This window comes from Zea mays, chromosome 6 (genome assembly GCF_902167145.1).
Source record: "Zea mays cultivar B73 chromosome 6, Zm-B73-REFERENCE-NAM-5.0, whole genome shotgun sequence".
Lineage (NCBI taxonomy): Eukaryota > Viridiplantae > Streptophyta > Magnoliopsida > Poales > Poaceae > Zea > Zea mays.
In genome coordinates, this window is record NC_050101.1 from 18,292,210 (window position 1) to 18,364,298 (window position 72,089).

The window sequence follows — 72,089 nt, forward strand, 5'->3', positions numbered from 1 at the left end:
CTTCTTCTTCTTCTTCTTGCTCTATTATAATCATATACATGTATAAGAATGGATGTCATGGAATGCTCATGAGGATGCAAAGGTAACATAAACTTATTATTTATGTCTTGAATACAACTTTCCTTCACGGAGTTCCGGGAACTTAGGGTTTCCGGAGTCGGTAAAGGAGTTCATGGAGCAGGGGGGGTGGTTTTGGTTTTAGTGATCAAACAAGGTCCAAATCAAACCAAACTCTACCCATGGCTTCTAAATAATGTGAAAAGCTCACATAAAAAGTTTGGGGAATTTTGGACTTATTATTTATTTTCTAAAAATCCAGAATCAATAGTTTAGGCTATTTTAAATACCCTAAAATTCTCTGTTCAAACTAAAAATCATAAAACTATTTTTATTAAATACTATGGAAAATAACAAACCTAGGAAAATTAGTTTCACAATTTTAGGATTTTTCTATCATTTTCTACAATTTTCCAAAGTTCAGCTGAAAAAGAAAAAGGGAAAGCTTTTAAACAGTACTGGGCCGTTTTCAAACCCAGCGGCCCAAGCCCAAGCGGTTTCGCGCGCGCGCCGCGCCCGCGAGGCGACTTTGCACAGAGGTCCTCGGCGTTTGGCTTAACTGGAGATTAGTTCGTTTACTGTTTCACAGAGTCGCTGACGGTTTACAAAAAGACCCCTGGGTTCTGGTCAATTCACAATTACAAGTCCTCGACGGCGCTCAGCGCGGCCGCGCTCCGGTGAGCAGCTACGCCGGCCGAACGGGGCAACGGCTGAGCTCTCCGAGCGGGGAACACGAAATTGAGTTCGGCCAGACTACTTCCCCTAAGTTAATTGCACTGCTGGTGGATCGTGGAGCTCCGGCCACGGTGACCGAGAGCACGGCGGCTTGGGGATCGTGTTCTCGGCGATCCAAGGCGGTTGGGTTCAATTAAATTGGTTGGGGAGCATCACCAACATGTAAGGATGCTAGAACAGGGATGAGAAGAGGATGAGCGGACCTGGAGAAGGCTGGCCGCGGTGAGCTCGATTCACAGCGGCGGAGAACCGAATTGGGGGCAATTAGAAATTCGAGCGCTCGGGTGGATGATCGTGGCCGATTAGCGGTGGTTGGATGCGTAAGGATATGGTGAAGCCAGCGGCGGGGTCAATTTATAGAACTCCGAAGCGGTGACGCTTAATTTGATCGCGATGTGGCGATGGCCGGAGAGGAGGAAGAAAGACTAGCTTCGCGAGTACGTGGCCACGACGTGGCGGTAACTCCGGTGAGCCACGGAGGGGTCAAGGAAGGTTACGGCGACACGGTAGAAGCGTCAAGCCACGCGGCGCAAGGTTAGGAGGCGGCGGTCGACGGCGAGCGCTTGACTGCGGGCGGTGAGCTAGAGGGGATGTACCGTGGCCGAGCGGGGTGATTTCCAGCTCACCGGTGACGAGGCCTTACCGCGGCAGCCTTATCCGGTGACCGCAGAGCACGAATCACAGCGCCGACGATCGACGGCGACGGCTACCGGCGATAAGGACGAAACCCGATCTTCTTCAGTTATAACGGCTACTGTACCATGGCCAAAATTCATCAGGGTGTCTGACCGAGCAAGTTCAGAGCTATTTCTCTCCAAATTTCATGTGATGACAGGTTCCAGTCCCTGCACCAAAGTTGTAGTGCTATATACCAGCTACAACTCCACTATAGGACTTGATCACATTTGAGCACTGGATCCAAATCAAAATCAAGCTCAAAGTTCACCCCATAGCACTGCAACTCTGAAATTCAGCTCCAACAGTCTGACAGCCAGTTTTGGACTGGGTTTTTCTCCAAATTCTTCATAACAACCATGCTTGCACCCTTTAGCAAAGTTGTTCTCCTATTATTGGTCTTCAACTTTGATATGGTGACCTAGGGCAAAAACCCTATAGTTTGCAAGTTATAAAGCTCCAAAGTTGAGCCCATGCACTGATTTTTCAGGCTTAGAAATAAACTCATGTGAGGTCCATTTTGCACTTTAGTCCAAAACTTAGGGTTTTGCTTTCAAGTCCACATTTTTGTGAACCAAAGGACTTAAGAAACCTATTTGGCTTGGTTTTTTGCACTTTAGCCCAAAAGTGGGCTAATTTTGCACATAAGCCCCTAGGGTTTGATTTAGGGTTTTCCAGGGTTCCAATTAGGGTTTCTGGCATCCCAGGGGTATAAATGTGATTCAACTTAGTGTTTGGGGATATTTCATGACTTTTCTCACAAGCCCTAAGGTTTTTCTCAACTTGGGTTAAGTTTTACCCCTTTAACCACTATTTAGGGTTAAGTCCTTAACCAGGGTCCTATTTGTAAAACAGTAAAACAATACAACTTGTTTGAAATTTTTGCCTAGTGAATGCACTCTAGGTGTATCAAACATATGCAATGCCCATGCTCATGATGCCATGCTCAAGTTTTAGTTAGAGTAACACCAGGGGTGTTACAGTGGTCCGAAGCTCTGTAGCCGCTTAGCCTAGTCTCGCACCCTAAGCTTACACCCTCCACCATTCTGTAACAGATATACTAGTACTCTGGCTATGTTCCTAGGGGCCCGGACCCCAATTTAGCTTAAAGGCTGGCTTACCAAGCCTACTATACCGGGTCCGGAATCGTACCTCAATGGACTAGTAGTAGTAGATTAGACTTATGCTCCTTTATCATAAATAGGGGTACGGCTCCCTTGGCACTAGGCCCAGATGAACGTTACTTGCTCCCGGAGGTAGCCCGGGGCTCTGTAGCGGCTTAGCTTGGTCCTGTACCCTAAGTCTACACCCTCCACCATCATGTGGCAAGTATACTAGTACTTTGGCTTAGCCTCTAGGGGCCCAGTCTTTGTTTTCTTCTTAAAGATGGGCTAGAACAGAATGCAACAGTGGGCGGGACCTCAAGGGTGCGTAGCTAACATCATTCGTAAAGCTGTGTGCGGGGCAAAAGCTGCTTACTTTGGCTTCCTACCCCCTGGTGGGGCCAGGCGATACTTCTTTCTCGCTTAGGTTCTGATGGTACCTAGCCTCAACGCACTTGAAGCTAGCTACCAGGGGGCCGGAGAACCAAGGCAATCATGCACACACAGAAGGAGCAGATCCATATAAGGAACCACAATGGAAGTTATAAGCAAGCAGATAAGCTTTTCATTCTGTCCTATAATTATTTGTTCTGTTACAACTATTACAAAAGTCAAAAAGCAAGATATCCCCGTAGAGGCTGTGCTTCCCTTTGCTCCTTGCAGGTGGTCTAGGGCCTAAACGTCCTCGGGGTCGCGCTTGAAGCGGGCGGCAACAACCTCGACAACATCTTGGACGGTTGCTTCGGACGCGCTCTCCGCTCCGGATGCTGTGCCCTCCATGACTGGCGCCAGGGAAATGCTGGGGTTGTGGCTCCGGAAGCACACCAGGATGTGCTCCATCACCGCCCTGATTAACTCTCAGCCTTCGGCTTCCAGGCGAGCACTGAGGACCTGGTCCAGATGCCTAAGCCATTCGAAGGCAGTGTCCAGTACGGGCAGGGCGTTGGAAAGTGATTCGACAGGCCCTGCCCGGATTGGGCTCACCCCAAGTGGCACCAGTGTGGTGTCCGCCTCTTCTGCCCAGACAGCAATCCGGCGAGCCCCAGCGCGTTGCTGCGCTTCGAGGTCTTCGGTTGCCTTCTGGGCAGCCTCCCGGATCCGCCGGTCGAATTCCCGGACCTGCTGGTCGAGGGCATCTTCCTTCTGCTTCAGTTTGTTCTCTCGATCCAGCATCTTGGCGTCCCGCTTCTTCAAGACGCCCTCCATATTGGCAACGTCAGCTTCCCGGTGGGCGAGGTCCGCCCTCTCCTCCACAAGCTCTCCCTTGGCCTGGGCCACTTGAATTTCCCTCTCCTTTAGCCTTGCGGTTGCCTCGTCCAAGGCCTTGGCCATCTCGAGCTGCTGGGCCAGCTGCCCGTCCAGCATCCGGTCCTTCTTCACGAGGGAGGCCTTGTACTGATCGACAGTTTCTAGCCTTTGGGCCATCAGCTCCTCCCTCTCGATGATCGATTTTTCCCTCTGCGAGTGTGGCCTGCTGTTCGGCCATCCTCGTGGAGACAGCCTTGGTACGCCCCTCTAGCTGGTTGTGCCAGTCGGAGAGGCGGTCCCGTTCGGCCTCCAAGCGTGCCCATTCACGCTGGAGGGCTTTTTCTAGCTCCGCCAGTGCCAGGTGGGCCTGGGCAAAGGCATGGGGAAGAGGGACCTCTGGGACCTCCTCTGATGTGGCTGCCGGTAGCTCCCGGTGGCCAAACACCATCTCTACCGCCTTCGCCTCTTCAGGCTCCGGGGCCTCTATCTCCTCAGGCTCCGGGGCCCGTTTGGCAGCAGCTCCGGCGCCTGCTGCTGGGACCCCAGTCACCGCTGGTCTCGTAGCCGTAGAGCTCATGGCGGCAGTGATGGCCAGACTTCCCGTAGCTACACTAGCCAAGGCAGCCGTCGTGGAGTCCTCCACCATCGGCTCCGTCGTCGCGCTGGCCGGAGCGTCCTCCGTTGGGCCCTCGGCCTCTGGCTCCGCCGCTGCAGGCCCCGGGTGCTCCATGGGGGCTGCGGCAGCTTCTGTCGGGTCCTCTACCGACGGCTCTGACGTGGTGGTACCCCTTGCTACCGCATCTGTCGAGGCCCCTGCCGATGGGCTCGCAGGTAGAGCTCCAGATGCATCGGGCGTCAGGCCGGACCCACTGGCCGAGCTGGGAACGGTGGGCACCGCGGAGGTACTGGCGGGAGAAGCCGCCCTAGGAGAGGAGAGCAAGGTAAATAACCACCCAAGCAGCAATAACGTGATGACAGTAGCAAGCGTTCTTACCTAGGGGCATGGACGCACCACCGCCCCCGAAAGCTGGTCGCTTGGGTCCGGGACCGTGCCTGCTGCTGCGGCTGCCCTTGCGGCGGCGGCGATGACGGAATGGGCTCCTGTGGCTGCGGCGGCGGAGGTGGCGTAGCCTCTCGTGGCTGAGAAGGTGGCGGGGGTGGAACCGGTTGCTGCTGCAATATCCGCAGCGGTGGAGCCTGCTGCTGCTGCGATAGCGATGGTGGTGGAGTCTGCAGCTGCTACGTTGTTGACGATGGCGCGGACCTCGGCGCTGGAACAGGGAGTTGCGCGGTCGTGTCTCTGATCCTTGGCGTTTTGCAGCTGGCAGGTCCCCCACAAGGGACCCGTCACCACGACGCTATCGGCGCCGCTCCGTTTCTTGCCCGGAATTCCCCGCACCACCGGAGCTAGAGGTGCCAGACGCAGGCGCCTTACCCTTGCCTAGGGGATCCAGGGCCGCCCTAGGAGCTGCGCTAGGGGCCGCCATGGGCACCGCGTCCGGAGCCATGCCGGGGATCCGAAGGCCCCTGTTGCCGTCACTGCCTAGCTGACGGACCGCTAGGCAACTGTCGTCCAGGGTTGGCATAGACGCCAAGACTGCCGTCTGCAGCCCCTGGTCTTCGCACAGGGTCGTGATGCCTCGGGGAAGGAAGAGGCCATCCGGGACGAATGCCTCGCCGGTGACCCCACTGACCAGCTCCTCCAGGTGGTCTTGAGAGAAGTCACTGCCAGGTTCCCGCGCGACCCGGCAACAGTCGTCCGGCCCAGTGAACCATCATGCCATCCGGGGCCTCGGCTGCAGTGGCATGATGCGGCGTTTGAAGAAGCCGACGAGCACCTTTGCAGAGGTGAGGCTACCCGCTGCTAGGTCCCGGATCCGGTCCAACACAGGGTTGAACTCCGACGACAGGGGCGCTTTCTTCCTCCAGGATGAGCAGGGTGAGCTTAGGGCCCCGATCGGCAGCGCCAGGCGATCGTGGCGGTCAGTCTTGGCGATCACCCAGTCGCCCCGCCAGTCCTCTCACTTGCCACCAGCGAGCGCCTTGATGTAGCCGGAGGACTAGTCCACTCGCATCTGGAAGTAGTACGTGCCCACCTCGTCCTTGCTCTTCCCTGATGGTGCTAGCACAAAAAAGTGCCGGAACAGGGAAGTGCAGGGACGCACCCCCACGAACATCTCACACAGGTGGACAAAGATGGCCACCTGGAGGATGGAGTGGGGGGAGAGGTGTTGGAGCTGAAGCCCGTACTCCTCCAGAAGAAGCAGGAAGAAGGTTGAGATGGGTGGCGCTAGACCGGCGGAGACGTGCGAAACGAACAAGACAAACTCCCCTGGATCCAGCTTGCCCAATGGGAGCGACCCTGCACGGACGGCGGCGGCAAGTTCCGGCGTGGTCCACCCTAAAAGGCGGCACACCCTATCAAGCTGCACTTGGCGCTGGAAGCGGCAGGGAGCGCTGAGGGGAGCCATGGTAGGGTTGGAAGGCGTGGATGCGTGGAGATGAAGGGTTTAGATTGCTTCAGGGGCAGAGGCAAAGGGTGAAGGCGAAAAGGTAACCGTAATCCACGGTGTAAACCCTTAATAAGGCCTCCCTCTCTTCCTCTCTCTCTCCCACACGCCCACAACCTGCCAGACGAGGCGCCGAAGCTACCCGCATGCCCGCGCACTGATACCCGGTCTATGACTTGGGGGCCTAGGCCCACCGGTCATATGGAACGGGAGACGTACGCTGGTAAGGGCTGGTAAATCGTAGAATGCGCGTCGTACGCGTAATAATAGCCATATCCTCGAAACCCTCGTGACAGTAAAGATGATTTTTACTGCCATGACGGAAACAAGGCACGCACGTGTGTGGCCAGGCAAACCGTAGCATGCGGAGAGCCGTGGAGGCGTGATCGGTAACAGATTGATTCGATATCTGGCGTACTGATAAGTGCAGTACCGCTGAGCCTATGTCACGGTCAGCAGGATTCGAATGACTGATGCGGTTTTGGCCCCACCTGCGGGCTTGTAACCTCTCCCGAGGTGGGCCTGGGGGCCACTGTCGGCACCCAAAATATAGGGTACCCCCTCCTACTGTGTCTAGGCAGAGCCATCCGTGGTTACCTCTAACCACGGGCCGGGGGCCACACAGCGGGACCCGCAAGCCTAGTCTCAATGGGTAAGATTACTGGCGCCAGGGCTCGCTTCTTGCTCAGAGCGTGTCCGGTGCTGGCATGTGTCCCTGTGGAGGCGACGCTCGGACGTTGTCCTCTCAGGTCCGGACCCCTACGGTCAGGCCCCCGGCCTCCACGTGGCGCCCCCAGACCCCCCCCCCCCCCAGGGAGGTCCGGGATCTCAGGACAGAGGGTGTGCTCGGCCCTAGCTCTCCGCCCGGAGAAGGGGTCCGGAGCTGCCACGTGTCCCGAGTGTCATACAGTGAAATCTCTGAGTTTTATTTTAAAAACCTACAAAAACTCCGGAACAAATGTGGAACAAAGAACTAGAGACATAGTGCTTGTTGATCTTGCACTGGGCTGTCACGTCTAGTGCATAATCTTGCTACATACACAGCTGCTTGCTACAATGCTAGTATAAATCTTACACCATAATGGATGTATATGTTCCTGCAATGCAAAGCTCCAACCAGACCTGCACCGACGAAGTGCATCCATCCATGTAAAAAGAACGAACTCTCTCAAGAATAAAATATATTTGATTGGAGAAATTAACACGTGAAGTACGTCTAATATCCATGTAGTTTACATGGAGTAAATGATTCTGAATTTATTTCACGAGTATATAAATTTCAGTTTGTTGGGAAAAACAGCCTTATTGATTACTTTATATATTAGCAAACGTGATCGTGCGTTGCAATAGGAAAAACAAATTAAATGTTCATACCAAATAATATTGGTTTAACTTTATATAAAAGTTTTAAAGTTATAATTTATTTTTTGATAATAATGACATCCCTAGTATAAGTTAATTTTAGCAATAATATGATGATATCATGTTAAAGATTTATTGAATTAAAATAAAACATTGATATAATTTTCTCATCTTGCAAAGGAAAGAGATATTTAGACGTAATCATAACTTTGTTTTTTTTTTACTATCCATGTGTTGCTATGGTTAATTCTTAATTTCCCGTACGTCATAAACATTAGCGGACAAACCAATCCTCGACATGTAGTTAGATATTAGAACTACAAATTTTTATTTCTTTATTATTACTGTAAAAAAAAAAGAACCCGTTGTTATCTCGGTGCTTGTAGCCAGCAACCACCACCACCAGGCCCTTCGCCGATCTGAGATCGTTGCTCACCTCGTGACCAGGACCAGCACCAGCACCAGCAGTTTGTTGCTACTGCTCGCTCATGGAGATAGTACACTACTACTCCCGCGCGGACAGTAGGTGCTTTTTCTCCTTTTCATTCATATCTCTCAACAAGCTGCTTTTTTCATATCCGGCGATCTCAATCGGCATTTTCAGATCCGGCCGGCGAGTGTGGCAGCGAGCACTGGTGGGCCGAGCTCGCTCATGCTGCTGATGATGCGGCGGCACAGCATCTGTCTCGCGGTAGCAGCAGGCCTAGGGACACGGTGGCTCGAGATCTAAGATTTGACACGGCGGCCAGGCAGCTTGAACTGGAAATACATGTGTCCCCAGCCACAGCCATGCAGCTAATTGTGCCTCACACCGTGCAAACAACGCTGATCGGTCACTGCTCCTATGACCGGTACTCACCCGTGCGTTTCCCTTTGGACTCTTGTAGAAACCAAACCGGATAATCAACCAGAGCTGAGTAAAAAACGGCTACCTTTGGAAGATTAATTAGTGGGAGGTGAACCAAAAAAGAGATACAGAGATCACTCGATGAAAGGATTTATGTGCATAGCTGCTTGTGCTAGTAATATTAGGATATATATATATACATCTCGTGTTGGGCTAAGTCACCCTGCAGTCCAGCTAGGTAGCTCATCTCGCGTGCTCGTTTTGATCTATCACTCGTTGTTATACTCGAGTTGGATGCACGCATGCATGGGAGCGAAGGCCGATCGCCCCCTTCGATTAAACTAACCCAACTAAGACCGAAGGTTTTCGTGCAGGCACAGGCAGCGAGGAGTAGGCCCTCGCCGGTACCTAAACCCTCGTTCGAGATACTCAGAGGGATGTGGCGAAGACCCGTGCTACCCGAAGGGGTCCTCGCCGCAGACCTATCGACGTGCCCTTGAAACTCGGGCCCTAACGAAGGGAAATAAGCCCATCAAGATCGAAGGCTACACTTCGCGGAGTGAAAGAGGCGGCGCGCAGGCGAAGGCTCTGTCTCTCTACAGTGGGGCCCAGGCCGCACCCCAGGCGACTTCCGGGCCCGCTTGTAAGCCCCTCTGCGGGGTAGTTTCCGTAGTATGTCTAGCTTGATTGTACCTTACACCACTGTAATGACCCTGTAGGAGGGAATATTCTGGGAATGTGGCAGATAACCGGGGGTATAACGGTACTTGGGGACCCACCTACCCACCCGGTTACCTATAAATACCCCAGCACTGTACGCAGATGGGACACGCATAACGAGACGCTACAGTTCCCTACCTAACTCTCGAGCTGTGCCCCCGTGCTCCCCCATCTCCGAGTGTTTGTCCCACTAGACCACGTGTCGGTGGTCACAACATTTGGCGCCCACCGTCCGTGCGACGACAAACCAAACCCACGATGGCCCCCAAGAAGGCGACCTCCAGGCCCACCACCTCCCTAGACGAAGCCGCAAAGACAGCCCTCGCCGAGAAGAAAGGCAAGGCAGCCCTCGCTGATGCCGCCCCTCAGGGCGCTCCCGGGAACGACGAAGCAATAAACAACAAGCATCCGCCGACCGAACACCCACTGACCCCCGAAGGCACCGTCCGAACGTGCAGCTCCGAGGGTCCCCCGCAAGACGTCCCGCCAGGTTTCACCCCACCAGAGGCCGACGATGTCACAGAGGAAGGCGAGGTCCTGGGCATTTCAGCCGAAGACCAACTCAAGTTGCGCGCACTCCGCATCAAAAACACTCACCTACAGAAACAAAAAAGGAGGTACTTGAAGCCAAGAGACAGCGAACCAACATGAAGGCCAAAGAAAGGCAAATGATTTTAGATGAGGAGCAAAAAGCCAGGGAGCTAGAGCAGGAAATTGCTGAAATGCAGAACGAAAACCCCCACCAGCAGCAGCCGGCCGTCGCAGCCAACCAAAACTTTCGCCTGCCAGCCTTCGCACCAGCTGCCTTCCAAGGACTCAACTATCTTGACGAGCGAAGCCCCCTTGCTCCACAGCTCCAGGCCTCCCCTTGGCCACTAAACTACAGAGCAAGTACCTACCCGAAGTACAACGGCAGTACGGATCCAACACAGTACATCATGAGCTACCAAGTCGCAGTTGCGTCATCAGGAGGGGACGACACCACCATGGCCAAGTCATTCATCATAGCCCTCGAAGGACCAGCTCTCACATGGTACTCAAGGTTACTGCCTCTATCAATTGATTCATGGAAGACCCTCCGCAACAAATTCTTGCTGAATTTGAATTTCCAAGGCTATAGACCCGAAACAGATGTATTAGCAGAACTCTCACTTTGCAGACAGCAAGAAAAGGAGAGCCTTCAAGATTATTACAAAAAGTTCCTCTCGTTGAAATCACAGCTACCCTCGGTAGATGACCAGATAGTCATCCACTACGCAGTCAGTGGCCTTCGTGCAGGCGTCCTATACAGCCATTGCACGAGAGACCCTCCGACCAACCTTCAGGAGTTGCATCAACTCTTCGAGAAATACGCCAGATCAGAAGAGCTCCACCACAGAAAAATCGAATCGCAGCGGAAGCCAAAAGAAACTCCGCAGACCAGCAGGACCTGGATCAGGCCTTCGCAGCAAGACCCGCCGCCTCAAGGGCACGGCCAACTACAAGTTCACAACATTGCAAACCAGCACCAGTTAGGCGAAGTCCAGCCCCAACGACAAAACCACCCTCCGCAGCAAAACCGCAACACCAACGTAACCAAAGGCAGAGGCAGGGGTCGAGGCCCTCAGCAGCCAAGACGATTTTACTGCGTCTTCCATGGCGAAGACTGCGAACACCCTACCAGAGATTGCCCGGAGACCAAAGCGACCAAAGACCGAATGGCAAGGGCTGCCCCGGCAGACAACCAAAGAGCCATCGCTCACACCTACCAACCGCATCTATACCACTGAAAGGGAATTAGGCTTACACCTAGTCCCTAATTAATTTTGGTGGTTGAATTGCCCAACACAAATAATTGGACTAACTAGTTTGCTCTAGTGTATAAGTTATATAGGTGTCAAAGGTTCACAGCAAGCCAATAAAAAGAACAAAGTTGGGTTCAGAATAGAGAGCTAAGGGCACCCCGAGAGGCTCCCTGGTCTGGCGCACCGGACTGTCCGGTGTGCCACCGGACAGTGTCCGGTGCACCAGGAGACTTCCCAATGAACTCCTCAGCCTCGGGAAATCCTTGGAGCCGGCGCGCTAAAATTCACCGGACTGTCCGGTGTACACCGGATAGTGTCCGGTGCTCCAAGTCGACGCGGCTCTGGAACTTGGCTGCCTCGGGAATTCGCAACGGCTGCTCGGCTATAATTCACCGGACATGTCCGGTGTACACCGGACTGTCCGGTGTAACTGCGGGGCAACGGCTACTTCGGCGCCAACGGTCGACTCTGACAGTAAACAGTTCACGCGGCAGAGGCAGAGCAGAGGATCAGAGTGGCACCGGACTGTCCGGTGTGCACCGGACTGTCCGGTGCCGCATGAGGACAAAGCCTCCAACGGTCGACCAGCTCCAACCCAACGGCTATTTGGTGACGTGGCTGTCACACCGGACATGTCCGGTGTGCACCGGACTGTCCGGTGCGCCATCGACAGACAGCCTTCACCTACGGCTAGTTTTTGTTTGGTGGCTATAAATACCACCCCAACCGGCCACTTCAAGGTGTGGGAGCCCAAGCAACATTCCAAGTCATCTAGTTGACATACTCAAGCCCTCCCAACCACATATATTCATTGATCCATCCTATACACAAGATTTAGACCACTACAACCAACACAAGTGCCACAAAAGCAAGAGCAAGCAAAAGAAAGCCTCTTGTGTGATTTAGCTCTAGTGCCTTGTGAGATTCATTGAGAGATAGTGTGTGCTTCATCTTAGTGTTCATTTGTGCGTGGAGTTTTGACTCCCATTGAACTTCCTCCAAAGTTTTGGAGGCTTGTAAAAGCTAGCAAGAGACACCAAAGATTGTGGTGGTCCTTGTGGGATCGAGAGTGATCCTTGAAAAGAAGAAGAGCTCGCCGGTCCTTGTGTGATCGGGAGAGAGGGAAAGGGTTGAAAAAGACCCGTCCTTAAGTGGACTCCTCAATGGGGACTAGGCCTTCGAGGGCCGAACCTCGGTAAAACAAATCACCCGTGTCCATTGTGTTTATTGCTTGTGATTTGTTTGTGTTCCCTTGCTCTAAGTTTTCTTGCATCTTTATTTGCTAATATCATTTGGTGTTGCTTCAAGTTAAATTCCCATTTAGTGAAGCAACACGTTGCAAAAAAGAACTTGTCTTAGTGCTCTTCTCATCTAAGGCTTCTTGCTTTGTTATTCCATAACTTACTAGTTGTACTGATTTATCACTTCCGCATTATTTAGCAATACTCTTTTCAAGCAAGAACTTAGTTTCTATTCTCCGATATTTGTATATCTTGTTCTAACCACTAATCAAGGGATCTAGTTGGGGGATAAAGTTTTAATTTTCAGGTTTCGCCTATTCACCCCCCCTCTAGGCGACTATCAATTGGTATCGGAGCCAGGCACTTCATCTTGAGTCTAACAACTCGAAGTGATGGCTCGTAGAAGATCCCAAAAGAACAAGAAGACCCCGGAGAACAAGGAGGTAACTCTTGAGATATTACTTTCAGATTGTTCTAATTATGATTCATGGTCTACTAGAGTGATAAATGCCTTTAGAGCGGTAGACCCTCAATTAGAACAAATTTTAGACAAGAGTATTATTCCTCCTAACTATGCTAGGGAAAATGCCTCCGAAGAAGATTTAAGATATATACGCTTAAACTATCTAGCTTATGACATCTTAAGTAAATCCCTTAGCAAAGAAGATTATCATGCCTTCATAATAAAATATGACAAACCCATTTGTGATATGCATGATATTTGGACTAGAATTAAAAGCAAATTTAATAAGTCCAAACATGATAGTTCATTTTGTGCTTCTACTTCCTTTTGTATTTGTGATACTAACCCTTGCAAGGAAGAAGAAGAAAATGAACGGTGGAGACCAAACGATGAATCCACCTCTCCAAAAGGTTTGTCTTCCCATTTCAATTCCCACATGTGTTGTGTGGCTAATGCAAATGATAGCGGAAGCACAAATGAGGATGAGGAGGAAGAAAGAAGCTTTGTGCATCTCTACGCTCGCCTAAGCCAGGAAGATAAGGCGGTCATGCTCAAACTTCTAGAAAGAGCGAGAGAGCAAAGCGAAGCTCGTCAAAGGCTAGAAGATATTCTCTCCATGAAAATGCTACACTTTGACGAGTTGACTAAAGAACATGAGGAGCTAAAGTGCTCTCATGTTGATTTGGTCCAAAGGTATGAAACTGTTTCAATTGAGCATGATAATGCTTTACATTGTATCGCTCAATTAGTAAATAGGAATACCTTGCTTAAGGACCAAGTAGAAAAGCTAAAAGTTGAAAATCTAGCTTTTCAAGAAAAATATGATATGCTTCTATGTTCTCATGAAAACCTTATGGATGATCATATCATATTAGACTTTGCTCATGAGGTTGTGATAGAAAACTTAAAATCCCAACAACCTCACTCGTGCACATGTATTCAAATTGATACTATATTACCATGTGCTAATGCTTGTTGTTTGTCGACAAGCAAATCTTCCTTTGAGCTAGAATTTGCAGGAACAAATGATGATTCATATCAAAAGCTCAAGGAAGAAAATGAGAGGCTAAAGAAGAGCTTGACACAACTAAAAGGAAAATGCATTGCCCAACCATCTCAAGATAACCGTGATTACATGGTGAAGAAGCTTGAGACAGGAACAACCGTGGCATGCAATACATCCCTTGAAGAAAATGTCAAGGATTTGAGGATTGCCAAGAGGAAGAAACAAAAGAAGAAATTCAACATCTCCTCCAAAAGCCTCAACCACGCCTCCACAAAAGGTAACATCCAAGGTAATAATCAAGCCACACTTCACATTAAAAGGTGTAGTGAATGCTTTGAAGAGGGGCACTTGATAAAGTCATGTCCCTACATTAAAAATGGCTTGATTATTAACAAGGATGATAGACTTTGTTTTAAATGCTCCAAGAAGGGACACTTGCTTAGATCTTGTCCCCATTTAAAACAAAAAGGCATAGGGTTAGAAAAGAAAGTTTTTACTAACCATGTAGCAAGCAAGAAACAAGGAAGGAAGAAATCTTCAAGAGTTGAAGATCGCCTATGCTACATATGCCGAAAGAAGGGACATCAATGCAAGGATTGTCCCATAGGTAAATCTTCCACTCCTAGTTTGTCAATTACTTCTCATGTAACTAGGCAATCCAAAATTGCAACTTGTGCTAGAAAGGTAATGAGTTTACCTAATGCTAACACAAAGGACTTTTGGGTTCCTGGATCTTTGTTGACTAACCGTGATGGACCCATCAAGCGATGGGTACCAAAATACACTTGACAAGCTTTGTAGGGGAAGGAGATGATTTGAGGCCTTGGGGTGCTTGAGAGAGTTCATTCAATTCTTATCAACTCAAGCTATCAATCTTCAATGATCTATATACATGATTGACCCAAGGTTATTTTTCAAATTGCTATGTCTTAAACTCATATCATCTCGAGGAAGATATTATATGTTGTAGGAAGTGAACAGATATCATATGCGAAAAATCAAGACCTACAGCATGGAGGAAAGCCAAAGGATGGTAACACTTATCTTTTAAGTGCAAGTATTTAAAATATCATTTCTTATGTGTCTTGTGTAGTCACATAGAAAAATTGAAGCACTTCAAAAGCCTTTAATTTTATATTACCATTCTTTGAAGAATTTCCTCTCATATGGTAGATTGCACATTCATCATTTCCATACTATGGCAATCTACATGCTTTAATTTATTGCTAGTTTGTCATGGCATATTCTTCATCTAATTATCTTGTTATTGCCATGATTCTAGATATAGAGAGATATTTCATGTTCTTAAAAGAATAAGGTGTCATGTAAGGAATTCAAATCCTTAGGACACTTGTAAAAGGAAAACTCTCTATAACTAGAATAGTGAGACTAATGATTTTTATCTAAGTAACCCAAGTAGTCTCACTTGTAGAGAATAAGTTTCTCTTTGGAAGCATGTAATCTAACATAAAAAAAATCAATCCAATAATTTATGTTGATTTGCTCCTTGCTTAAATTGGATTTGATTCTTTCACATTTATCGCTTTCCATATCATGAATTAGATTTATTCCTCTAATCTTAAAAGATTATTTATGCTCAACTTATGAGTTAAAATTGAGCATGACATCATCTATGGATAATCTAGTTCATGCTATGAAATTTCCATACTTTTAGTAATATAGCTTTTCATTTCCTATCAAAAATTGATTACAAAAATGGAAACTAGTGCATGTGTTGCTACTAACATTTCTCTTGAGTTCAATTATGAAAATCTACAAGAAAGAAAGTGCACAAGCCTCATGGGTTGATCTTCACCCAAAGGAAGAAAGGTAAAAGCAAAGGTATGGGAACTCATCTTCTTAAGTTTGATTCCCATCTCAATGGATATTTAATCTAAATTATCATATTCTACCCTTGTGAGGAATAGATTCTTTATTGGACCTAAAATAACTAAGTGAGCATTCAATATCATATTCATAAATGCGCTTGCCCATTAGAATCTAATTCATGCCTTTGCTATATCCATTCTCATATTGATGCGCTTCTAAATCATGATAATAAAGTTCAATATGAAGAAGTAAATTCCTATGAGTAATCAAATTGTTAAAAAGTGCATGTTCCTCTTTTCAAGTATAAGTGCACTAATGTTAAGGATTTTACTTCATGTCTGTGTGACTTATGGATGATGAATTATGCTTATTTCCTATCTAAAAGAAATCATCCTTCATTATATACTCTCTTGTGTTACTAACATCCTTCTTGAGTATTTTCAATTAGTTTGAAAGGAAAAAGAAACAATTACAAAGGGAGGATTCTCAAATGAAAGAGGAGGACATCAAGAACAACAACACCTACTTGGATAATAAGATCTACAAAACAATCAATGGTGTGGTTGTGAGTATTCTAAATCCTTTCATTGTGAGAATACCAGGCTCAAGTTGATTATTGCAAATTTTATGAGCCTTTATCAAGATGTATAATACTTCTCCATATTTATCTTTAAAGTAAATGCATCCATTCAACTAAAATTCTTGATGCATATCTTTAAGGGGAGCCTCTTTCTATATCTTGATTATGTTGAGACTATTGCTTTATCTCAGTAATTTCATATAGTCTCTTGCATGAGAATAAGTTTCTCATGAAGTATGCTACTATCTTTAAATTCTTGTCTTTCTCTCTAAAGTAGCATATTTGCTGGATTCTCCTACTCTAAGCTTAATTGATAATTTATTGTGTATGTTGTTCTCTTGATCACATCTATTATTTGTTTGATCATTGAATGACTTCCTTTAACAATCATGCCTCTTAGTGCCGCATATTCTATCTATCAATATCTCTTGATATGCACTAAGTTAAAAGGGGAATTCATGATACATTTATGCAACTTGTGATCCATTCGATATATGCTAACAATAAACTTGAAAAGATCACTAGTTGTAGAACTCTCTCTTGTGCAAAATATTTCCATATATTGTCATTAAGAATTGATCTTAAGCACCTAAGACTAAGGACAAGCACAATGAAGAGAGCGTCCCTATGTAAAGGTACATAAAGGTAAAACTATCTCCTTTCATTTAAACTTGTACCTAAATCTTCCTTTTCTATACATTCTTTGCACATTATGTATGAAAGGAAGAGAAAGCATGTCCATGTATTATCCCTGCTTCATACCTAGTTTAATTTCCCAAAATTCATTCCTGCTTAGTGCATCTCTGGAAAAACTAGATGAAGTACTTTCATTGTCAAAGAGCTTAAAGCTTAACCTTGTAACGAGGATAAGCTGCCTTTGTTTCAAAGGTGGATGGTCCTTAAGTCTCTTTGAAATCCTTAAGGGAAAATGCTTAAATTGTTTACAACATGCTTTCATAAGTGCATAAACTGTCATGAGCATCACTCTTATACTATGACACAATGCACTTCACATTCTGTATGATATAGATATGTTCTCATTAACCTAATTATGTGCAATTGGCATTAAAGGCCAAAATATGTGTTCCTCTCCATGCACATACTTAGGGGGAGCAATCTATGTTATATAGAACTATGATCATGCTTAATTTGATATATCCTCTTGATCATATCTCTTCTATATGCTATGACTAATGTGTTTTCAAGTGAATTTCAAACCAAGTCATAGGTACATTGAAAGGGAATTGGAGTCTTCGGCGAAGACAAGGCTTCCACTCCGCTCTACTAATCATCCTTCGCCGTCGCTCCGCATCACTCTCCAACGTTGGTATAATCTTCACTCATTTATTTTATGACCAAAGGGGGAGAAAGTACTTTCAAGGGCCTATATTTCATTCTAAGTATCCGTTTTTGGCGATTCATGCCAAAGGGGGAGAAAGTATTGGCCCAAAGCAAAAGGACCGCACCACCACCCAATTTTAAAATTGATGGTTTTCAATTGGTAAATTTCAAATTGATATCTCTCTGTGTTCTAAAGGGGGATCAAGTAGTATTTTCAAAATTGATGTCTTAAAACCCTCTTGAACACCAAGAGGAGAATCTATTTGAGGGGGAGTTTTGTTTAGTCAAAGGAAAAGCATTTGGATCAAAGGGAGAAAATTTCAAAACTTGAAAATGCTTCTCAAAATCTTATTCATTTACCTTTGACTATCTTGCAAAAGGACTTTGAAAAGAATTTGCAAAACAAAACTTGTGGTGCAAATGTGGTCTAATATGTTAAAAATAAAGAAACTATCCATGCATATCTAGTAAGTATTTATATTGGCTCAATTCCAAGCAACCTTTGCACTTACATTATGCAAACTAGTTCAATTATGCACTCTTATATTTGCTTTGGTTTGTGTTGGCATCAATCACCAAAAAGGGGGAGATTGAAAGGGAATTAGGCTTACACCTAGTCCCTAATTAATTTTGGTGGTTGAATTGCCCAACACAAATAATTGGACTAACTAGTTTGCTCTAGTGTATAAGTTATACAGGTGTCAAAGGTTCACAGCAAGCCAATAAAAAGAACAAAGTTGGGTTCAGAATAGAGAGCTAAGGGCACCCCGAGAGGCTCCCTGGTCTGGCGCACCGGACTGTCCGGTGTGCCACCGGACAGTGTCCGGTGCACCAGGAGACTTCCCAATGAACTCCTCAGCCTCGGGAAATCCTTGGAGCCGGCGCGCTAAAATTCACCGGACTGTCCGGTGTACACCGGACAGTGTCCGGTGCTCCAAGTCGACGCGGCTCTGGAACTTGGCTGCCTCGGGAATTCGCAACGGCTGCTCGGCTATAATTCACCGGACATGTCCGGTGTACACCGGACTGTCCGGTGTAACTGCGGGGCAACGGCTACTTCGGCGCCAACGGTCGACTCTGACAGTAAACAGTTCACGCGGCAGAGGCAGAGCAGAGGATCAGAGTGGCACCGGACTGTCCGGTGTGCACCGGACTGTCCGGTGCCGCATGAGGACAAAGCCTCCAACGGTCGACCAGCTCCAACCCAACGACTATTTGGTGACGTGGCTGTCACACCGGACATGTCTGGTGTGCACCGGACTGTCTGGTGCGCCATCGACAGACAGCCTTCACCTACGGCTAGTTTTTGTTTGGTGGCTATAAATACCACCCCAACCGGCCACTTCAAGGTGTGGGAGCCCAAGCAACATTCCAAGTCATCTAGTTGACATACTCAAGCCCTCCCAACCACATATATTCATTGATCCATCCTATACACAAGATTTAGACCACTACAACCAACACAAGTGCCACAAAAGCAAGAGCAAGCAAAAGAAAGCCTCTTGTGTGATTTAGCTCTAGTGCCTTGTGAGATTCATTGAGAGATAGTGTGTGCTTCATCTTAGTGTTCATTTGTGCGTGGAGTTTTGACTCCCATTGAACTTCCTCCAAAGTTTTGGAGGCTTGTAAAAGCTAGCAAGAGACACCAAAGATTGTGGTGGTCCTTGTGGGATCGAGAGTGATCCTTGAAAAGAAGAAGAGCTCGCCGGTCCTTGTGTGATCGGGAGAGAGGGAAAGGGTTGAAAAAGACCCGTCCTTAAGTGGACTCCTCAACGGGGACTAGGCCTTCGAGGGCCGAACCTCGGTAAAACAAATCACCCGTGTCCATTGTGTTTATTGCTTGTGATTTGTTTGTGTTCCCTTGCTCTAAGTTTTCTTTCATCTTTATTTGCTAATATCATTTGGTGTTGCTTCAAGTTAAATTCCCATTTAGTGAAGCAACACGTTGCAAGAAAGAACTTGTCTTAGTGCTCTTCTCATCTAAGGCTTCTTGCTTTGTTATTCCATAACTTACTAGTTGTACTGATTTATCACTTCCGCATTATTTAGCAATACTCTTTTCAAGCAAGAACTTAGTTTCTATTCTCCGATATTTGTATATCTTGTTCTAACCACTAATCAAGGGATCTAGTTGGGGGATAAAGTTTTAATTTTCAGGTTTCGCCTATTCACCCCCCCTCTAGGCGACTATCAACCACCACCACCACTATCAAAATGAACACCCATATTACCACCAACAAAATCACAACTTACCTCTCCCCCGCAACCACGCCTTCAACACCAAGAAAGATTAGTCCTGCCACCCCCTCCACCACAGCACGCAAACCAGCATCACCCACCACCGCCTCCACCACCCAAGCAAGAGGACTTCGCCGACCCACCCTCCAGAGGAGTAATCCACATGATCACCGGAGGGTCCAGCTCCGAGTTCGAAACCAAGCGACAGAAGAAAGACCATTATCGAAGGGTAAACCATGTAGCTCTATGAGCATCTTTATTGGTGGAGCAAAAGCTTTTTTTATGAAACGTTTGGTAAAATAAATTTTCATGGTAGATTAAAAAGACGATATGTCCACAATACCATTCTCTTTATTTATTTGTTTTTTTTCTTTTCTTTTCTTTCTTTAACTCCGCCTATGTTGATTGGAAGACTTCCTTGAGTCGTTTCAACATAGCCGGTCCCAAGCCCGGTAAAGGAGGAGGGTTGTGTTAGGTCCGGCAAACCAACGTAAAAACCAGCCAAATCTTATGGAGATGAAACCACAAAGAAAATCGTTGGGGCGTAACCCTCTTAGCGACGCGCCATATCGGAACCCGGGTATGGTGTTAAATGAGCAAGGGCCGGGCCGTCACCCCTTAAGTGACGCGCCGTCTCTTGATCTGGAGCCGGTGATAAGTGAGCAAGGATCGGGTCGTCGCATCCTTAGTGGCGCGCTACATCGGCGCCCGGGTGTAGTGGAAAATGAGCAAGGGTCTTTGCATCTTCCTCGGCGGGTGCGAAGGGTAAGGAAGCTAGTCGAGCCAACTAGGGTCCGTGTAGGTAGTTGGAACGTAGGTTCCTTAACAGGTAAGTTACGAGAAATAGTTGACGTTGCGGTGAGGAGACTAGTAAATATTTTATGCGTTCAAGAGACCAAGTGGAAAGGGCAGAAGGCGAAGGAAGTGGAAGGTACAGGCTTCAAGTTGTGGTACACGGGGACTGCAACAAACAAGAATGGAGTAGGCGTCTTGATCGACAAGAGCCTTAAAGATGGGGTAGTAGATGTTAAGAGGGTAGGAGATAGAATCATCCTAGTCAAGCTGGTCATTGGGGACTTGGTTCTCAATGTTATCAGCGCGTATGCTCCTCAAGTAGGCCTTAATGAGAACTCAAAGAGGGAATTCTGGGAAGGCCTGGAGGACATGGTTAGTAGTGTGCCAGTTGGCGAGAAGCTCTTCATAGGAGGAGATCTCAATGGCCATGTGGGTACATCTAGCACCAGTTTCGAGGGTGTGCATGGAGGCTTCGGCTTTGGGACTAGGAATCAAGAAGGAGAGGAAATCCTGAACTTTGCCCTAGCCTATGACATGTTTTTAGCAAACACCTTCTTTAGGAAGAGAACATCCCACCTGGTGACCTTCAGTAGTGGCCAACACACTAGCCAGATTGATTTCGTCCTCTTGAGAAAAGAGGACAGGCATGCCTGCTTAGATTGCAAGGTTATACCTGGAGAGTGTGTGGTATCCCAACATAAGCTTGTCGTTGCTGACTTCCGTTTTAAGATTCGTTTACAACGGAATAAGCATAACAAGGTCACTAGAACAAAGTGGTGGAAGCTTAAAGGGGATGTGGCCCAAACTTTCAAGGAGAGAATTATCGAGGAGGGCCCTTGGGCAGAAGAGGGAGACACAAATATCATGTGGAGGAAGATGGCGGTGTGCATCCGAAAGATAGCTTCAGAAGAGGTTGGGTTGAGTCAAGGAAACAGAAGGGAAGTTAAAGACACTTGGTGGTGGAACGAAGATGTCCAAAAGGCTATCAAGGAGAAGAAAGATTGCTACAAACGCTTACATCATGACAAGTGTGCGGAAAACATAGAGAAGTATAGGATAGCGAAGAAGTCTGCAAAGCGAGCGGTTAGTAGAGCCCGGGGTCAAGCCTTTGACAACCTTTATCAACGGTTGGACACAAAGCAGGGAGAAAAGGATATCTATAGGATGGCCAAGATTCGTGAAAGGAAAACAAGGGATGTCAACCAAGTCAAATGCATCAAGGATGAAGCAAACCAACTATTAGTGAAGAATGAAGAGATCAAGAACAGATGGAAGGAGTACTTCAACAAATTGTTCAATGGAGGGAATGAGAGTTCTACAATAGAATTGGACGAACCATTCGATGACAACAACAGGGGTTTTGTACGAAGGATACAAGAATATGAAGTTAAGGAGGCGCTAAAAAGGATGAAGGTAGGAAAGGCGATGGGCCCTGATGGTATCCCTATCGAGGTATGGAGATGCCTTGGAGACATAGCGATAGTATGGCTGACTAAGCTTTTCAACACCATCTTTCGGACAAACAGAATGCCCGACGAGTGGCGGCGGAGTACATTAGTACCAATCTTCAAGAACAAAGGAGATGTTCAAAGTTGTACTAATTACCGTGGAATTAAGCTCATGAGCCATACAATGAAGCTATGGGAGAGAGTCATTGAACACCGCCTGCGAAAGATGACGTGCGTGACCCAAAATCAGTTTGGTTTCATGCCCGGGAGATCAACTATGGAGGCCATTTTCCTACTAAGACAACTTATGGAGAGATTCAGGGAACAAAAGAAAGACCTGCATATGGTCTTTATAGACTTGGAGAAGGCTTATGACAAAGTACCTAGGAGTGTAATGTGGTGGGCCTTGGAAAAACACAAAGTTGCAACAAAGTACATTAATCTTATTAAAGATATGTACACTAATGTTGTGACAAGTGTCCGAACAAGTGATGGGGACACCGATGACTTTCCAATTAACATAGGACTACATCAAGGGTCGGCTTTGAGCCCTTATCTTTTCGCTTTGGTGATAGATGAGGTCACAAGGGACATACAAGGAGATATACCGTGGTGTATGCTTTTTGCCGATGATGTGGTACTTATTGATGAGAGTAGGAGTGGTGTTTCGCAAAAGTTGGAATTGTGGAGGCAGACGTTGGAAGCAAAAGGTTTTAGGCTTAGTAGGTCTAAAACGGAGTATATGAAGTGTGATTTCAGTGCCATGGGGTATGAAGATGGCGATGTTAGTCTTGATGGGCAAGTGGTACCCAAAAAAGACACTTTTCGTTACTTAGGATCAATGCTTCAGAAGGATGGAGACATCGATGAGGATGTCAGTCATAGAATTAAAGCTGGATGGTTGAAGTGGCGGCAAGCGGCGGGTGTCTTATGCGACCCCCGGGTGCCACACAAATTAAAAGGCAAATTCTACAGGACAGCAATCCGGCCGGCTATGTTGTATGGAGCAGAATGTTGGCCCACTAAAAGACGACATGTCCAACAACTATGCGTGGCAGAGATGCGTATGTGGCGCTGGATATGTGGCCACACAAGGAGAGACCGAGTCCGGAATGATGATATACGAGAGAGGGTAGGAGTGGCGCCAATTGAGGAGAAGCTTATGCAACATCGTTTGAGATGGTTTGGACATATCCAGCGAAGATCTGAGGAGGCACCAGTGCATATCGGAATAATTAGGCGTCCCGAGAATGTGAAGAGAGGTAGAGGTCGACCAACCTTGACGTGGACAGAGGCTGTGAAGAGGGACCTGAAGGAGTGGGATATTGATAAAGAGCTCGCCGTGGATAGGAAGGGGTGGAAGTGTGCAACTCACGTGCCAGAACCTTGATTTATAGTCTCGCTTTTCCTCTTTAATCGTTTGACCTTTTCTTGTGCCCATTTAGATTTTGCTGGTTCTTGTGGGTTTTATCTCTTTTATGTGTTTCCCCGTTTCGTCGTTTTTCGGTTCTCCTTTGCCTTTGTTTCCCTTTTTTTCTTTGGGGTTGAGCTCTGAGGTTTTCATACGGGGTTTCATCTCTAGCCTACCCCAACGTGCTTGGGACAAAAAGGCGTTGTTGTTGTTTCTTTTCTTTCTTTATTTTTTCTTACCTCTTTTACTTATCGTCTGTAGCCTGTAGTCTGTACACAATGGATCGTCGCACCATTTTTAAAAAAATGTCCGCACAGCCCCACGTCACGCGGACGCCCTCTCAGCCACTCCCTTTCGTCTCCCGCATCGTTTCCACCGAGCTCAGAGCTCCTCCCCCATCCATCCACAGTCCCGATTCCAAACCCAAAACCACGCCCAGATCCAGCCCCCATCCCTGCAGATCTCCTTTCCTTGTTCCTCTCCTCCAGTAGCTCTCATCCTTGACGAGCGCATGGCTAGGTGCCCTAGGCATGTGTCCCGCCCCCCGCGTCCAGGCTTCTAGGTGGCATCGTTCCGAAGCGCCACGGCGGCCCGCGGCTCCATGCTCGGTGGCCTCGCAGATCCATTCCCCGACGGCCCTACGCCTCCGCGGACCGGCGGCCCGGTGCTTTTGAGGTGACGGAGTTAATATGAATAATATTTTGTCCATAATGTTCGAGTTAGTCATGATTCCTTTTTGTTGAGTCCTATACAGACTTGACGGGAGAGAGCGGACGAAAAGAAGGCCAGACAAAAAAATTCTATTAGGAAACCCTCGGTTAGGATTACGTGAGCAAATACCAGGTATGACCCTGAGGGTCTCTACCACCCCTATATATATACTAGGTGAGTGCCCGTGCGTTGCAACGGAACCGTATAATAAGGTGACTCATTGATCAGAAACTGAGGAAGAACGGGTGTTCATAGATCAGAAAGCTTTTCGTTTACACAATCTATTTGTAGATACAACATTTTTTAGAGCTGCGTCCACAATAAGGTGACTCATTGATCAGTCTACGAACTCAGTTGGTTCACATAGTGGTACACATGGTTCAAACGTATTTGAGGAACGTATAGGGGACATGAATATAAATGTGAAGAAGGATGGTGCTCATGCTAGTTTAAAGGTGGAGGACAAGGTTGATGGTGTTGCCTTCTGTCAAACGAGTGCTATGGATATTGCATGCCTCGCTTTATATGCATCCAGGATTACCACCAGGCCTCCACCACTTGTATGAAGTTACCCAAATCTATTCACAACCTCAGATTTTACAGGTTTACAAATAGAGGTTCACAAAACAAGTTCAAAAAATACAAACAGGTTCACAAACGCAGAACATGAGATCTTCTTTTGATTATGTGCCATCTTTTTTATCATACGAACGCTTGAGCATGTTATCACGTGGGTTTCAAAAGTTGCAACTACTCCACCTCGCAAATTTTCCTTGGACTGCTAGGAGGTCCTATGATTGCTCCATCCTGGCTAGCAGGACCTGTGACTGCAGCCCCTTGGCTCCTGTGACTGCTCCAACATGGCAAATTTGCCTTGGACTGCTCTCCCCTGGCAACCATGCTCCGGTATCAGGACTACGAGAGTGACGACAAATGACAGCGAGGAGGCAGTGTGCACATGATAGGAATAACAATCATGTCTCCTGCCATAGGGACAACAAAACAGTTCAAGCAGCGACTGGGATTTGAGATAATATTATACGCACACTTTCATCAAATGAATAACCTGCTTCAACTCCAGTTCGCAAACCAATGTTGGTGAAAATCACCTGCTTCAACTCCAACCCCCATACCAATGTGTGGCACATTCATGCGCACAACCTCCAGTAAATCATGCACCAGTAGGTGCATTGCAGAGACCCTTGACAAAGTGGCCTTGGAGCTTCTCCTAGTCATATGTTTGGGTTCGATCCAATCACGTTGAAGTATCTAATTTATAAAGAGTGGGAAACATGTTAGAACTATTCCATGGGTTACAATTTAATATAGGTTATTGAAAACAAACCTTAGATCATGACAGCCATGTCTGGTTGCTCCTTTGATTTTGTAAAATCTAGAATGATGTCCACTGTCATTTTCTTTGCCTTGCCATATGGGTTGATAGGATTCTACGGTGGTTTAGAAAAATAATTAGAATCATGATAGCATCTATAAAATTATGGAAAGTAAAAGCTCATGCATTTAGAGGATAACCTATGCATTTAGAGGATAACCTGGGCATTCCATGGATACTCACCAAAATTATACGATCACGATACTCATTAATCTTGATATGAGATTACACATAGTAGAGAACCTGAGATAAAATACCTCTATTTTTAGTTGGTACAAGACAACTCAGTAGAAAGAAGCACAAGGCTACAAAATAAGATAAAGTTAGTTGAATAAGATCATTATTTAGGTCACTAACTAATTTAAAATGTAGCATCCACATTACCAGGTTGTAACAAGAAACACTGCAACATGATTTCCTAACCGAACGTGGTATGTAGTGGTCATATTTCGAGTCACATAAAAGAGTTATTGCTACTGCTATGAAAATGTGAAGCATGAAACTCATAGCCTACCACAGTTAAAAGATTTAGTGCTACTGGCAAACTGTCGTAGATGACTTGTAGGGGAAAAAATAAGACAGGCCATGAACTGAAAATGAGCAAACAATCACAATAATAAGTATTGTCGAGCATCTGATCATTCTAGAATTTGACCAAAAATAAGAGAGAGCCAATTCTAAACTAAAAATGAACTGACTTACTATCCTCATAATGTTTGGAGCAGCACACATGTTATTACTGTAAACTATCCTTTTTACTATAGGCCATGAACCGAATCACGTGTCGAGAATAATTTGACTTAAAATTTGACTTATAATAACATGTGTGCTGCTCCAAACAATCACAGTAATAAGTAAATGAACTTATCATTATATTGTTTGAACAAAAATAAGAAAGATGCACAGCATGAGAAAAGGAAATAGAACTGCAATAAAAACTTTATGTGAGATACCCGAATATTGCAGAGTGATGAGAATGAACTAAATCTTTGCAAATGCTATGTCTTGACCCGCTTCAATTACAACAACTGTAGGCTAGCAGGACAAAAATATGAAGTTACCAAGACAGCTATGTTTGACAAAAACAAAAATATAATGGTGCTGCACTCTAAAAAAACAGGAACTTGGTTCTCAGACAGACAAACTATGTTATTGTGCAGGCAACAATTATAAACACCAATCAAGAATGGGGGTTGTTTCACCCAGATCCAAGCTGCTATGTTTGACAAAAATAAAAAGATACTGGTATTGCATTCTAAAAAAATAGGAACTTGGTTCTTAGTTATACAAACTATGGTACTGTGCAGGCAACAGTTCTAAACACCAAGAAAGAATAGTGCAATCAGTCTCAGAAGCAAACCGAAATATTGCCTCGCAGTTCATATTCAAAAGCACACGATATCATTCATAGATTAACCACCAATTCATTATACAAAATGTGACTGCCAAGTAATTCATATTCAGAAGCACATGATATAATAGTGCAATCAGTCTCAGAAGCAAACTAAAATATTGCCAAGTAATTCATAGCTTAACAACCAATTCATTATACGAAATGTGACTACAAAGTAATTCATAGATTAACCACCAAGGAATGGGGCGTACCTGGTTGTAGTCTTCAGCAATGTTTGAAGTAGTTTAACTCAGAAAAAGGTACTAAATGGATCTGTCGTGCAATGATATACAGTGAAATGTATCAACCATCAAAGGCAAGTGACTTGGTGTTACTTGCATCTTTCTGTTAACAAACGAAAAAACAAATATGATGAAAGGAATTTTTATAGTCAACGATAGCTCTAGATTCAATAGCTCTGACATTTGCAAAAAGTTTATTTCTTGGTTGGTTCAAAACAAAGTAGTGGACATCCATGAACCAAAGCAAAAGGACAACAACATGTCCAACACTTTATGGTAGAAGAATCAGATCAAAATCAACCTGTTGAAAGGAGATGACTTCGGAGCTGAATTGCGTGCGCTCGACCTTGTCGCATTTGATGGACCTGGAGACGACAACGACCTTGATCCTGCTGGGAAGCATGACATGGACTCTATACAAATTAATATAATGATGTGGTTCATAAGAAGTGATGAAGTCAAGACTACCAGAAGTTCAAAATGGTAGAAAAATTTTCCTGGATGAGTAAATTTTTGCATGAAGTTACCCAAATCTATCCCAGAAGATAATAGGAGTAAATTTAACTGCTCTAGCGATCTTGATAAACAATTTACCACCAGGCCTCCACCACTTGTATGCATAGCTCTAACCAAATAATAATAGTAGAGAATCAGTAATATGATCTTTTTGGAATCAAATTTACGATTAAACCAATGTTTTGGCATCCAGGGGTGCGATAGTCCTCTTTAGCTAAAATAACATGTTACAATATTTCAAAAAGTCATCACATAAGTTATGTGTAGCCATAACAATTCAGTTTAGAATTCATCTTTTATGCTGAGATTAAAATAAAAAATACAAGTGTCACTGTCACATGATGAATAGTGTCAGATTGCCTGCTTGTCTATTTTGCTTCCTTGACATCTAGGATGAATTTCAAACTGATCTGTTGCAACTATATTTCACTTTATATGTACTACATAGATGTTTTTGTGATGATCTTTTAAACAAAACAACATGATACTTCAGCTAACAAGGATGCCTGCACCCAAGGACACCAAATCTGCATTGTTAACCAAACAATAGAATATGTAGACATGCGCTAATAACCTTTGTATTTGTTTGAAGTTCAACCAATCTGTACTTCTAGTTCTTTTGGAACCTAAATTTAAGGAATGGACAATGCCTTGTTAGAGCATGGTTGATTGATTGTTACCTGCCCAAAGCAGAAAACTGGGACTAAAGGACATCCAGACTGTATAGCTATCTTGACAAAACCTTTTCTTGATTTAAGAAAAGCAACTTGTAATGTAAACTCATCAAAACAATGAAAAAAGTCAGGCCGAACAGTTTTACGTGGTTGTTGGGTGGTATCTGTAGTTGAACATCAGAGGGGGGAAAGTGAGAATCAGTAGTAAGGAACTTATTGCTAATAATAAATAACATGGCCAAACAGTTTTATATAGTTAAAAAGTCTATGATATGAAGCGTTTTTCGTTATACAAAAATGTACTGCCAACGAAAAAAGAAAGTCTGTGATCAAGCATAGAGAAGCAACTACAACACCTGGCACCTAGAAGCATGCATGGGACCATGTATGACGAGATTTGGTAAAGAAAAACAATTGACATGATAGGCAATCAGTGCCTCTAAATAGCACGATCTCAGCATAAAAAAGTGGAGCACCCACTTGATTTTGCAATGTGATGGTTTTGTTTTAGCAAATAGCCAGCTTAATTATAGATCGTGTTCTATATTATCTAGTTAGCGGCAACTGGGAATAGTTTTAAGCAGTCCAGCTTAATAAGTCGCTCTATGTAACCTAGCCTAATCCAACCGTAGTAGTAGTAGTAGTATACACAGAAGTAACTTCTCAAATCCTGTTAACTGCAACTTAAGAACCAGAGGAGATTCGGTCCAGAAGGCTTCTGGATCGATGGTCAAAACCCAAGCAAAGAACTCGTCAAGGATCAAGTACTGACCCGCTAGGCTCCTCATCCCAAAATTCTTCCAAGGTGGGCATCGCTGTGGCATTGTGGAGGTGAGGGGATGCATATTCATAACGAAGGGACAATGGAGGGGTGGGGTGGGATGATGCTGGCATACCTTCCTGTAGGTGACAAGCGAGGCAAGGAAGTCTAGAAGTGGACGCAGCCGATGCAGAGCCGGAGCGCCTCCTCCTCCGGCATCAGCTATGTCCTGACGACGTCCATGGCCGTGGGATCCTCGTCACCGGCACCGGCTCGCCTCCATCATGTCGCCCGGGTTCCGCCTCATCATAGTCGCCTTCATCCTCACCACCCCCGCCGACGCCTCCATCCTTGCCTCCAATCCCTACAGAGCCATCTGATGCTACCTCGTAGATCTGCGATCTATCCAAGCACGGAAATGGCATTGGCGCAGGGTGTGTGTGTGTGCTATGCGATGCGGGAGGGGGAGGTGGACGGCTTTGGAGGGAGGCATCGCGCTTTGTCTCCATCGGTGGGGTGGGGAGCGGCAGGATGGGATTTCCAGTGGGGCTGGGCAGCGGGGGCTGCGGCTACGGGGGAGGGAATGGGGCGCGTGGGCGGGGGCACGGAGGGGCTGAGCAGGGGGAAGGCGGGGATTACGCGGCGGCGGACGCGGGTATCTCGGCGGCGGGCACAGTGATGCCTGGCAGGTTTCCCGGAGGCGACTCGCGCGGCCTTCCTTCCCCGACTTGCGCGACATCATTGTGACGGCTGGCGGGGCGCGCGGAGCGCGGAGCTGGCAGCGGATCTCGCCTTCCGGTTTGGTGGGGGCGCGGAGGTGGCGGGCTACCAGGGAAGGAAGGGCGGCATCACTGTGACGGCTGGCGGGGTGCGCGGAGCTGGCGGGGGCAGGCTGTCGAGGAAGGAAGGGCTGCCGGGGAAGCGAATGGTACAGACGCCCTTCCATTGCGGCGGCGGTGGGGAGGAACGCCCCAGCGGGGATGGCGATCTCCACACGACGCCCTTCCTTCCTTGGAGCAGCCGAGCGGGGATTGCGCGCGGGGATGGCGATGCGGGCAGGGTCGGGGGCGCAGAGAGCGGGGGCGCGAGAGAGAGCGGGCACTGCAGGCAGAACCGTGCACCAAAATGTGTGTGTACGTCTACACTATTGTCTTATAGAGTAGTAGAGATATATGAAACCAATGTATCTACTAGGTGAGTGTCCGTACGTTGCAACGAAAACATATAATACCATAATAACTTATGTACAAATGTGTGTTATACTGTTATGAGAAAAGATTTCGTAATCCATTTGTGATCCTATCCATACATAAATTTTGTTATTTTAATCCAGTTGTTTCACCACTACATTGCAACCATCAGTATCATACATACTTCTATATATGATTTTAATAATGTCATGTCAATTGCATCATTTAAATGCTAAGATTATCACAATAAATTACAAACTTATATAAATCTTCAAGAAATATCACAAGGTCTTACAATTCAAACGGATACTCATTAATATATATATAACCAGTAAATCCCATTAATAGCATGTCCACAAGTCATCAAATGCTAAATATCTTTTATCTCATACTCCTATTAGCTGAAATGCAGTTAGTAATGCAATATAAATGTAAGATTTACAGGGTGGAACTGCAAGGATATTGATGTTCGGTCTAACAGTGGCCCTAGATAGCGCAACATACAACTGACCATGAGAGTACTGGTTTGGGCAAATACATGCCCACGTTGGGGATAGTCTGCCCCTAAGCCTTGTCATGGCAAAACTGAGCCTAACAGAGCAAGACAAAAATAATTCACTTTGTTTTGCTTATAGCTTCAGGCCAAAGTACGAGATTCTCTCTTCTCTTTTGTTTGAAGACTATTTCTTGCAGCATGAATTTAGAGAAAGAGAAAGGAAAAGCCTGTGGACCAAAATTAAATTTAAGAAATATTGTCTATGCAATTTGTTTTCAATAGTTCAGTGATTTGCCAAAAAAATTAACTGCTATCTTTATGTATACAGGTGCACGAAACTAAGCAACAGCAGGACAAGCAATGATCCTCGCAGAACCAGAGAATTTTTACCTTGTTATTCAGCAGAAGAGTAGTGCGGCAGCAGTACCGAACGCCACCTGAGAATGGCAGGAGAATTAACAGTTAAGTATAAAGCATTGTCATGAAGCAACATGAAAGAAGTGGCAGCTACTAGATTGTTAAGAGCCACAGTCGGTTCAGCATGTGAAGGGCTGTTGAGGGCACACCTTCCATCTCCCAGTTATCAAACCTCACCAACCAGTTGCTTGTACCGATCGGCGATGTGACCAGTCTGTCCACCCACACCCGGAAATTCTTGTTGCCCTGTTTGTCCACGTAGCAAGAACTTAGAGCGTCAACAGACGCATGAAGAGAACGCTCCGATCCAGAAGGATGAATAATCGTACCGTTCGAATGCTACAAAACAAAACAAAAAAAGGCTAGTTGTATGAAAGTGATCGAGATCAGGACATACGGTGGACATTTACAAATAGAAAACCAAGTTACTCTGACAACTGAAAAGACGAAGCACTTACAGTGATGCTTTTCAAGTACCGCGCAACTGACGAAGAACCCAGGAGCTCGCCCCTCCGCCACTTCTCGTAGAGGACGTAGAACTTCACCACCACGTCTGTAGGCTTAGCGGTGCCTGCCTTCGGATAAGGGAACCCAAGGTCTCTCGCAGAGACGTTGGGTCCTGAAATTGCCATGTTGACATGGTGAGTCAAAAAGAGGGAAACCAGCATCCGGTTTTGTCTTGTCCTCGGCGAACGTACCTTGAACAATTGGGAAAAATTTAAGGAAGATGACAGGATAAAAAAAGCAATTGCATTGACAAAGCATTACTCTATTCGAGTTATTCTGCATCGCAGAGCACTGAAGTTTTCAGAACCATATACTGATACAGTTTTGAATGAATCATTATTCTTGTTGTAAAATAAATTGCGGATAACTTCATCTAGACTTCCGTTCAAAAAGCATATTCTCTGATTTGTCTCTGGAAATATGAAAAGATAATCTCAGGACAGCCAGAGGAAGCAGAAAGGGATTGCAAGAAGGCAAGAAAACCATACCGCTACTAAAAGCAGCACATACTCCTAACTGTGATAGAGCAAAGACTATATCACGCGCTGCAACTATCTCAATGATTTTTGACCTTTTCCTCAAGTAAGGGAGTAGCAAAGTGTTCTCCTTTGGATCATGAGTGTCAAACTCTTCCTACAAGTGACATCAAAGATGCTTTATTAGAACTTAAGTGCAGTCAACCGATATTACCAAAAAAACATAACTTAAGATAAACTCATTGCTGCACAAACAGTTGATGCGAAGGTTGTAAGCTCTAATATGGTGATTTCCTGCCACAAAATGATTGTGTTTGTATCAGCAGGGATGGTCCAACAAATCATCGAAGAAGTTCTGAAAGAGGAAAAAACAGAGATGGGAAGGTGGACATTAGAAACTAAGCCAATACCTGCTCACGCGGCCACAGATACAGCACGAGCGAACAGCACTGAATATGTAAGCATAGAAGCCTGAAATCCAATATCGTTGCTGTTTTTTTGTGGCTATCAGCAGTATAGTGAAATGTACAACGATGAGAGAAAACACATTATGTACCGAACCATTGCGAACTAATCAATTACTACAGCATTAGAAAGCTTAATCTTGTTTATGTATAAACACACACACATGACGATTGTTGAGTGTGGGACAGAGGTTATCCACCAAATTAATCCTTAGAAAATTGGACATCATAACCAAATGGAAAGGAATGTCCCACGAGCGTAGAGATGCAAACCCTAGTGAACAATAATTGTGAACTGTTTACTGTGCAATAGAAGAGTGGAAGAAACAATAATTGGAAATTGACGAATGGCAAGATTAATTTGGTAACGCAATAATGTAAGGCATATAACGTTTTGGACATGATTAAAGTGCCACAACAATCAAACAAGTGGCCTGCCTAGATACACTTTTCGCAGCACTGAGGTGTTCCCTCGCCTTCTCTCCCTTCACAATATTAACTTTGCATTATTTGTGAAGTCTTGTTCAACAAATGAGAAAAAGAGAGAATGCAACACCGTAGTCTGTAGAGGTGCAAAAGTTCAGCGTTACAGTGACAGACTGAACTCTACTTCCAAGTCTATGTATATAAGCACTTTCGGCGTCTAAAATTTAAGTACACAATTCCACACTATCAGCCAAATAACACTCATGAATTAGACACCCCCCACCACTCTCCTACCAGCCAATCAGGAGAGGGCATCAAAATATTTTCACTTCACAATTAACCAGCCCTAATAACAGATGTATATATGGGTTTTTGGAAGTAATGTGTTATCGCCTAGAAATTTCTAGCGATCGAATCTGGGATCTAGCGATGGAATCGTGGGGGCTTACCTGGTCCTGGTGAACTCACGGATCAAATTGGGAGGCAGGTGAAAGTCGCGCGCGTGGGGCGCATCCCACGCTTGTTCCTCCCCGGCGGCGCGTTCGGCAACGCCGACGCTGGCGGCAGCCCGCAGGGCAGCATCGGTGGGCATCTCATGGCGGCAGATGGGGCAGGAGTTGCGGAGCGCGAGCTTGAGCAATATGAAGGCGGCGTGGTAGATGTGGGCGCATAGCATCTCCCTGGCCTCCGCGCCTAGCTCGAAGGCTTCACTTTACAGTGTCATGGCATCGAAGGAGGAGAAGGCAGACACAGCCCCAGCGCGGGGCAGGTCGTATGCACTGTCGCCGGCTATTGAGAAGCTACAAAAGAACCCAAAAATTGAACTGCACTGCCAGATCGGTCATTGGAACTTAAACATTACCAAATAGGCAACTACAAGTGGCTAAGAACTGAATAGAAAAGGACTGAAAAAACTGAATACATCCTGTTGTTGTGAACATTACCAACTGAAAAACTGAATGTAACCTATTAACTTCTGTCTTGCTGAACATAGATGAAGCAGATTTTTTTGGTTGAACATTACAAAAATAGTTTGCAAGAACATGGATTCAATGTTTATTTAAACTTCATTACTTATACTGCAAAACAGAGAGGCACAAAATCAATCCATGTTGATGAATTATAGGTGGGCTTGGGCGGCAGCAAAAATGGTTAATAAACCGATTACCTAAAAAACCATAACATTTTGGTAGTCTGGCTTCCCTTGGAACAACACCTTCTCCACCTTCAAAGAGTGCTCCTCACCTACCATTTAGTAGACACCAAAATAAACCCATGAGCAAGGGCAAACACACGTGATTCACATGAGCAGCAGTGACGAAAGAAAAATATCTGAAGGAAGAGTGTGTTCATACAAGGTGTCAAAGTATTCAAACTTGCAGAAGTATACATTCCTCACAGGGCAGATAGGCCGGGGTATGGATCTAGCCCCTGCATACGTCAAGGTATGGAGTACATATAGATACAGCTCTTCTGATTTTGTCTCGATCAAGGACAGCGAGGCAGGAAGTGATGTGTATGTCGGCACGTGCAGCTGACTCACGTCCTCCCTCCCTTGTGGCAGTTTCCATCTCAACCCCTAAGGGATCAATGTATTTGCAACTGTAAAAAGTCTCTGATCAGTGGAAGTAATATACTAAGATACATGTCTGTCTGTAATATTAAATTGGAAACTCCATGGTGATATGAAAGTGCAAAATGTGATACTGTTATAGGTGTGACCTGCCATGGCGATGTGGTAACCCCCAAATGAAAATGAAGGAGCTAGATTAACGAGGATATTATTGAAACAGGTACCAGTTGGCTAGAAGCAAGATCTGATTATGTATAACTGGAGAAATGTAGATGTACATAGCAGTATAGCACTATCTGTTCTCATCAAGTGGTAGGGTCCTAATCTTGAAGCTAGCAAGCATCAATCCTTGCCCAGGGCTGTAACAATCAACAGTTTTATCCTAGCTCTAATCATAAAAGAAAGGAGCAGTTAGTGACTGCCTCAAGAAAAGTAAAAACATAAACAAGCAACCAGAGAGAAGTTCAGCAAACACAAAATTCATTTTCTCACTTTAAGAGAAAATATTAGTGGTGCCTCTGAGTGGTATAGATCAAGTGAAATCTTGTTACATGGTCTTAGTCTGTTTGAAACCAGATTTCAGAATTTTCAGAGGAAAAACATTTCACATTCCTTTCATCATTTTAGTAGCAATCTATCTAGCTCAACAAAAGATGCATGCCCGTGCTGAAATATGTGTGCTTTGTACCATAAAACAATAAATGCAGGTGTAATGCATGTGAAACCAATGATAAAGATTAATCACATCTCTCAGTATGCGGGTGTCACACCCGATTCCAGGGGGTAGAATCGAGCGCATACCATATGTGTGCCAGGATCCATTTCCACACATATGTTGACGTCACAAGTGTAATATATCAAAAGACAATGCAATAAAGGCGTAAAAAGAGTATAAAACTTTATTACATCATCTGAGACATAGTGTCTTAAACAAGTATCACATCAAAGTAGAGCGGAAATAAACAACTGGGCAATCTTCCACAGGAAGTTGACCGGCGCATCGTTAGACTTAGAATTCTTCGTCGATAAATTCTCCATCAAAGTCTCCAACATCACCCTCTGATCAAAATATTAGCAAGGGTGAGCTCACTTATGGTCGGGGCTCAGCAAGTGGGGGAAAAATTAATGCAGGTATAACAAGGTGAGGCTAAGGTTGAGCAGTAAGCATTTTAGTTGGTCAACATTTTATTATCAACACCTGCCTTACTAACAAGAGTGAATCCCAAATATCCCAATTAAACAAAGGAATATGAATATAACAAAAACACTTAAGTGAAACCACTTAAGCAAATTATTGGCAGATCATCGGATCTCAATTTATGTCCATCTTTAAGTTCAATTATCATGTGAGGAGTCCAGGTCGCTCATAACCGGGAGCACGGCTGATATATCAGTTTTACACTCTGCAGAGGTGGTACAACTTTACCCACAAGCCATGTATCCCATCTAGCCCGGGTTGATCGGACCCTTAGACACTGCCGAGGTGAATGGCTAGGGATCCATTATGAGGTTTTCACAAAACACACTTAATACAAAGCAACCCGCTAAGGTTTCTAAGACGATGGTGGTGGCCCCCTGGGTGAAGTACCTTAGCCAAGAATACGACCCCATGTCAACGTGGGCTGCCAGCACCTACCGCTCCCCCTCTTGCCCATCTTTCAGGTAAGGTTGCTAGGCACTAAGCATATAGAGCTATTTACCAAAGCCAGAGCCATGATAGCACTCGTGGTTGCACTGTTATCCTGGGTGGTCACTCCATGTTCCAATTAAATTTGCAATAAAGTTATATTAACCATCGGGTTAATGCCATAATTGCCAATTAAATCTTTGGAACATTAAAATCAATTAATGAGTGACATTAAGAAATTATTAGGTTGAGCAGTAGCGTAAATCTCGCACAGCTTAATTATTTTCCCCAGGTTAAACAAGGAATACAGGTAGTAAATCTAGGAAATCCTTAATTAGGTGAAACCCATCAAATTATGCAGTTTATCAAAAGTAAACATTATTAAATGCAATGACTGGGTACAAAAAGAGTATGCAGAGGGAGAATTCACTTGCCTTGCACAAAATCGTCCTGCGTGTCGTCTTCAAACGTATTTGGGTCCTCTACCACACAATCAGTTTCTAATAGCGTCGCACATCGTACATACAAAAGAAAACATTCACCAATAAATAAACATACACCATTACATAGGTGAAGCATACATCATACAACAAATCACATTTATAAGAAGGAATGCAAAACATGATTTGTATCTACCCTATAAATCTTAACCATATCAACGATCAATTTATTTGCTATGACTAACTACTTTGTTTCATTATCTTACTAGAAAACTTGTATGACAATTCGACTATGGATATGCATACTATATAAATTCATTTAAAATCATAGATACAACTTTAACCCAAATTCTAGGGGATCTAGTTTATTCTCTATCGTAAAACACGGGTCACATTCTAGTTTTAGTCTTTCTTTCTAAAAGGAAATTATATCAATTGTTAAAATATTATTTATAAATCACATAACCATATTATTAAAGAACTAACTTAAACTACAATTTTTATCTCTACTATTTAGATTACGTTGGACTATATTGTTTCAACATCAATAAAATATTTACTATTTCTTAGCGAATAACCAATATAAATATATTGCGCATGAGCGTGCGAGTCTTGTCTATAAGTCAGAATCGTAATGTAAGCAACGGTGAACACATACTTATTTATATATTAATACTAAATAAATCAATACATTTTCTAACTCAAATTAGTTAGTGTAGCAAGAATTATTAATATTCTAAAAATCTACATAAACTACTAATTGTACTTTTTATAAAACAAGTGAGGATATCCTGACATAAACTAGTATTTTGTTTAATCCAAAAATCTAAGTGCTCAATTTGCGAACATGATTATTTAACTAGTAAAAATCCATTTACCACACTACCGGTGATATTTTCCCCTTTTCTTTAAAAAAATGCTAATAAAATAATTAGATAAATCATCTAAAAATCCTATAATATTCAAATGACATGAGTTCTATACCATTTTCTAATCCATCAAGAATGCACCTATAATTCTCCAAGTAGTTTCTAAAATTTATCGTGACCAAATTTAACTACAAAAATTCCTATCTAGCATTTTATTGCCAAAGTGACTACTAAATGTTGTCATATTTCTCTAATCCAAAATTCAACGCCACGACTAACATGACATAACACGGTGCTAATAATCGCATGAATCTACCAAACAATTCCATAACGCTCACATACACATAAATCGAAACCACATGTGTTCATATTACAACAAACAAACTATACAACTCATGAATCGAATCAAAAGAAATTTATAAAATATACAAAATAATTCGGGTCGCCAACAACCTCGGGTTCGTGCGTGTGACGGGGACGGATCGACGGAGAGCGGGGCTCGACTACGGACAGCGGATGGCGTAACTCCGGCGAACTCCGGCGACGAACAGCACACTCCGGCGACGAACGGCAACGCACTAGCGATGAGCGAGGAGTGCTAGAGAGAGAGACAAATTCGAGTAGGAAGAAATGGGGAGGCTCTGCTGTCCCCTTTTATAGAGAGAGGGAGGGGAGAAGAGGGGTCGCCGTGGGGGAGAGAGGAACGGCCGGGCTCTTCAATGGGGCGCCGTTGGACCTTCACTGGCCATTGATGGCGTCGGTTTCACAGAGAAAGTAATGGAGGAGAAACGGCTGCTTTGACGTTCCACTACGCAGCGAACAACAGACGGTCGCGGCGGCTTTCGCTCGAGTGCGCACGGAGCGGGAGTCGCGACGGCTCGCGCGGCTGGGCAGGAGCTCGCTCCTAGCGCGCGGTACGCGGCTGCAGGGCGCCGGCGCTCGGCTGCGCGCGTTGCTCGCGCCGTGGTCGGGCGCGGGCGAGGCCGGCCTGGCAGCGGCAGCAGGGGAGGAGTGGCTGGGCGCTCGTGCGTTGAAGAGAGAGAGGGAATAGGAGAGAAGGAGAGAGAGAAGAGAGGAGAGAGAGAGAAGTGAGTAGAGGGAGAGACGTGAGGGAAGGCGGCGGCGCCTGGGAAGGCTCCCAGGGAGCACGCGCGCGGCATAGGAAGGCTAGGGTAGTTGGTAGATGGGCCCTTAGTTGGGCCGGTAGGTGTAGGTTTAGTTTTTTTTTTTTATTCCGAAATTCATTTTTAAAGAACTCTAAAAATTATAAGAAAATTACCAAAAATATTTGTAAATGAAGTACTTATTTTTAGACTAATAATTACTATATTTTCTTAATTATTATTTAATTACTAGTATCTCTTTTTAAAATGAATTGATATTAAACATCTCGTAAGAAATCAAATGCATGCAAAGAAAACGATGAAAATAAATAATTAAACACTAAAATAAATTTATTACCCTAATTAATATAATATCTAAATTTATTATTTTAATTGATGGCTTTTATGGTGTTACAAACCTACCCCTCTTAAAAAGAATCTCGTCCTCGAGATTAAGAAACTTCCGAGAATAGCTGAGGGAATTCTGCTCTGAGTTCATCTTCTCTTTCCCAAGTGGCTTCATCTTCCGAATGATGACTCCACTGAACTTTGCACATGTTAATGACTTTACTCCGTGTAATTCTGCGAGATGTTTCCAGAATTCTGATTGGGTACTCCGAATAAGTCAAATCTTCATTAACATTCAGTTCTTCCATGGGTAACTGTTCTTCGGGTACTCTTAAGCACTTCTTGAGTTGTGACACGTGAAATACGTCATGCACATCTGATAATCTATCGGGTAGCTCTAACTGGTAGGCTACTTCGCCTTTTCTTTCCAAAATCTTGAATGGGCCAATATAGCGAGGTGATAATTTTCCTTTAACCTTAAACCTTTTCATTCCTCTCATCGGTGAAACTTTAAGGTAGACAAAGTCTCCTACTTCAAACAACAATTCTCTTCTTCTATTATCAGCATAGCTTTTCTGTCTTGACTGTGCTGTCTTCAAATTTTCTCTGATAATTTGCACTTGCTTTTCCGCCTCTTGGAGAATTTCTGGACCAAATACTTGACTTTCTCCAGTCTGATTCCAATAAAGTGGTGTTCTACACTTTCGTCCATATAGTGCTTCAAACGGTGCCATTTTGAGACTTGCTTGATAACTGTTGTTATACGAAAATTCTGCATAAGGCAAACTTTTATCCCAGCTTCTACCATGCTTTAGAGCACAAGCTCTTAGCATATCTTCCAACACTTGGTTTGTCCTTTCTGTTTGCCCATCCGTTTGCGGGTGATACGCTGAACTAAAATTTAGCTTGGTATCCATGGACTCATGAAGTCTTTTCCAAAAGCGCGAGGTAAATTGGGTTCCTCGATCTGATACGATCTTCTTTGGTACTCCATGCAGACAAACAATCCTCGACATGTATAACTCTGCTAACTGGGCTCCTGAGTAAGTTGTCTTCACAGGTATAAAATGTGCCACTTTGGTTAACCTGTCTACTATGACCCATATTGAATCATAGCCATCTCGAGTACGGGGTAGTCCAACTATGAAATCCATACTGATTTCTTCCCATTTCCATTCTGGTACCTTGAGAGGTTGCAGCAATCCTGCTGGTCTTTGGTGTTCAGCTTTAACTCGCTGACACACGTCACATAATGCAACATGAGTAGCAACATCTCTTTTCAAACCGTACCACCAATACTTTTCCTTAAGATCCTGGTACATCTTTGTACTTCCAGGGTGAATAGAGTAAGCTGAATCATGAGCTTCTCTCAAAATAAGTTGGCGTAAGTGCTCGATTTCCGGTACACAGATTCTCTTCTTAAACCATATTGTGCCTTGTTCATCTTCCGTGAAATCTGGGGCTTTACCCAAACTAATCAAAGATTTAATTTCCTTAATCTTCTCATCGGACTCTTGTCCTTTACGAATCTCTTCTTCCAAAGTAGATTCGACTTCCATCACCGTTGCTTCTACATTATTGAGAAATCCAAGGTTGAGTCGTTCCATTTCCCAGCACAATTCCTGTGACATCAAATGAGTAGTGATGTTGTTCACTTGACCCTTACGGCTCAAAGCATCAGCTACTACATTTGCCTTTCCGGGGTGATATTGTATCTCCAAATCATAATCTTTAATCAACTCTAGCCATCTTCTCTGTCTGAGGTTGAGTTCCTTCTGAGTGAATATATATTTCAAGCTTTTATGATCCGTGAAGATTTTGCACTTGTTTCCAATCATATAGTGCCTCCAAATCTTCAAAGCATGCACTACGGCTGCTAGTTCCAAATCATGTGTAGGATAATTCTTCTCATGTTTCCTCAACTGTCTTGAAGCATAAGCAATCACCTTTCCTTCTTGCATTAGCACACATCCAAGTCCAAGGTGTGATGCATCGCAATACACATCAAATCCCTTGTGGATGTCTGGCATTACCAGTATTGGTGCAGTGGTTAACCTCTTCTTGAGTTCCTCAAAACAATTCTGACAAGCTTCATCCCATTTGAACTCTTTGCCTTTCTCCAGTAGAGAGGTAAGAGGCTTCACTAACTTGGAAAAACCTTCAATAAATCTTCTATAGTATCCTGCTAATCCAAGAAAACTTCTGATCTTGGACGCATCTGTGGGTTGCTTCCAATTTAGTATCTCACTTATCTTTCCTGGGTCCACTTTAATTCCACCATCGGTAACAATATGCCCTAAGAAAGTAACTTCTTTCAACCAAAAATCACACTTCGAGAATTTTGCGTACAGTTGGTTGTCACGAAGCTTTTGTAGGACTAGCCTTAGATGATCTTCGTGTGTTTCTTCATTCGGAGAATATATCAGTATGTCGTCAATGAATACGACCACAAACTGATCCAAATATTCCATGAATACTTTATTCATCAAGTTCATAAAGTATGCTGGTGCATTAGTCAGTCCAAACGACATGACCAAAAACTCATATAATCCATATCTCGTCGTGAAGGCTGTCTTCGGTACATCTTCTGCTCGGATCTTTAACTGATGATATCCCGATCTCAGATCTATCTTCGAGAATATCTTAGCTCCCTTCATTTGATCGAATAAATCTTCAATTCGAGGTAGTGGGTATTTATTCTTGATGGTTACTTCATTCAAACTTCTATAATCAACGCACATTCTTCTCGAACCATCCTTCTTGTTCACAAACAGTACTGGGGCTCCCCAAGGGGATGAACTTGGGCGAATAAAACCTTTTTCTAGTAATTCTTCTATTTGTTTCTTCAGTTCTACTAAATCTTTGCCATCCATTCTATAAGGTCTTTTCGAGATAGGTGCGGTTCCGGGTACTAATTCAATAGAAAACTCTATATCACGGTCAGGTGGCATACCTGGTAATTCTTCCGGAAATACGTCTGGGTATTCGCACACTACTTTGATATTTTCCAAGGGCTTTTCTTCCAAGTGATTGATCACTGTCTTCCCTTTTTCATCTGTTGACTTGTCTATGTTGACTTGGATTCTTTCACCTTGAGGACTTGTCAACGTAATTGTTCCGTTGGCACACCGTATCACTCCATCACAACTTTTCAACCAGTTGCATCCAAGAATCACATCAATACCGTTGGATCCTAGGACCACTGGGTCGACTGTAAAATCTATTCCTTGAATCTTGATATTAACATGAGGGCATGAGTGTGTGGCTTTCATGTCACCTCCCGGTGAACTAATGTGTAATATCCTCTTCAGAGGGTACTTAGGTATGTTATGTTTTTCCACAAATGACTCAGTTATAAATGAATGTGATGCTCCAGAGTCAAATAAAACTGATGCAGGTATGGAGTTAACAAGGAACATACCATACACAATGTCGGCATCCTCAGGCACTGATTCCGCAGTGACGTGATTGACCCTTCCTCGGCTCTGGTTCTGCGGAGTCTTGTTCTGAGCAGATCCACGAGCGGGGGTGCTCTGGTCATTTCTCTGAGTGTTGCCTTTCTGGGGTGTCTGCTGGTTGCGCCTTGGGCAGTTGTTGGCATAGTGGCCTAATTCACCGCACTTCAAACAGCCGTTGGGTTGGACAGGTGCGTTGTTTCTGGCCTGAGTGTTGTTGGTGCCACCCTGACGGTTCTGTGAATTTCCACCAGACCTCTGGTTGGTCTGGGGGTTGCTCCTTTGTTGATTCTGATTCTGGTTGTTTCTCTGGCCTTGCTGTCCAGAGCGTTGCACTTGATAATTATTTCCACCCTGATTTCCAGAGCGGAACTGCGACCCTTGAGCATTATTCGGACGAGTGTTTCTGCTTGACTGACCCTGGAACTTCCTTTTATGGTCAGATAATTCCTTCCTTTTGCTCTCAAGGCCAATTGCCTTGTTCAGGAGTGTCTGGAAGTTGGGGAATGTGTGACTCTGAAGTTGATAGTTCAGAGGTCCAATCAACCCTTCCAGAAAACGCTCTTGGCGCTTCTCATCAGTGTCCACTTCCTCAGGAGCATAACGTGAAAGCTGAGTGAAGCGATCACGATACTCACTGACAGACATATTCCCTTGAGTAAGGGAAAGAAACTCCTTCTTCTTCAGCTTCATGATTCCCGAAGGAATGTGGTGAGCGCGGAAGTTCTCTTGGAACTCCTGCCAGGTTATTGTGTCAGCATTGGGATGTGCCGCTGTGAAGGCATCCCACCAATCGGACGCAGCTCCCTCGAGTCTTCCTGAGGCGTACAAGACCTTCTCCCGGTCGTTGCACTGAGTGATGTCCAACTTCTTTCCGATAACCTTAAGCCAGTCATCGGCATCCAAAGGATCAACCGCATGAGAGAAAGTTGGCGGGTGATGACTCATGAAGTCCCGGTGCTTATCTCTAGCCGGGGGTGCATATTGCTGCTGCTGGGGTTGCTGATTCTGTTGGTTCTGTTGCAATTGTTGAACCGCAGCAGTGAGTCCTTGCAGAATCTGCATTTGCGCGGCGATGAACTGCTCCATGTTGGGATTAGGTGGTGGTGGTGGTGGTGCTTGTTGTCCACGCTGGTTCCGGTTGTTAGGTCCTTGACGTTGGTTCACCATCTGATTTGTTAGGAAGTGAAGTCCGTAGAAAAGTGAGGAGTAGAAAAGATTCAAGAGGGAAAATAGCTTAAGTTTTACAAATTTTATATGTTCTTATGGCCATCATTCCATAAGACCATAGCACTCAAACAAAGATTCAAATCAAGCATTTCAACCAATCACCATCACATGGTTGATATTTATTAATATAAAAATTAAAGATAGTTTCATCGTCTAATGCGAAGCGTAACTTATTACATCATGACTCAAAACTCCTAAAGCAGCCTAGTGACTGATCCGGCCTCTCCGTAGCGCAGCCTCTTGCGGGGAGGAGACAACGTCACGGCGGGAACCTGAGCTTCTGGCGGATTCAGTCCCTGCAGTTGGGCTTCCAGGGCTGCAATCCTGGCGTGGGCGTTCTCCAGCTCCAAGTGCACACTGTAGAGGTCCAGAGTGGCACTGTCTAGGTCGGTGTTGAGACCGGCCACTACACCAGCTAGGGTGTTGAGGCGATCCTCACCAGGTTCACCTGGGACAATGTTGGTCTGGCTCTCTCCACGCAGGCGCTGAGGGAGATGCCTGAACCTTGTGTTCTGCAGCTGCTGCCGGTAGGTGTGGCTAAGCGACCACAGGGTCCGACGGGCAGCGTCGCTGACAGAGGCAGCATAGGTGGACAGTGGTATCAGGGACTCGTGAGCAGACAGAGTCCTGAATCCCCTGTCACCTGCATCCATCACCCTGACATGGATGCGAGTGATGTAATAGCAAGCCCGGGGAGGCTCGCTCACTCGCCTCGTCTCATACAGGGGGCGGACGTAGGCTCCTAGCTCGTGCAGCACTGCCTGCAGCAGGTTGGGGAAGTGCCCTGTTTCGAACATTGATGTGTAATGTTCGACAACTGGACCAATCCCCATGAAGTGGTCCTCCTGGGCGTAGTCAGCTTCCTCGTGGACGTGTTCGTCCTCTCCATCGTCGTCGTCGTCGTCGTCATCCTCGTCGTCGCCGTCTCCGGAGTCATCGGGGTCGTCGCCTCCAGGTGCAGGTGCTTGGAAGGCTGGTGCCGGCGATGCTGACGTCGATGACGCAGCTGCGAAGGCCAGGGACTCGGCCAACGGGGTGGGGGTCGGCAGCTGCTCCTCCGAACTGTCCTCCAGGTTGATGACGTTCTCCACTCGGACGGGAGGGAGATTCGCTGGGGCATCCTCGACTACCACTGGGTAGGCCGGGATCTGCCGGGGCTGAGGGGCGTAGCTGGTGTTGACGCGAGTGGTTTGAAGAGTGCGAACCATCTACAAGAGAAGAGTCAACTTAGTTGAATTTCAAAGAGGTAAGACTGATAAAGGAATTTATAGGAATGAAATTAGCAAGTTTTGAACAACTAGGCTTTCCATTTCTAACTATTCTAACGACCTAGGGTCAGCATAGGCTTTGATACCACTTCTGTCACACCCGATTCCAGGGGGTAGAATCGAGCGCATACCATATGTGTGCCAGGATCCATTTCCACACATATGTTGACGTCACAAGTGTAATATATCAAAAGACAATGCAATAAAGGCGTAAAAAGAGTATAAAACTTTATTACATCATCTGAGACATAGTGTCTTAAACAAGTATCACATCAAAGTAGAGCGGAAATAAACAACTGGGCAATCTTCCACAGGAAGTTGACCGGCGCATCGTTAGACTTAGAATTCTTCGTCGATAAATTCTCCATCAAAGTCTCCAACATCACCCTCTGATCAAAATATTAGCAAGGGTGAGCTCACTTATGGTCGGGGCTCAGCAAGTGGGGGAAAAATTAATGCAGGTATAACAAGGTGAGGCTAAGGTTGAGCAGTAAGCATTTTAGTTGGTCAACATTTTATTATCAACACCTGCCTTACTAACAAGAGTGAATCCCAAATATCCCAATTAAACAAAGGAATATGAATATAACAAAAACACTTAAGTGAAACCACTTAAGCAAATTATTGGCAGATCATCGGATCTCAATTTATGTCCATCTTTAAGTTCAATTATCATGTGAGGAGTCCAGGTCGCTCATAACCGGGAGCACGGCTGATATATCAGTTTTACACTCTGCAGAGGTGGTACAACTTTACCCACAAGCCATGTATCCCATCTAGCCCGGGTTGATCGGACCCTTAGACACTGCCGAGGTGAATGGCTAGGGATCCATTATGAGGTTTTCACAAAACACACTTAATACAAAGCAACCCGCTAAGGTTTCTAAGACGATGGTGGTGGCCCCCTGGGTGAAGTACCTTAGCCAAGAATACGACCCCATGTCAACGTGGGCTGCCAGCACCTACCGCTCCCCCTCTTGCCCATCTTTCAGGTAAGGTTGCTAGGCACTAAGCATATAGAGCTATTTACCAAAGCCAGAGCCATGATAGCACTCGTGGTTGCACTGTTATCCTGGGTGGTCACTCCATGTTCCAATTAAATTTGCAATAAAGTTATATTAACCATCGGGTTAATGCCATAATTGCCAATTAAATCTTTGGAACATTAAAATCAATTAATGAGTGACATTAAGAAATTATTAGGTTGAGCAGTAGCGTAAATCTCGCACAGCTTAATTATTTTCCCCAGGTTAAACAAGGAATACAGGTAGTAAATCTAGGAAATCCTTAATTAGGTGAAACCCATCAAATTATGCAGTTTATCAAAAGTAAACATTATTAAATGCAATGACTGGGTACAAAAAGAGTATGCAGAGGGAGAATCCACTTGCCTTGCACAAAATCGTCCTGCGTGTCGTCTTCAAACGTATTTGGGTCCTCTACCACACAATCAGTTTCTAATAGCGTCGCACATCGTACATACAAAAGAAAACATTCACCAATAAATAAACATACACCATTACATAGGTGAAGCATACATCATACAACAAATCACATTTATAAGAAGGAATGCAAAACATGATTTGTATCTACCCTATAAATCTTAACCATATCAACGATCAATTTATTTGCTATGACTAACTACTTTGTTTCATTATCTTACTAGAAAACTTGTATGACAATTCGACTATGGATATGCATACTATATAAATTCATTTAAAATCATAGATACAACTTTAACCCAAATTCTAGGGGATCTAGTTTATTCTCTATCGTAAAACACGGGTCACATTCTAGTTTTAGTCATTCTTTCTAAAAGGAAATTATATCAATTGTTAAAATATTATTTATAAATCACATAACCATATTATTAAAGAACTAACTTAAACTACAATTTTTATCTCTACTATTTAGATTACGTTGGACTATATTGTTTCAACATGAATAAAATATTTACTATTTCTTAGCGAATAACCAATATAAATATATTGCGCATGAGCGTGCGAGTCTTGTCTATAAGTCAGAATCGTAATGTAAGCAACGGTGAACACATACTTATTTATATATTAATACTAAATAAATCAATACATTTTCTAACTCAAATTAGTTAGTGTAGCAAGAATTATTAATATTCTAAAAATCTACATAAACTACTAATTGTACTTTTTATAAAACAAGTGAGGATATCCTGACATAAACTAGTATTTTGTTTAATCCAAAAATCTAAGTGCTCAATTTGCGAACATGATTATTTAACTAGTAAAAATCCATTTACCACACTACCGGTGATATTTTCCCCTTTTCTTTAAAAAAATGCTAATAAAATAATTAGATAAATCATCTAAAAATCCTATAATATTCAAATGACATGAGTTCTATACCATTTTCTAATCCATCAAGAATGCACCTATAATTCTCCAAGTAGTTTCTAAAATTTATCGTGACCAAATTTAACTACAAAAATTCCTATCTAGCATTTTATTGCCAAAGTGACTACTAAATGTTGTCATATTTCTCTAATCCAAAATTCAACGCCACGACTAACATGACATAACACGGTGCTAATAATCGCATGAATCTACCAAACAATTCCATAACGCTCACATACACATAAATCGAAACCACATGTGTTCATATTACAACAAACAAACTATACAACTCATGAATCGAATCAAAAGAAATTTATAAAATATACAAAATAATTCGGGTCGCCAACAACCTCGGGTTCGTGCGTGTGACGGGGACGGATCGACGGAGAGCGGGGCTCGACTACGGACAGCGGATGGCGTAACTCCGGCGAACTCCGGCGACGAACAGCACACTCCGGCGACGAACGGCAACGCACTAGCGATGAGCGAGGAGTGCTAGAGAGAGAGACAAATTCGAGTAGGAAGAAATGGGGAGGCTCTGTTGTCCCCTTTTATAGAGAGAGGGAGGGGAGAAGAGGGGTCGCCGTGGGGGAGAGAGGAACGGCCGGGCTCTTCAATGGGGCGCCGTTGGACCTTCACTGGCCATTGATGGCGTCGGTTTCACAGAGAAAGTAATGGAGGAGAAACGGCTGCTTTGACGTTCCACTACGCAGCGAACAACAGACGGTCGCGGCGGCTTTCGCTCGAGTGCGCACGGAGCGGGAGTCGCGACGGCTCGCGCGGCTGGGCAGGAGCTCGCTCCTAGCGCGCGGTACGCGGCTGCAGGGCGCCGGCGCTCGGCTGCGCGCGTTGCTCGCGCCGTGGTCGGGCGCGGGCGAGGCCGGCCTGGCAGCGGCAGCAGGGGAGGAGCGGCTGGGCGCTCGTGCGTTGAAGAGAGAGGGAATAGGAGAGAAGGAGAGAGAGAAGAGAGGAGAGAGAGAGAAGTGAGTAGAGGGAGAGACGTGAGGGAAGGCGGCGGCGCCTGGGAAGGCTCCCAGGGAGCACGCGCGCGGCATAGGAAGGCTAGGGTAGTTGGTAGATGGGCCCTTAGTTGGGCCGGTAGGTGTAGGTTTAGTTTTTTTTTTTAATTCCGAAATTCATTTTTAAAGAACTCTAAAAATTATAAGAAAATTACCAAAAATATTTGTAAATGAAGTACTTATTTTTAGACTAATAATTACTATATTTTCTTAATTATTATTTAATTACTAGTATCTCTTTTTAAAATGAATTGATATTAAACATCCCGTAAGAAATCAAATGCATGCAAAGAAAACGATGAAAATAAATAATTAAACACTAAAATAAATTTATTACCCTAATTAATATAATATCTAAATTTATTATTTTAATTGATGGCTTTTATGGTGTTACAGCGGGCCAAACCTTCAATACAGTTCTGCAATCAGAAGAAACTGTCTCAGCCACTCAGGTTTATTACCATTTTCAGCAAAGGAAATGTACATCAATTATAAAATAGGATCATCATTTAATCGTCACAAGAAGATGCTAGACAAATAAATGACCTGATTCCAGTTTTTTTCTGTATGCTCACCTGTAGTTCTATACTTATATTTGTTGGGGCCTTGTGGTAAGAAATAGATGCCCTTACCTTCCTCAGGTACTCTAGAGCATCTTTGCTTGCTTTGCATAGTTCTGTGCATAGCTGAATTGCAGATATAAGGACCCATGGTGTTTCTCCTTTAACAATGATGCATCCAGGCCCATGAAGTTCTCTGCCAAATCTGGCACTTTCCTGGCAATCCTTATAGAGCACAAAGTAGCCTAATAAACAAGTAGAAGTATACCATGAATTAGATTGCATTAAAAAATACACATACAACAGTTTACATAGACCAATTGATGAAAACATTATACTTATATTGGTTTGGGCCTTGTGGTAAGAAATAGATGCCCTTACCTTCCTCAGGTACTCTAGAGCATCTTTGCTTGCTTTTGATAGTTCTGTGCATAGCTGAATTGCAGATAGTATGACAGAATGATACAGGTAGGCAAAAGGACAATTGCTGTGACTGTACAAATTTAAAAACCAAAATATGAAATCATGATCATCTCACAAACTATGAAAACAGTAATAAAAGAGGACCTCGAACACAACAGTCTACCTTAGTCGACATAACATTGAACTCATACAGAAATATCATACTGGTCTTTTATAGGAGAGGTTCTACATGCTCAAACAAAATAGTAAACTATATGGCATAATATACTCACGAGAGCACTGTCTGACGCAAAAGGTAAAGCCTCTGCCCAACCCTGCACATCAACAAATAAAAACGAATTATACCATAGCATCATATGACAACAAAACAACAATAAACAGAGGAGAATGTAAATAAATTACAATAGTCAAGTCGTTATACATCTATATAGACCCCCCAATAATGCAAAAAGATTTGGAAAGGGGAACAAATCCAGGAAGAAAGGCAAGAAAAAAGAAAGAACCCCCTTTTTCCCTTTGGAAAGACATAGCGAGATTTCCATGACTCCAAGAAACCAAAAGAAAAAAATTGCTGCACGTACCCCAAATTAACAACGCCGCCATGAAATCCTTGTGAATAGCGAGATTTCCACGACTCCAAGAAACTAAAAGAAAAATGAAAATTGCTGCGCACGTAGGCATTATCCTTCACCATGCTACCATCTCCACTGAACCAAGCAAAATAGAGTTGAACCACTCTGTAGCAAGCATCGATTAGTAAAGCGAATTTGCGTTGGCCTCATTAATATTTTCTAGTAAGCTAATGAAATGATAAGATGGTATTTTTACTATTACACTGCATCATTAGGTGTCACAAGAACCAAGAGCACCAAAAGAATGTTGGTGAGGAAGAAAAAATATTTCATGAGAAATATATACCTCATCAAAAGAACTGTGCTACGTCGGCGAGCTCATTGATCCCACCAGTGATCTCGGTGATGAGCTCAGCGAGGTAGGCTCTGTGGTCACAGAGATCTGGACAGTCCAACCCAACTCCTTAATTAGGTATTGGAACTTGGAAGAACAAGCACACAAACAAATATGTGGGCACTGAAGCCCATGATTTAAATCAGCACTTCCTCACGTAACTCGAATAGGGAAGGGCTTGTTGCCATCGCCTCCGCCGCCGGTAAAAAGAAAATGCCTCATTTTTCAAAAAAAAAACTAAAAAAACTATGTACAACCATGAACTGAAATCCTTGTAAAAACCACTGTGATTGTGAAACTTCATGAGGCCAATGTGGCATTGCTCGATGAATCTGTACTGCTCGGTCCCGGGTCTCAAGTCCTCTTCCATGTGAGCAATGCAGAAGGCTAAACATGTCGTAATCTGTTGCGTACCTGAAGAAGGATCAATGTTCAGTCAGTAACAAAGTTAGAAATGGTGTCTGAAGAAATTGCTATGTCCATACATACTAAGACACTATAGTTACCAGAACTTTGCACGGTTTTCAGTTGGAGTGTAGAACACAGTTTGGACAGGGACACCACATTCTCCACCGAAGTCGAGGTTCCCGTAGAATGAACCAGTGCCAGGCCAATCCCTCTCATGGTTAACACTGCAAAAGCTCCTCTTCTTGTAAGCAGCATACAAGAATACATATACATTGGAGGGACATAAGAAAGTATCGAACTGAGACACTCAATTGACCTACCAATCATGTATGGCACCCTTGAAGCAATCGGTTCAATTTGAGAGGCCTGCAAACACGGCTAGGATAGGTACCTAACCATCAGTATGGATGTTACAAGAAGCATGTTTATACTCCACATCAGATAATTATAACTCAGTAGTACACGAAGAGAAAGTGATTAGTTGACATACAACACGACCACTTGATCATTAATTAGGCCAATTCAGAGCACCAGAACTGCTCACAAACGCAGTTGGGCCCACTCTTTTCGGTCGCAATTTGTTTATCCAGCAGCGCTGATTCAGCATGAGAAAAAAGTTTGCCCTAGCATGTGTGCGCAACTGAAATTGGATACAACATCTATCGAATAAGCAAGAAACATGCACGGGCAATAGCATGGCTGGACGAATCTGGTCCAGCATCTATCAAAGAAGCAAGAAACGGGAATGGAAAAGCTCGACGGTATAAACAGACAAGGGAGGGAAATGGACATGGCTTGACTCACATCGGGTCGGTGGTGTCGGCGTGGCCGAACCCGGCGAAGAAGATGTCTCAGCCTTGCGGTTCACGCCGGCGAAGAAGATGTCTCAACTCGCGGGTCTCTGCGCCGTCGTCGTCCTTGACTTCCTCGGCAGCTCGTGGTCCTCATCGCGTCATCGTGCTCCTCGCTGACTTGCTGTGCGGCGCTCGTCATCGTACTCGCCGCGTCCTTGTCTTCTTCTTCTCTTCACAGCTCAGGATTTGGGGAAAACAAAATTGGGTGGCGGCGCACGACAGCAGCTCCTCCAGGACCAGCTTGCCATTGTTACCGTCCGGCCCATCGCCGCGTGTGAGGTTGCAGTAGAGCGCCAGCCAGTCGAACTCGGCTCGGGCACCGCCGCCGTGGAGCCTGCGCCGAACCACCCTCGCCGCTCCTCCTCCTCCGCACCAGCAGCAGAAGCGCCCGGCGGTCGCTCCCGCCCGGAGCTCGCCGTCCCCGAAGCGCGTGGTGGGGAATGGGGATGGGGAAGGGAGGAGGCTTCCTACGCGGAGGTTGTTCCACACGGAGTGCGCGGTAGAGAAGGGATAAGACGCACGACGGTTGCGGATGGCGCGGAGGTCGGGTCGGTGGCGTGAGAAGCGGGCGGAGGTTGCGGATGGCGCGGAGGTTGCGGGTGGGCGGGCGAAGGGAGGGGCGGGGGGAGGCCGAAAGTGCGTTGGCGGGCGGGCCGCGCTGACATCGGGGCTGGGCGCGGCGTTTGCGGCGGCGGGATCGGCCAGCCCAGCCTGATGCGTGTGAGGTACGGGGGCGGGGACTGTTGCCACCATCCATGGCGTGAGATAGTGTGGGCTGGTGGGCGACGGCTGGTGGGCGATGGGGGGAGGCGACGTGGGGAGCATGGCGGAGTTCCGCGCGGGAGGGAGGGGCGACGGGGGGAGGCAGCGTGGGGAGCGTGGCGAACGGCGGGCTGAGGCGGTGTGGGGAGGGAGGCGCAGAGAGGGCGCTGGACGGCGGGCTGAGGCAGCGTGGATGTCGGGGGCACAGAGAGGGGTAGATTGGGGGAAGGGGGTTTCATGGGGAGGGAGCGTGATGTCTGCGGGGCTGGTGGGCGAGATCGGAGGGATCGCGTGGCTTAGATCACAGAACCGTAGAACGGACGGCTGAGATGGTATAACGGTAGAACGACAGAACGGCAGCCTATCCCTGTAGCCTTAATCTCTACTACTTATTAAGGCTCTAAGGGTAGTCTGCCGTTCTGCCTTCGCTCAATCTGGATCGTCCATCGCTGTTGTTCAATCTGGATCGTCCATCCGCATCGCTGTTGTTCAATCTGGATCGTCCATCCGCGCGCACAAAAATTCAATACATGTTCACAATATACCACTAACTGATTACAAGAGCTGATTGCTTTCTCTATAGCAGCCACGTTTATAAGTTGCTACTGCACTCTTTGGCTAGGCGATATGGTACCATTTATTTGCGCCGCGGTAGAAAACATGGAATTTATTTGGCTGGCTTGTATAAGGCCCATCTATCAATTCAATCGTAAACGGCCCATCTAAGGAAAAACCCTAGAGATGCCCGCGCCGGCGCGCCCGCAGCCTCTCCGTCGGTCGCGCGGCAGCTCTCGCGCGGCGGCTCCTCATCCGTCGTCGGCCGTCGGTCGCTCCTCATCCCGCAGGCGGTCGCGCACCTCCTCCTCTCCTCTACCACTGGCGCCCCCTCCTCGCCGCCATTACTGCTCGCCGTCGGCCGTCGGTCTCCTCACTCGCTCGTCGGTGGGTTATTCCTCAACCGCGCGACGCTTGCTGCTCTGCTCAGCGCGTGTCCGTAACCGCTCTCCCCACGACCTATTCCGGCCCACGACCTCCACTCCCACACGCTTCCTTCTCTGCACGACCTCCACTTCGCCTGGGTCAGCATGTATCCGATGAAGATAAATGGGGAGCCTGCGCATACTCTGTTTTGTTCAAGCACGTGTGTGAGCTCTGTGTGCGAGCTCGAGCACGCATCCCCTCCTCGACGCATTGCCAGGTCCGGTAAGTCCTCCGATGTCCCTTTCTACCACCTGCGTTCATGTATCATCTATTTTGTTGAATTCGTAGTGCAACAGACCACTGGAGTGTTTAATTTCATTGTCACATGTTGTTTGTAAACAAACTTTGAGTGCAGCATGAGTCGAATTGGTGCATGCTCTGTTAATTTTTTACATGAATTTTCGTTACTTATGGATGAGTGTCGGTTTGTGTGCCACTCATCCATAAGTTTTTGAAATCTGTATAGAGCCCAGAGTTTTTGAAATCTGTTACTAAGAGCTTGTTGAGCCAAATAGTAATAGTGTGCATGAGCATTAGAGATTGATTTGGTTGCTCTACTTCTGATTCGGGGCTGTACAATTTCTGGCACTGTTAAAAAAGAGCTGACTTATATGTCACTGGTGGTTGCCATCTCAAATCCTTCTTCGTTCTTTCGTGCTATGTTTCTTGACCTGTCTAATGGTCATTAGAACATAGAATCAGTAGGATGAGTTGCACCAACACACACCAAATTCAAAAACTAAAACAATGTTCATAGCTGAGCTAATCTCTGGATTTCGCCAAATCTATGTCAAAACTTCAGAATTCTGGTAGTTCTGGCCTTGTGGGCAGCATTATCTGAGAGTATTAGACAGGTCAAGAAATCCAGGCATAACTATCTATATGTCAAAACTTCAGAATTCTGGTAGTTCTGGCCTTTTGAAATCTATGTCCATTTGGTTGCCTCTGAGGAGTGGCATAACTACCATGGTAGCCAAAAAGGAATGTGTCAACATCTGAACCTTTGCACAGGCATTTAACAACGCACAGTTCAGTTACTTCCAGGGGAACATGGCTACATGAGATGTTCCTCCAGTGCTAAGTAATTCCAAAGCCACCATGTGGATTATACTGTTGAGTAGATGTTCATAACCTTGATTTTTGTGCTTGTGGTAGCATTTTATGGTGATTGGTACTTGGTACATCCTTTTCAGTAATTCAGTCCTACAAACACTATCATCTATCTGAAAAAATGGCTATTCGTGTTAGACAACTTCAGGTGCTTACTAATCTGACATTTTCAGTGCCAGAGCCAAACAGATTACAAATATATTTTGCACATGCATTCATAGATTAGTCAAGTTCACAAATATTCTACTAATGTTCAAACATCATTATGTGAGTCTAAGTTGACAATCTGCAATGTAAGGTACATGTTGCTGTGATTTCCTATATGGCAATCTGGAGTGTTTAATTTCATTGTCACATATTATGTAAGGGTGCAGCCGGATTAGCACAACAAGTGCAGAAAAAATCTAAGTCTATCGCGAAGACTATCCGTGCAGAAGTCGCCTAAGGGTGCAGCCGGGAAAAAATCTAAGTCTATCGCGAAGAATATCCGTGCAGAAGTCGCCTAAGGGTGCAGCCGGGAAAAAATCTAAGTCTATCGCGAAGACTATCCGCGCCGAAGTCGCCTACGGGTGCAGCCGGATTAGCACAAGTTTAGAAAAAATCTAAGTCTATCGCGAAGACTATCCGTGCAGAAGTCGCCTAAGGGTGCAGCCGGGAAAAAATCTAAGTCTATCGCGAAGACTATCCGTGCAGAAGTCGCCTAAGGGTGCAGCCGGGAAAAAATCTAAGTCTATCGCGAAGACTATCCGCGCCGAAGTCGCCTACGGGTGCAGCCGGATTAGCACAACAAGTTTAGAAAAAATCTAAGTCTATCGCGAAGACTATCCGTGCAGAAGTCGCCTAAGGGTGCAGCCGGGAAAAAATCTAAGTCTATCGCGAAGACTATCCGTGCAGAAGTCGCCTAAGGGTGCAGCCGGGAAAAAATCTAAGTCTATCGCGAAGACTATCCGCGCCGAAGTCGCCTACGGGTGCAGCCGGATTAGCACAAGTGCAGAAAAAATCTAAGTCTATCGCGAAGACTATCCGTGCAGAAGTCGCCTAAGGGTGCAGCCGGGAAAAAATCTAAGTCTATCGCGAAGACTATCCGTGCAGAAGTCGCCTAAGGGTGCAGCCGGGAAAAAATCTAAGTCTATCGCGAAGACTATCCGTGCAGAAGTCGCCTAAGGGTGCATCCGGGAAAAAATCTAAGTCTATCGCGAAGACTATCCGCGCCGAAGTCGCCTACGGGTGCAGCCGGATTAGCACAACAAGTTTAGAAAAAATCTAAGTCTATCGCGAAGACTATCCGTGCAGAAGTCGCCTAAGGGTGCAGCCGGGAAAAAATCTAAGTCTATCGCGAAGACTATCCGTGCAGAAGTCGCCTAAGGGTGCAACCGGGAAAAAATCTAAGTCTATCGCGAAGACTATCCGCGCCGAAGTCGCCTACGGGTGCAGCCGGATTAGCACAAGTGCAGAAAAAATCTAAGTCTATCGCGAAGACTATCCGTGCAGAAGTCGCCTAAGGGTGCAGCCGGGAAAAAATCTAAGTCTATCGCGAAGACTATCCGTGCAGAAGTCGCCTAAGGGTGCAGCCGGGAAAAAATCTAAGTCTATCGCGAAGACTATCCGCGCCGAAGTCGCCTACGGGTGCAGCGAATACCAGTTTATTTTTACTGTGCAAAATCTTTTGCTATTTTATATCTTCGAATGTGAATACTTATGTTTTCTATAATAATCATGGGTTGTTTTGACTACCCAGGGAAATTTGGAGTTGTGTTCGCCTCAATTTCAGCACCCATCTTTGCAGCTCTGTATTGTTCAACACAACTTTGGTTAGTGCCCTGACTATTTCTTCTATATTGAATGTTTGAATGACTTGTTCTACTATTACAGTTTGAACAGTTTCGGTTACATGACCAGTATTCATAATATGTTTAGCTGTTCTGATTTATTCCTATGCATATATAAGCCAAACTGTGTGAACTTAGTTTTTCATAAAGACCATGTTTATAGCGATTAATGAACATGACATACTTGTGTGTATTGGGGGTATTTATTGGGGGTATACAGTTTATATACACGCATGCTTCCGGTATATAGAGGTTGATGCTAAAATGATAGTTGAAAGGATTAGCTGGTAGTATGCTTTCTGTACGGTGCACTTGCACCTGCCCAAACTTTTCTCTCTCATCTGCTTTTCTTCATTCGTCTTCGCTTCTCTTCAGTCTTCTTTCTCGGTCTACAGTTCAACACAATGATCTCTACTAATACTTTCTGTATGCTTTTAAGTCACCATCCAGAATTGTAATATGTCAATCATTGCTTCATTTGTTTGTTACATCCAGCCATGATCTTGAATACAACTCCTTGACTTCACACAAAACAAATTAACATGGCAAATCAGCAAACTGATCGTTATTAAGCTAAAAGGAATCAGTACCTGTACTCTGTGGCAAGAACCATAAACCAAAGTTAAATACAATTGGACAAATTATGTTACATTTTATGATTTAACTTTAAATATTGTTATATGAAACATCTTCCATTTGCTGCTAGGTTTCTTAAAGAATAAAGACGTAGATAGCGTCTAAACTTTCTACAAAATAAACTCTTGTCATTTCATTATGATGTAAAATAAATCTATTTGTTTGACAGAGGGACTTTGTCATTTAATCCTTTTAATGATGTTTTCTTTGCAATATTGCCATGATTGGTCCTACAAGATCAATGGCGCGATCAGATAGACTAAACCAACATAGGACAGTTCCAGCCATTTGTCCCTTTCCTCCATAAGTATATAGTTCACTTGTCACACTTATATATGAATGCAGAACTTAAGCTAAAGTTTGTGTTTTATATAGTTTCGTATTATTTGATGATATTCAAGATGTCAATAACTTACCACAAGTAAAGAGTATCTTTGCGAGGGTAGTTGTTAAGTTCCCTAGGCGTCATGATAGTCAACACTTCATCCTACAGGATATCACAGTGAGTTACTTCAAGCTTTAACATAGAGTCAATATAGTCATGTTGTTATAATAAAATTCTTTGCCTCATACGACCTGTATTCACATATATCTAGGGATCCAAAATGGAAGCAATTTCAAGCCGCAATAATGTTCCACGGTTCGATGCCTTACTCACACAAGGATGCACATATACATTGTATAGAGTGGGGTTCTGTCTAAATAGGGAGGCGTTTCAATTTCGAAATATTGGACATGGGCTAGAGATCGGACTGATAACACATACTATTGTGGAGCCATTCATCAAGCCAATCCAATTTCCTCCATTTCCAAAGTTTCTTATGCCATTCCATGAGGTTTATGAACAACCACATAAGTCGTTCGTAGGTAATGATCCTTGCTTCCATATGGTTTATATATAATACTAATGGCTGATGTATAAGTTATTCAAAGATAACTAATCACATGTGAATTGCTCAGACATTATTGGCATAGTTCTTCATTTAGAGCCATTAAAGCATATCGGTGGAAGGCCGTATAGAGAGGCTGTACTAATGGATTCCAGGTGACACTCATTTATAGCTACATTATTGTTTTAAACCATTAAGTAATTGTTAGGTCTTATTTAGACACAATTAATGTTTTTATAGGTGGGATCTAATCGTCGTGGGGATATGGACTGACCTCTTGCAAAGAAATGCTCTACGATGGTCGTTAGCTAGAGTTGACAATAACATAATTATTGGAACTATGCTGCGTCTTAACCATACACACGGTAATTTCTCTTGTACCTAAAATCTTTCAATATGAACTCAATTCTTATGCTTATTAATTATATATTGTAACAATAGGATGCTTGGAAACCTCGGATTACAGTACCGTTCATTTCAACCCAGATCATCACACTACATACCATTTGAAGAGTGAGTGGTTCTTATAATATAGTTATAACTATAGCTAAAATTAAAATGATAATAATTTAAAATAATCATGTTCTTACAAATTATGTTCTAAATTGCAGCTATTCGACGTTCGTTGATTCAAAATCCAAGGAGTCGTATCGTCGACAGATTACTTGAGAACAGACGGGCACATCTCCCAACTGTGATATCTGATTGAGTCGTGTTCTAGCTTGTTATAGTAGAAACTTTGTTAGTTATGTTTTAGATGAACCTTAGTAGTAATGATTTGTGCTCTATTTGTATTAGTCGTGTGTTCGGTCTCAATGGTGATCACTTTGTATAAACCTATGTGACCTTTCTATGAGCTAATAAATCAGTTCCCATCATTAGTCTTCATTCATCTTTCTTCATCACTGTTAGCATGGTTATTGATCTTTACAAGCCTATGTCATTTGCATAATGATGATCGTGCCGTCGAGGAAATTGCGGTAGGAACGACATAATGATGCTCGTGTTGCTCAAGCAATGTATAATATATCAGTTTTAAAAGTAATAATGTTTCCAAATAATTGCATTTGGTTCTCTATATCTTCTTAGTCTCCAGCAACATCCTTTAAATTTGGTTCTCTATAGCTACAGTATTTTGGTAGTACTCACTGACTTCTTCCAAGTCATCACCATAAACAAACATACAAAAGCAGATATGAGAAAACAAATAGATTAGTGATAGAAGCTCTGCTATAAAGCAGATACTACAAAAACTTATCAAGTATGTGCTCCTACTTGTATACCTGAATAATAATATTGAGACCACAAATTTGTGCAAAATAGAATTTCTCAATAAACAGGGTACTACAGAAAACATGTGAATTGTTAAATTTAACCTGGTAGATTCCCAAATTGAAATGATCTAGCCCAAAGTGTTTTTGCCTACTAAACACTTCAATGATAAGTAAATAAAAAAACTGAAGTCACAAGATGAAGTACCTTGCCTGTAAACTGCACGGTTGTGTATTTGTTGTCTATTCCAGAAGTTCCTTCAAAGACCTGATGAATAATGCAGTTAATTAACAAACTACGTTTTCTGGTACTGGAACTAACATGACCATACTGCAGAATCAAAATCAAATTGGAACTACTGCTAAAACATAATCAGGGTAGGTGGAATCACTACTGGAGTACAATCTACTCTCTTACCCTCCATCACTGCATCGACTATTTTCTTGGGTTATACTACATCCAACAAAGTAGCCTTGGGTAGGTGGAATAACCGTGTTGTTGTTCGGTCTCTATAACAGTTGCGTAGTGAAACGTCTTACAAGCTAACTTGCACATCTCGTTGTCAATTGGAAGCTGAAACCCACACTTGTCCATTATATATACAGTACAAGCCATCCACATTGAGTGACTGTGTAAAGGCAATGCATCGCCTTTGCAGGATGTAGCGTTGGTTCTGGTAGGAACCTTCCAGCAATCAGGTACTAATGGGATCCTTTCCCATTCCTTCCTTAGAACACATTTGTGGCAAAGAAGTGTCTACCATAGACTTGTGGGATCTGATTGTTGATTCATTGAAAATAGAGGTGGACTCTGTGGGTTAAAACTTTGGGCAACTGAAGAAAAAATAGATGGTGCATTGGATGTGTGAAAACCGTTATTTGCACCAAACTAAAAAGGATTACTTGAAAGTTGCCTAGAGGGGGGGTGAATAGGCAAGTCAAAACTTTTTCAACAAAATCTAGAAGCAAACTGGGTAAAACTGAATTGATCTCGAAATTCACCCAGTTAACTTTGGAAATGAGATGTTTTAAATGATCCACAGGGTTCAAAGTAGTAGATCTGAGAAGGGAACTTCTCAAAATCTACACACCAAAAAGATATAAACAATCTTCCACGGAATGGTGAGAGAACGAAGAACACAAACAAACACAATGAGCAAGAACACAAGAGACACAAGATTTATCCCGAGGTTCGGTCACACCACCAAGGTGCCCTACTTCCTCGTTGAGGCGCCCACAAAGAGCCGGGTCTCTTTCAACCCTAATCCTCCCTTTGCCGACCACAAAGGTCAAGCTCACACACTAATCTTTGCTCAAACGAGCGGGTAATACAAACTTTCTTGTGGTCTTCCACAAGATTTGGAGACTCACAAGCGACACCTAGTCGTCTAGGAGCTAGAAGCTCCAAGAGTAATGAATCCACAAAGAACTCGATGTAGTACCAAAGATCGAATGAAGAAGAAGAGCAAGAGAGATTTAGAGATGAAGCACAAAACCGCAGCTCTCAAGCTCACTCAAAGATTTCTCTCCAAAGATTTGAAATGGGAGAGGCAAGAGATGTGTGAGAGAGAGAGGGAGGTGTTTCTTGGGTTAGAAATGGAGTTCAAATCGTGCTCCTTGCTGTGGGGAGAGAGGTAGGAGGTAGTATATATAGTGGGAGCTCAAAACTAGCCGTTGGACTAAAAAATCCGTTGAAAACCGGTTGAACCGCCCCCTAGGGCGGTTGAACCGCCCCTGGCAGACCTGGCAGCCTGTCTGCCAGTCTGACTGGCAGACTGACGCGCAGACTGACCACAGACTGGTCAAAGTTGACCAAGACCGGTTGAACCGCCCCTAAGACCGGTTCAACCGCCTGGGGCAGGCTGACAGACAGTCTGCCAGTCAGACTGGCAGACTGCAAGTCAGACTGCAAAAACAGGTCCTGACACCGGTTGAACCGCCCCTAGGGCCGGTTCAACCGGTATTGACCAGTGAGGTCCGGAAAAAAAAACCCCGGCTGAACTTTTCTTGGACCCCGGTTGAACTTGCCCTGGACCCCGGTTGAAGTTGAAGTTCAGCTGTAGTTGAGAAAGTTCAACTCAGCTGAAGTTCAGCTCAGCTGCAGCTGAAGAAGCTCAACTCAGCTGAAGTTCAGCTCAGCTGAAAAGCTCAGCTGCAGCTGAAGAAGCTCAACTCAGCTGAAGTTCAGCTCAGCTGCAGCTGAAGAAGCTCAACTCAGCTGAAGTTCAGCTCAGCTGAAAAGCTCAGCTGCAGCTGAAGAAGCTCAACTCAGCTGAAGTTAAGTTCAGCTGGAAAGCTCAGCTGCAGTTGAAGAAGTTCAGCTGCTTTTCAGCAAGAACACTCTAGGTTTCTCAAACCTAACCATGGTCAACCAAAGAATTTTAAAGAGATTTTTTCTTTTCAAAAAATAGCTTTTGAATAGAGAGGTTTGAGCTTTGGCAAACACCAACCTTCTTTTTGGATCCCCCTTTATAGTACGACGATTCCTATACTCAAGTTAAATAAAATATAATGAAGTAAACTCCTTGAGTCATTGGTGTCTCATGTGTGATTTCTCCATGGCATTGCTTCATAAGGATCACAAACATCTTTGTCTCACCTTTTGAAGCAAACTCAAATCAAACCCTGTGACTTGTACCATATCACCTTATATGAGTTCAAATCATGGCTTCAAGTCACCTTACTGATGCATCAACATGTTGTAACTCTTCATAGCTGATTAGTTCATCGACTTAGTGCAAGTACTCTCTTCTTCACCTTAGCCATGGTACCTCGGTCTACAAGCCGTCGCTTGACCTTCACCTTCGCTTAGTTCCTCGAAGCCCTTTCCTTGCTATCTTCACCCTATCAAGCCATTCTTGAGTCACATCAAATTGAGCATCCATTGAGAGAACCATTTCTTCAATATTGTGAACCTTGCTTGAATGTCTTCTAGATATAATTGTCAAGATCAATCAAGCTCTAGTTTGATTCTCATAGAAGCATATATGGACTGACAGTAATATGGTCAAGCCAATTCACGATTCCTCATATCTTATTCTCTTTGGCTTGACCAATCCTCTAAATCACTTTGTCCTCTATTCTGGTCATATGTATGTAGTGATTTCTCAGGTCTTGTCCATATATTCAAACCAATATAGAGATCATATTATATCCATTTGCATTGTCTCATTGGTTATTTAACCTCGTGTTGAACCTTTGTTCACTGATCATTATACACTATTCAAGTATGTTCATCATACTGAATTTCCTGTTCAACACTTAGCAAACTCGTTAGACCTTTAAATGTGTTGTTATCCAAATCACCAAAACTCACAAAAGGGATGAATGCACTTTCAATCTCCCCCTTTTTGGTGATTGATGACAACACATTTAAAGCTTACATAAGATTTGATAAATAAGATTTTAAATCCTATGATATAGTTTCCTCCCCCTAAATATGTGCATTTCAGAAAATAACACTTTTGTACTCAAATGCCAAAAGCACATATTTGGGTCAAAGTATGGAGACAACTTATATCATACTATTCATGGGGTGCAGTGTGTCATAAAATAAACATGATGCTCATGAAATAGTATGCACTCATCAACTTTCTACATCTTATGTTTTTCTTATGATTCCCCTTTTTGTTAATTATTTCTCCCCTTTTCAAAAATAAAGATAAGCTTTAATGCAAAATTTCTCCCCCTTTGTCATAAATCTCCAAAAAGGATACAAAGAATATAAAGGGTAGAAATTATGATTTAAGCAAGATGTGAACACACTATCATGAAAAGGATCCTTAGAAAAAAAAATAATGTATAAGTGGCATGAAGTGATGTACCTTTGTTTTACCTTTTCAAGGGGGGGGGGGTTCCAAACTTGTGTTGGATTTAGAATTCATTTGCACGCTCTTGTTGGTATAGTTGTGACATAAGTCCAAGATATCAAATAAAGATTGTCATACTAAATCGAAGGTGAAACTTGATACCCAGAGGCTAGATGTCACCTAGCATTTTCTTATCATAACAAGAGGCAACATGAAAATTGCACAAGTATGGATTATACAACTAGTGATCATGTTCGAAAAATATCAATTGAAAACCACCAATTGATACAATTTGATAGATAAATAGATCACTAATAGCATATTACACTAAGTTCTCCTCAAGTTTTAGTGCACACATATATATATGAATTCAATTGATATCTGTTGAGAGTACTTATTTGCAACTTAAAGTACCATTGGCATAAAAGGAGTATCAATTGAACATAATCATGCAACATAAGAAACATGTGCACTATTTAATCAATCAAGTTCTAGACAGGAGAATTTATAAGCTATGCTACTTCAGACATTTGCAATCCAAAAGGATGTGATACATATTTACCAATTTTAGATGACGTTGGAGTAGCATATAAACGAGAAACTCATTCTCTTATGAAATGTATAAAAGATACATTTATTCGAGCAAAGAATCTTTGATACCCATCAAAATTTGCAGTGGAAGTGATTGTCTTTGCCCGAAGATTCCTTTCTAATTTGAGACTACACACATAAGAGACTTGGAAATGAAGTTAGTCTCAAAGATTCAAATTATAGACCATTCTCCCCCTAAATGTGTGCATACAAGTGATGAATACTTGTTTAGCTTATGCACTTGGACTTGTGAGGCCCGGGGATTAAGTTCTATAATTTGAACCTTGGTACAAATAAGATATAAACAAGTGAAATTGTACCAATTTAAGGAATTACTCATAATCAAAAAGGTATACTAATAGACATGATATGCAATATTTTAAGCCAAGATTCAAGTGCAACCTTATGATGTGACTTAAGATATTACATTTACATGCATACACTAACTTGTAAGAGCCTAGATACACAAATATAATACAAGAGTTCATGGAGTGACACACCTTTGTTCCATGCCATATGGTCTTCATTATAAACATGAATTTTCATCTTAGCTTTTGATAGGCTTGACATTTCTTTACAAAGCAAGATAGTTTTCATTGATGTCCATCAGTCTTCATCATGACTTGGATTGAGTCAATTTAGTATGCCAAAGAGGAACTTATCCTCTTCAAAAATCAACACAAACTCATTCTCTTCAAAGAACTACACAAATTCACTAAAAGAAAATGTTAGTCTTTTAAGGACACAAGATATAGAGTGAGCTCCCCCTAAATGTGTGCATCAAGTACTCGAATTACTTGTAACATGCACTTGATTCAATTAAGATTCTTAGAGGAGTTCATCATATATCTTGGTCAAGGCATAATATATTTGAAACAATTGAATTTATGCTAGAACACATATCGTTCCCCAATAGAACTAATCCATGGAGTGACATGTGGTACATATTTGATCATTTCCTTGGAACCACTCATCCTCATTTGATGTTCTCCAAGGTGTGAGACTACAAAACATGAACTTGAAAGAAATCATTAGTCTCACAAGATATAGGCTAAACTCTCCCTCAATTTGTGCATGCAAGAGTACACAAAGTACACTTATGCACATTAACAATGTGAGGTTAAAGGAGATGTTTGTACTATATCTTGGCTTAACATAACATGCTTTACATAGATGATGAAAATCAAACCAATTGAAAGTTTAAGAACTAAAAGTATATCAATTGAAATCCTAAAGGGTAAAGCATGCTAAGATGAACCTCAAACCTCATAATGAAGGATATCATATAAATATGTCACTACATCTTCATTATTTGGTTGACAAAAAATGTAACTCCCTTCTTGAATGACTGTGCTTTCTTTTCTTTTATGATTTCATCCAACCAAGTGATCTTGAACTATATTCATCCTTGCTTGGTTCGATCATACTTGATATGAGACCCATTGAAACTCAATGATTGAAATAACCAAGACTCTTATATCCGTAGATTTTAAATCCATCTTGAAAACACTTGGAAGGACCTTATTGAAACACTTAGAAAAGAGAGCATTAGAAACACAAGAGAGGGTTTCACAAATGATGATCCTTATATGTGGATGGCAAATGAATCATCATTAATGAAACCCAAAAGGATAGACTAAATTCTTTTAAATTAGTGCACACATATAGTTGATGTGAAAGTTATATGCACTATTGAACATTTTATATTGCAAGAAATTTAACCTATACTATGGTACATCCCACTAAGGATAGAATACTAAAACAACTGAAGGAGAGGAAGTTTTCATACCTTGGCCTCTTATCAACTTCATCTTACTTTAGTTGAATAATATCCTTTAAGCTTGTGATTTATCCAATTTAAAACAAGCACCATCTCTTAACATAGATTTTCTATTGATAAACTCAACACAAGAGATGGAATTAGTAGCACAAGCACTAGTTTCTTATTTAGCAACCCTTTATATGTGGAAGGCAAGCAAGTTGCTAAAATATAGAAACCTCATAATATGGACTAAATTTCCCTTGAGCCCTCATGCACAATATATTTTGAATGACATGGATAATATGCATGGTTGTTCAATGAAGTCTAAAGGGCTGACTTAATCCATATTATGGTGAGTGTCTAATATAGAAGAATCAAATCCAAATTAACTAGATAGAGAATACATCACATAATTTTGGATTGTTGACCATATGATAATATTCATTCATCTTCCAATTGGACATTTATTTCATATTCAACAACTGATGTATATCCTCAAGTGCTTCTTTTCCCTTAGTGGCTACACAAGTCACAAAAGAGATAAGATTTGAAAATAATATGCACTTGAGATTCAGTTGTTACCACCCTTGCTACTATCTCCAAATATGATTTATACATTCATTATCGAGCACCCAACTTGATCCATTGAAGGAGTGATCCTGCAAAACAAGTTTAAGCTTCATATCTTGGTACCCAATTTGAATTGGGTCCTTTGAGATTAGTAGTAAAAGCCTTGAGTACCCACACAATCCTTATTGTGGCCTTTCTCTTTGTGTAGGCACCCACATATACATGACAACCATCTTACATGGTTTCAAGTCAATATTTAATCACACAGATAAAAGCTAGAGTTAAGAATAGGAGCCTTTTCTCCTTTTCTTGATACATTGTTGTGTTGCCTTCTTGATGATTAACCCAGCTTGTTCTTGGTTGCACCTAGCTTATCAAGGTTAGTCACACAAGCATTCATATCATGAAGACAAGTTATGCATGGAATTTACAACTTAGTGATCCAATTCAGTGTGAAGCATATGGATACCGATTGAAGTAGATTTCTAAGATATCAAAATATGGGTTTCCAAAATTTAGAGAGTATGGATCACTAATTGTACATTTTACAGTTTAAAAATCATATCCATGTTAGTGCATATGTATGAGATGAATATCAACAAAAAAAAAATTCTTATGCACTTTTAAATTTAACGATAAGGGAATTTTAAACTGCATCAAGAGTAGCTATTTAGAAAACAAAGATTACAATCCATATGAATGAGATACAAATTTATCATTTTGGATTGTCTTAGCATAGCTTACTCAAGGGAAACTTATTCTCTATGACACAAGATATATAATGTTCTCCCACTAGATATGTGCATTAAGTATTTGAATGACTTGGCACATGCACTTTCAATTCAGTTAAGAGTCTCATGGGGAGTACATTACATATCATGGTCAAGGCATGACAAATTTGCAATGAATTAACTTATGCCTAAGAATACTTACCACCATATAGAACGTACCATTTGTTGTACCAATTTGAAAGATCTTACTATCGGTGGTGGTGTCACTTTAGTATTCTTCTTTTCATCATTTGTGGAGACTTCCTTCTTTGTTATCTCTTTTCCTTTTAAAACTAGTCGATAAAACACTTTGAAAAGAGGTATTAGTAGTACAAGGAAGTATTTAATGAATGATGATATCTATATATGAATGGCAAACAAATCATCATTTATGAGCATACAAGCATAAATTAAATTCCTTTTAAATTAATGCACATGGATGAGTGAATTAATAATATGCACCAATTTACAAATTTAAACCAAAAGGAATTTAACCTTCATATTGACATTCCTTTCCATAGAATATATTATTACCAATTGAAAGAATGCCACTTGGAAGGAACTACTATTGATTAACTACCAATTGAAGCAATTTGTTCCATACCTTTGCCTTGAGCATTCCTAATCTTCCTTTTAGGTGAAGATTAACCTTTAAAGCTTGTGATTTTATCAATTGAAAGAGCACAATCTCTACTTATGAATTTCCATGAAATAACTTAAAAGAGATTGTATTAGTAACACAAGCAATAGTTTCCTATTTAGCAACCTCTAGTATATGAATGACAAGAAGGTTACTAAAACAAGGAAACCTCATGATATGAACTAAATTACCCTTACAAGCATCATGCATAACATCAATTGTAAAAAAGATGAAAGTAGCATGATTATTTAATTAAGTTTACATGGCAAGTTTAATTCATAGCATGGTGAGTGATTAATGTAGAAGACTCAAAACCAATTTAAACAAGAATGAATACATCACATAGTATTGGTTTGATCTTCTTTGAATGTTGAATGGCACACTCCATTTGGGAAACACATTCTCATGTTGTGAGACTACATAAACACTTGGATAGAAACATTAGTCTCACAACTCTAGTCATATAGAGAATTTCCCTTTTGGTAAGTGCTTTAAGAATTTGAATTTCTTACTTAGCACTCTATTCATTTAGGAACATGGGATAATCCTCTTTATGTCTAGGTCATGGCAATAATACGATAATCAATTTGAAATATGCCACAAGATACATACAACCAATTTAAAGCATGTAGATTGTCATAATATAAAAATATGAACTTGCAATCTACCATTTAATTAGATCCTTTCCAAAGCAAGGTAAAATCTTTTAAGTTCATTCTCAAGTGCTTCATTTTTCCTATGTGGCTACAAAAGACACAAAGGAATATACCAATTAAAAGCAATGTGCACTTAAGAATTAATTGTTACCATCCTTTGGATATCACTTGGTTGTAGGTCTTTTGTTTGATTCCTACAAAGGTTAATCCTTATTCCCTACAACACAAGTTCTTGCTAGAGATGAATATGAAGTTAGTGATATAATAATTCAATTCATCTTTGGGTCAATCTTAAAGGATAGACAATGTAAGATTGATAGCTTGAGATAAGAATTGAGTTAAACCGCTCAAGCACCCCAAAGCTTCATATCATCTGTGGGTACCTGCAAAACTTATCAAGCACATTTTGGTACCCATCTTTGGATGGGTCCACCAAGGTTAGCTAACAAGTACTTAGGCACCCAAATGGCCTTTGTCCTAGAATGTGGTGAACTCATCACCTTTCTAGCACAAGAGTCAAATTTGGGTCTCCTAAGCATATTTGAATGTATTGATAAGTTAGGCTTAGGAGTTTTACCCTTTGGACAAACCTTGAATAGATGACCTTTTTCACGGCAATTGTAGCAAATGCGATGCTTGTCCTTGCAATGCATTTGCCTTTTGCTTTCATCCTTTTTGATGGTCATCTTTCTTGATCGTGCAAGGTCTTGATTCTTCATGTGGGGGCATGAATCAATTTCATGGCCCTTCTCCTTGCATCCATAGCATCTCCTATCGCTTCTCTTTGATCTTTCTTTGTTGAAGCACATAGGTACATTGTTAGAGCAAATAGTATGAGCATTAATTTTCTTACCATGAATTTTGCTCATGCCCTTCTTGGAAAGCTTGGTATTCTTTTGAAGGGGTTTTGTGCATGCTACAGTTGTCCCCTTCTCAAGCTTTTTCACCATATTATCACGGTTATCTTGAGAAGGTTGAGCATGACATTTTCCCTTCAATTGAGTCAAGCTCCTTTTTAGTCTCTCATTTTCTTCCTTGAGCTCTTTATTTTCTTGTGTGATAGAAATATCACTAATTCCTGAAATTTCTAGCTCAATGGAAGATTGGCTTGCTTGATAACAACAATTGTTAGCACATGGTAATATAGTTTCTATTTGAGTGCATGTGCATATGTGAGGTTGGTATGATTTCAAATTAGTTAACACAACCTCATGAGCCATTTCTAACATGATATGTGAATCCATAAATTTATTATGAGAGCATACAAGCATATCATGTTTTTCTTGCAAAGCTAGATTTTCAATGTTTAGCTTTTCTACCGTGTTCTTGAGCATAGCATTTTTATTTTCTAATTGAGCAATATATGATGAATGATTAATAGCTTTAATTTGCTCAATTGAAATGTCTTCATACCTTTGGACCAAATCATCATGAGAGCACTTTAGCTTCTCATGCTCTTTGGTCAACTTCTCCAAGTCTTTGATTTTTTCGATGAGGATATCTTCTTGCTTATGAAGCATTTCCTTTTGTTCTTCCGCTCTTTTCATGAGTTTGAGCAAGCTCATCCGGTTCTTCTTACTTAGTTGAGCGAAGAATTTTTGAAGATCATCCTCATCTTCACTATCACTTTCATGCTCCTCCTCATCCTCACTTTCGCTTTCACTGTCACTCTCATTAGCAACAAAGCACATATGAGAAGTGGATTTGAAAGACGAACCTTGTGAAGAGGTGGATTCGTCGTTTGGTCTCCATCGATCATTTTCTTCTTCTTCAATAATGTTCTTCGCCTCATCTTCCTTCATTTTGAGGAACATCCTTTCGGCGATTCTCATGGCAAGGTCTATTGCCCTAGGATCAACATCTGCACCAAAAGAGGAAGTCGAGGCAACCTCAACTTTTTCAAGCTTAGAAGCACTTTCGTTTCTTAGTCCCCCCGACATGATCTTTCCTCACGCGGTTAAGCGTTAGAACGAGGATTAGGCTCTGATACCAATTGAAAGTTGCCTAGAGGGGGGGTGAATAGGCAAGTCAAAACTTTTTCAACAAAATCTAGAAGCAAACTGGGTAAAACTGAATTGATCTCGAAATTCACCCAGTTAACTTTGGAAATGAGATGTTTTAAATGATCCACAGGGTTCAAAGTAGTAGATCTGAGAAGGGCACTTCTCAAAATCTACACACCAAAAAGATATAAACAATCTTCCACGGAATGGTGAGAGAACGAAGAACACAAACAAACACAATGAGCAAGAACACAAGAGACACAAGATTTATCCCGAGGTTCGGTCACACCACCAAGGTGCCCTACTTCCTCGTTGAGGCGCCCATAAAGAGCCGGGTCTCTTTCAACCCTAATCCTCCCTTTGCCGACCACAAAGGTCAAGCTCACACACTAATCTTTGCTCAAACGAGCGGGTAATACAAACTTTCTTGTGGTCTTCCACAAGATTTGGAGACTCACAAGCGACACCTAGTCGTCTAGGAGCTAGAAGCTCCAAGAGTAATGAATCCACAAAGAACTCGATGTAGTACCAAAGCTCGAATGAAGAAGAGCAAGAGAGATTTAGAGATGAAGCACAAAACCGCAGCTCTCAAGCTCACTCAAAGATTTCTCTCCAAAGATTTGAAATGGGAGAGGCAAGAGATGTGTGAGAGAGAGAGGGAGGTGTTTCTTGGGTTAGAAATGGAGTTCAAATCGTGCTCCTTGCTGTGGGGAGAGAGGTAGGAGGTAGTATATATAGTGGGAGCTCAAAACTAGCCGTTGGACTAAAAAATCCGTTGAAAACCGGTTGAACCGCCCCCTAGGGCGGTTGAACCGCCCCTGGCAGACCTGGCAGCCTGTCTGCCAGTCTGACTGGCAGACTGACGCGCAGACTGACCACAGACTGGTCAAAGTTGACCAAGACCGGTTGAACCGCCCCTAAGACCGGTTCAACCGCCTGGGGCAGGCTGACAGACAGTCTGCCAGTCAGACTGGCAGACTGCAAGTCAGACTGCAAAAACAGGTCCTGACACCGGTTGAACCGCCCCTAGGGCCGGTTCAACCGGTATTGACCAGTGAGGTCCGGAAAAAAAACCCCGGCTGAACTTTTCTTGGACCCCGGTTGAACTTGCCCTGGACCCCGGTTGAAGTTGAAGTTCAGCTGTAGTTGAGAAAGTTCAACTCAGCTGAAGTTCAGCTCAGCTGCAGCTGAAGAAGCTCAACTCAGCTGAAGTTCAGCTCAGCTGAAAAGCTCAGCTGCAGCTGAAGAAGCTCAACTCAGCTGAAGTTCAGCTCAGCTGCAGCTGAAGAAGCTCAACTCAGCTGAAGTTCAGCTCAGCTGAAAAGCTCAGCTGCAGCTGAAGAAGCTCAACTCAGCTGAAGTTAAGTTCAGCTGGAAAGCTCAGCTGCAGTTGAAGAAGTTCAGCTGCTTTTCAGCAAGAACACTCTAGGTTTCTCAAACCTAACCATGGTCAACCAAAGAATTTTAAAGAGATTTTTTCTTTTCAAAAAATAGCTTTTGAATAGAGAGGTTTGAGCTTTGGCAAACACCAACCTTCTTTTTGGATCCCCCTTTATAGTACGACGATTCCTATACTCAAGTTAAATAAAATATAATGAAGTAAACTCCTTGAGTCATTGGTGTCTCATGTGTGATTTCTCCATGGCATTGCTTCATAAGGATCACAAACATCTTTGTCTCACCTTTTGAAGCAAACTCAAATCAAACCCTGTGACTTGTACCATATCACCTTATATGAGTTCAAATCATGGCTTCAAGTCACCTTACTGATGCATCAACATGTTGTAACTCTTCATAGCTGATTAGTTCATCGACTTAGTGCAAGTACTCTCTTCTTCACCTTAGCCATGGTACCTCGGTCTACAAGCCGTCGCTTGACCTTCACCTTCGCTTAGTTCCTCGAAGCCCTTTCCTTGCTATCTTCACCCTATCAAGCCATTCTTGAGTCACATCAAATTGAGCATCCATTGAGAGAACCATTTCTTCAATATTGTGAACCTTGCTTGAATGTCTTCTAGATATAATTGTCAAGATCAATCAAGCTCTAGTTTGATTCTCATAGAAGCATATATGGACTGACAGTAATATGGTCAAGCCAATTCACGATTCCTCATATCTTATTCTCTTTGGCTTGACCAATCCTCTAAATCACTTTGTCCTCTATTCTGGTCATATGTATGTAGTGATTTCTCAGGTCTTGTCCATATATTCAAACCAATATAGAGATCATATTATATC

General features: G+C 43.4%; 2 protein-coding genes and 1 long non-coding RNA gene across 14 annotated transcripts; all 3 read right to left on the reverse strand.

Annotated features, from left to right (window-relative positions):
• Positions 1-24,370: 24,370 nt before the first annotated feature.
• On the reverse strand, positions 24,371-35,580 carry LOC103629043 (uncharacterized). 6 transcript variants are annotated; one of them, XR_004850040.1, is made up of 19 exons: positions 35,539-35,574; positions 34,857-35,020; positions 34,415-34,661; positions 34,228-34,304; positions 33,509-33,859; positions 32,182-32,524; positions 31,645-31,884; positions 31,516-31,525; positions 31,336-31,432; positions 31,160-31,206; positions 28,224-28,275; positions 27,728-27,758; positions 27,435-27,525; positions 27,104-27,236; positions 26,452-26,526; positions 25,682-25,741; positions 25,451-25,553; positions 25,215-25,374; positions 24,371-25,088 (listed from the first exon to the last, which is right to left on the reverse strand). It is a non-coding gene; the product is annotated as an uncharacterized lncRNA (long non-coding RNA). The 6 variants fall into 6 exon arrangements; XR_002263056.3 differs by lacking the exon at positions 34,857-35,020 and having other exon boundaries at positions 35,539-35,580; XR_004850041.1 differs by lacking the exons at positions 34,228-34,304; positions 34,415-34,661; positions 34,857-35,020; positions 35,539-35,574 and having other exon boundaries at positions 32,182-32,463; positions 32,580-33,696.
• Positions 35,581-36,695: 1,115 nt separating this feature from the next.
• LOC118472158 (uncharacterized) lies at positions 36,696-52,603 on the reverse strand. Of its 7 annotated transcripts, XM_035959873.1 has the most exons (12): positions 51,522-52,603; positions 51,208-51,357; positions 51,038-51,108; positions 50,816-50,941; positions 50,472-50,723; positions 50,262-50,357; positions 49,925-50,080; positions 49,616-49,657; positions 49,259-49,413; positions 48,993-49,165; positions 38,022-44,912; positions 36,696-36,759 (listed from the first exon to the last, which is right to left on the reverse strand). In XM_035959873.1, exons 6-11 carry the CDS (start codon positions 50,264-50,266, stop codon positions 43,899-43,901), a joined length of 1,545 nt encoding a protein of 514 aa, XP_035815766.1. In that variant the 5' UTR covers positions 50,267-50,357; positions 50,472-50,723; positions 50,816-50,941; positions 51,038-51,108; positions 51,208-51,357; positions 51,522-52,603; the 3' UTR covers positions 36,696-36,759; positions 38,022-43,898. The 7 variants fall into 7 exon arrangements, with proteins under 7 accessions (XP_035815766.1, XP_035815768.1, XP_035815769.1 ...); XM_035959875.1 differs by lacking the exon at positions 51,208-51,357 and having other exon boundaries at positions 51,038-51,083; positions 51,522-52,546; XM_035959876.1 differs by lacking the exon at positions 51,208-51,357 and having other exon boundaries at positions 49,925-50,050; positions 51,522-52,546.
• LOC118472283 (uncharacterized) lies at positions 39,145-42,027 on the reverse strand (the record flags this gene model as incomplete). The annotated part of the gene is made up of 5 exons (XM_035960263.1): positions 39,145-40,197; positions 40,687-40,842; positions 40,888-41,157; positions 41,398-41,718; positions 41,920-42,027. Coding segments are annotated over 5 exons (1,908 nt in total), but the record flags the coding sequence as incomplete, so codon positions are not given.
• Positions 52,604-72,089: the final 19,486 nt, after the last annotated feature.

Excerpts from the sequence above, each read along its gene's own strand:
- LOC118472158 (XM_035959873.1), bottom strand. Across the intron at positions 49,414-49,615 it reads TTGCGTCAGACAGTGCTCTC|TCACAGCAATTGTCCTTTTG; the intron begins GTGAGTATATTA and ends AAATTTGTACAG. Across the intron at positions 44,913-48,992 it reads CTCTAGAGTACCTGAGGAAG|ATGGTTCGCACTCTTCAAAC; the intron begins GTAAGGGCATCT and ends CTTCTCTTGTAG.